At 36.4% G+C, this 72,089-nt stretch overlaps 1 protein-coding gene and 2 non-coding genes across 3 annotated transcripts; 1 reads left to right on the forward strand and 2 right to left on the reverse strand.

The window, feature by feature from the left end:
* Nucleotides 1-18,308: 18,308 nt before the first annotated feature.
* On the reverse strand, nucleotides 18,309-43,324 carry LOC130974698 (uncharacterized). Its single transcript, XM_057899556.1, has 3 exons — nucleotides 43,041-43,324; nucleotides 35,672-36,476; nucleotides 18,309-18,530 (listed from the first exon to the last, which is right to left on the reverse strand). The coding sequence occupies exons 1-3, from the start codon at nucleotides 43,322-43,324 to the stop codon at nucleotides 18,309-18,311; spliced, it is 1,311 nt and encodes a 436-aa protein (XP_057755539.1).
* Nucleotides 27,675-27,782, forward strand: LOC130978721 (small nucleolar RNA R71). The gene has a single exon (XR_009086339.1). It is a non-coding gene; the product is annotated as a small nucleolar RNA R71 (small nucleolar RNA).
* Nucleotides 43,325-54,461: 11,137 nt separating the features above from the next.
* On the reverse strand, nucleotides 54,462-54,569 carry LOC130977542 (small nucleolar RNA R71). Its single transcript, XR_009085230.1, has one exon. It is a non-coding gene; the product is annotated as a small nucleolar RNA R71 (small nucleolar RNA).
* Between the last annotated feature and the right edge of the window lie 17,520 nt (nucleotides 54,570-72,089).

Raw genomic sequence — 72,089 nt, forward strand, 5'->3', positions numbered from 1 at the left:
TGGATGCTCAAGGCACATGATTGGAAGGTTAACTTACTTCATCAAACTAAACAAGTATGATGGAGGTTTTGTGACCTTTGGAGATGATGGTAAAGGTAAAATAATTGCTATTGGAAAAAATAGGTAATGAACAATCTACTTTCATTGATGATGTATTTTTGGTATGTGGATTGAAGCACAATCTCTTAAGTATAAGTCAGATGTGTGACTTAGGATATTTAGTGATTTTCAAAAGACTTGAATGCTGTGTTGTAAATGAAAAGACTAATGAAGTGCTTTTTGTTGCCAAGCGTTGTAATAATGTGTATGGACTTACCCTTGATGAACTAAAAGATCAAAATGTAGCCTGTTTTCATTCTAAAGAATCTGAAAAGTGGCTATGGCACAAGAGATTAGGCCATGCAAGTATGTTTCAAATAAACAAGCTTTTAAAGAAAGAGTTAGCAAGAGGCCTTCCTTTGATAAAGTTTGACAAGGACATCACTTGTGATACTTGCCAAATGGGAAAACAAACAAAAAGTTCTTTTAAACCAAAGAAAGACATCTCTACTAAAAGGTCACTTGAGTTACTACACATTGATTTATTTAGTCCAACAAGAACTCAAATCCTAGGTGGTAAACATTATAGTTTAGTGATTGTGGATGACTACACTAGGTTTGGTTGGGTTTTATTTCTTGCACACAAAATGAAGCCTTTTCGGCCTTTGAACCTTTTTGCAAGAAAATTCAAAATGAAAAGGAGTTGAAGATCTCTTCAATAAGAAGTGATCATGGAACTGAATTCGAAAATAACTTATTTGAATCCTTTTGTGAGGAATTTGGAATATCTCACAACTTCTCTTGTCCAAGGACACCACAACAAAATGGTGTGGTGGAAAGAAAAAATAGAAGCATACAAAAAATGACAAGAGCTATGCTTTGTGAGAGCAATGTTCCAAAATTCCTTTTGGCTGAAGCGGTTAACACAGCTTGCCACATTTTGAATAGAAATATCATAAGGAAATTTTTGAAGAAAACCCCTTATGAACTTTGGAAAGGTTACCCACCAAACTTGGACTACTTGCACATCTTTGGATGTAAAAGTTTTGTTCTTAGTAACAAAGATAATTTGGGTAAATTTGATCCAAAGGCATATGAGTGCTTGTTTGAAGGATATTCCACAACTAGTAAGGCATATAGAGTTTATCACTAAGATGCTAGGATTATTGAGGAGTCCATACATGTTACATTTTGTGATACTAACTTGGTGCAAAGTGTTTCAGAAGAGTGTGATGCAGGAAATCAAGCCCAAAAGGATGATGAAACTATGCAAAATCATGAAAATGGGAATTCTTTTCAAGCTGGACCAGAAACTACAATTGCTGAAAATTCAAGAGACAATTCCATTTTGTCTCATGAATTTGAAGGAAATCCTGAAGCCAGCAGCACCCAGACTCCCTTGGTATCTGAATCTGCCTCCAAGTCCATCAGACCTCGTGAATGGAGATTCTTGAAGAATTATCCTGAGGAATTTGTTATTGGGGATGTCTCTCATGGGGTTAGAACTCGGTCTTCAACAAGAAAAGAAAATGAAGGAACAAACATTGCCCTTCTCTCTCAAATGGAGCCTCAAAATGTCAAGGAAGCCCTTGGTGACCCTTCTTAGATAAAGGAAATGGAAGATGAGCTCCTAGAGTTTGAGAAAAACCAAGTTTGGACATTGGTTCCTAGGCCAAATGGAAAGAAAGTGACCGAAACCAAGTGGATTTTTGGAAACAAGCTAGGAGAGGATGGTAGCATTGCAAGAAACAAGGCAAGGCTAGTGGCACAAGGATATGACCAAGAAGAAGGAATAGACTTTGATGAATCCTTTGCCCCTGTTGCCCGAATGGAAGCCATAAGACTTCTCTTAGCTTATACTGCATTTTGTAGTTTTAAACTATATCAAATGGATGTGAAATGTGCATTCTTGAATGGCGTGATAGATAGAGAAGTGTATGTGGAACAGCCACTTGGTTTTGAAAACAAAGAGCTTCCTAACTATGTTTTCAAATTATCAAAAGCTCTTTATGGTTTGAGGCAAGCTTCTAGAGCTTGGTATGAGAGACTTAGCTCTTTTCTTTTAAAAAATAGTTTTTAAAGAGGCACCACAGACACTACTCTATTTATCAAGAATTCTAATGATTCTTTCATTTTAGTCCAAATATATGCCGATGACATTATTTTTGGATCAGCCAATGAATCCCTTTGTACTAAATTTGGAAAACTCATGACAAATGAATTTGAGATGAGTGTGATGGGTGAACTTAATTTTTTCCTTGGGCTACAAATTAAACAAACTGAAAATGGTATTTTCATTCATCAAGAGAAGTATGCCAAGGAATTAGTTAAGAAATTTGGTATGGAAAGTGCCAAATCCATGGGAACTCCTATGCACCCTAATTCAAAATTAGATAAGGGAGAAACTGAGAAAGATGTATATGAGACTAAGTATAGAGGAATGATTGGTTCTCTTATGTACTTAACTTCCTCTAGACCCGATATTGTGCAAAGTGTTGGATTGTGTTCAAGGTTCCAATCCAAACCAAAAGAAACACATCTTTCTACAATTAAGAGGATCATTAGATATGTTCATGGCACATCCAATTTTGGTCTTTGGTATCCTAAGATTGATTATTTTTCTGCAGTTGGTTTTTGTGGTGCAGATTTTGCCAGTGATAGAGTTGATAGAAGAAGCACTTCAGACTTATGTTGCTTCCTTGGAAAGTCCTTGAATGTTTGGTCGAGCAAGAAGCAGCCAACAGTAGCTTTATCTACTGCTGAGGCTGAGTATATAGCTGCTTCTTCTTGTTGTTCACAGCTTATGTGGTTAAAAACACAGCTTGCTGATTACAAATTAAGTGTTGAAAATATTCCCCTGCTTTGTGATAATATGAGTGCCATTAATATTTCTAAAAAATTAGTTTTGCACTCTATAACTAAACATATTGAAATGAAATTTCACTCAATAAGAGAACATGTCCAAAAGGGAATATTAGCATTCAATTTGTTAAATCAGAGGAGCAATTAGCAGATATTTTTACTAAACCACTAGCTGAGGACAGATTCTGTATGCATAGGAATAGTCTAGGGATTTTAAGCCATGATTCTTTGTTTGAAAGTTACTGATGTGTTTGTTGGAGTTTTTGTCTCATAAACAGGTATGAGACAATTATGGGCAAGTGAAGAACATTTCCCTTAAATAAGCGTGTTTTGGGCTTGTTGCACGTGCAGAGTTAACAAAACTATTAGCAAATAATAAACTCACATATTAGCAAAAATATTAACAAGAAAATTAGACTCAATCACCACCTATTTAAAGAACATCACTTTTACCTCGTTTAGAGCTTTCGCTTCTTCTTCTTTGAGGCATCTGTAATCTATTTGTCCAACTTTGAACTTAGCCTATTTTTTGGACGTTCTCTTGTTCGAACCCTTGGAGGGCTTTGAAGCTCGTTAATGGATTCCAAGTTGGCATCTTCGTGAGATAATGAACATGTCCCCTTCCTTTTGGCTTTCAGTTCTTCCATCTCAACCATGACGTTATCGTAAACACGGTGCAGAATGGCAATCAGCTCCTCAGATTCTGTTACAAATTCGTAAATATTTTGCGAACGAAACATCAATTTGTCAAACCACTTGCTTCTTGGCTCCAACAGTGGCTCGTCGTGGCTGCTCTTGATGTGTGTGTGTCACCTCTTTACTTTCTTGCTCCATCGTTCCAATATATATCTCGGTGACACTTGGAATACTCATTCAAATCTTAACACGCTTAAGGCGTGACGGCACAATATCCCTCTTGACTCGAATAATAAACACTGACATTTCACTTGGTCTACTACTGAGTCGTAAGTAACTGCAAACTTGTTGAATATTGAGCTGAAAACTTGTTCTCCAACTTCGTATACTGAATAGCCTAGAGCGGAGTTCGTTAATCTTGTGATGCAATTCACCTTCCCTTTGAATTGTGCTTAGACTTTCCTAAACTTTTGGTGAGTGTACACATGTTGAAACTGAGATTCTATGGAGGATTTTGTTGCACACGGTATGACGGTGTGAAAATTTGCAGCATCGGATTCTCTCTCTCTTTGCTCCCTGCTTCTGAGGCAATTATCGTATAGTTTGACAAATTGGATAAGTGAGCTGTTCCGAGTAATGAACTTGTTAAAAAATGAATGCATGCTCTCGCTCCTTTGTGTGCTTCTCATCCCGGCCTAGAAGTGGTGATCCAGATAAATTGGAACCTATATATGACGGTCTTCGTAAAGATCTGCATAATACACCCAAATCAGACTATATTACACCCAAAAACATGCAATTTACACCTCTGCTGCAAAATTTAAACATCATTACCTGAAAGCCACTTGTTGTCCACAAGACCATACTTCAGCAGAAAATCATTCCAATTCCTATCAAATGAGTCTTTAGTATGAGAGTTCCAAACAACTTGACTCATTTCTTGTTCGATTTCTGTGTGTCCCTTGTAGCCATTTAATTTGCTTGAAATCTTCTTCGTGATGTGCCAAATACACCAACGGTGAATTGTTGTAGGCATACAAGCCTCTATAACCCTTTTCATTGACGCGCGTTGATCGGTGAGAATCCTTTTCGGAGTATTTCCTCCCATGCAACGAAGCCAACATTGAAATAATCATTTGAATGATTCAATATCTTCGCTTTTCATCAAAGCGCATCCAAGAAGTATTGACTGACCGTGGTGATTCACCCTGACAAAAGAACCAAAAACCAAATTATACCTAAAACAAATTATGAGAAAACATAATTAAAATCATTACTTACACCCAAATAATGATTTTATACACCAAAAAAACATCCAATATACACCTCTGCAGCAGATTCATAAAACAACAGACAAAATAGAATTAAAATCATTACATATACCCAAATAAGATTTAATTACTCTGTTGGTCCCTATAGTTTTGCAAAATTTTTAACTAGGTCCCTATACTTTTTTCTTTTTAATTGAGTCCCTACACTAAATATTTTTTTCAATTAAGTCCTTCTTAGTAGTAATTGTCTTAATTTTAGGACCCAACTAAAAAAAAAAAGAGTTGGTATAGGGACCTAAATAAAAAGAAAAAAAAGTGTAGGGACTTAATTTAAAAAGAAATTTTGGTGCAAGGACTCAATTAAAAAGAAAAAGTATAGGGACCTAATTGAAAATTTTGCGAAACTTTAGAGATCAACAGAGTAATTAAACCCCCAAATAAGGATTTTATACACCCAAAAACATCCAATATACACCTCTGTAGTAGATTCATAAAACAACATTAATTTAGCATCATAAACAAGAACATCATATTACCTGTTTGTATTGTAGATTGTGTCGAATGAAATAACATCTCCGAAATACTCAAAGGCAGCTCTGCTCCTTGCATCGGCCCAAAAAGGCAGCTTAATCGACTGATCGTCCTCGAGTTCGAGCTCAAAAAATTTTTTGATTCTTCTCTTTCATTCTTAATAAGTATTTCCCGAATTCTTTTGCATCTTCTTATTCCGAAACATTCCGCACTTCTCTCGTGATGTAATTCCTCACGTCTTTTTCGATAAAATTTAACTCGCGATAACCCCCGGCTGCTGCAACAAATGATTGGTAAGTTTTGCTTGGTCTGATACCGGCTTTCTCGCTATTCTCTATTGTACGACGGACGGACATGCTTAGTTCCTTGAGCTGTTTGAGCATCTCTGCTTGAGTTGGATAGTAAGGATGTGAATGATGCAACACGACCTTCGAAATGATCCAAGCACCAACATCCTTCAATGTGTGTATATAAATTCTTGCAGGACAATTTAAACCAGCTGTGGGATTTGTCTTCTCGGTCGGAGATATTTTAGATTTACATTTTCCCTCTCTGTTACATGTAATCAATTGATTTTTAATTTCGATTCCCTTCTTATTTGTGCTCCGAACTCTTGTAGAAAAACCTGCAGCCTTTGCATAGTCCTTGTAAAATTTTGTAGCATCTTCAAGGGTGTTAAAAGTCATTCCAACCTTGAGAACAAACTGGTCATCAACAACACAGAGGGGCTACAAAATACACCCAAAAAATACACCATGTTAAAAACAAGGATATACTATAGAGTTTATGCACGTCATAAAAAATAACAATTCAACTAAATACACCCAAATATTCTTTATTTACACCCGAATGACAACAATTCAACTAAAATAATAAGAAAAGCCATAAAATATAAATAACCCAAACTTCCCTAAAATATATCCAAATAGTTCTGATCTACACTCGAACGTCTGGTATAAAATGCATAAAATTAATCAAAACTAGTACATTAGATTCAATTCACAGTCAATGTTCACGCATTAATTTCACAGTCAATGTTCACGCATTATTCAGCTAGACTAACTGCATCAAATTCAGATTCAATAATTAACAATTAACTGAAACTAAATCACACCTCAGGAACTTCATTCGATTCAAATTCAAAATCTACTTCACCCTGGTTCAGCTGATAATCTAAACTTGAATCATCCATTATCTTCAAAACAATTTCAAAGCTTGATTTCAGAAACCATGAAAATCGAGAAAAATGAAGCAAAAAAATAGAGAGAGAAACGCACGTAAATGACGAAGGAGAAACCAATGAAAAACGCACGTAAACAACGAATGAAAAGGTAAAGAGAAATGCACGAACAAGATCGAACAAAGAAGGCAAGAAATTCGAAAAAAGAAACGAAATCCTTTGAAAAAAGGAAGTTATATATTCGCGCGTTAATTGATTTAAAAGTTTGTTAAGGAGGCGCATGAAACACACATGCCACAAGAGGCGCGTTTGAGGATAAAGAACTTGTAACACTTGTAAGTATTAATCGCTTGTATGCTGAGATTATTCCAAAACCTTTATATTAGTGGTCATTGATAGGTCAGTTTCACTTATGTATTAAAAACAAACGTTATTGACTCTTAAATATACTATTTTTTTGTATCAAATTTAACAGTAAAATAATATTAAATTTATTTAAAAATTTTTGAAATTAAAATAAAAATTTTAATTTTTTTTTAAAATTGAAAATGTTTAAGACGTTATATATCAAATTAAAATTTAGCACAAATATTAGAATCAAAATGATACTTTACAATTCCATAAAATATTTTGAGAATACTTTTTGTTGTAAACAAATATAGAGCGTACTTTTGTCAATAATTTAATAATTCAAGATAAATTTTGTGTTTTAGTTTACTCATCATTTGTTATGCATTAAAAAAATATATAGTTTTAACTTTACATACATTTTTAAACTTTGTTGGTAGGTTTTTTTCCCTGGAAGTTACTTTACTTAGTAGTAAAGATAGGGGATATATATATATATATATATATATATATATATATATATATATATATATACGATTAACTTAAATAGTTGAGATTAAATATAATTGATAAATAATATATAAATAATATATTTAATATAGTTATTAAATTTATGAGAGAAAATATATTTAATATATAGTTATTATATTTATATTTATTATTTTAATTTTTATTAAAATATATTTAATAAATAAATTAAAAAAATTAGATTTCACATTATTATAAAAAATATAAAATAATTAAAAAGATTATATACAAACAATTTTTAAAAAAAATGGAATCATAATTAATAAAAATGTTTCACGTTTTATAATTGCAACGCCAGTTCCAATTTCTAAACACATTTTTTTTGGTCTTCTGTATTTGTGTCTTATCATAAATACCAAATTAAATATAGTTTAAATATTTGTAGGTAGGAAGGACACAACCATTTGAGAGTAATTTAAATTTTTTTAAAATATGTTTACTAATGCTAAACAAAAATATGTTTACTAATGCTAAACAAAAATATAAGTACAACTAATTTCTGGAAATTTTGAAAAAATAGTTAATGTTTTCTTATTTAACAATTTAAAAGTATTAGAATAACAAATTAGAATATAGAAGAATAAACTCATTCCCTCGATTTAATTAAAGATGGAGCACATGAGTATCCAAATCATATCTCATCCCGACCCAATTCAAGAAACTCATAAGCAAAAATGGTGGGCCATACTTTGCTTTTATTAGGTTAAAATGTAAGGGCCAAAATTTCATGGCGATGGGCCAATAGCCTAAAATTGAATACATGGGTCGTTCTCCAATGATTTTCATGGACTCATTTGTTGGGACTTTAGACTATATAAAGATGAATTCTAGCAATGACAAAAAAAAAAAAAAAAAAACAAGAATCTTAGCCGTGGTTGACTGGTGACTAGGTTTGTGGGATATGTGAGCACAATAATTATATGTTTATTAGATATATTATATTTATATAAATTACAACACGTGATAAAATTGAAATTATAATTTAAATTATTTTATTAAAATTAATTTAAATTATAATAATTTGACTAATAAAAAAGTAGTGAATTATGCATTTTTTTTAATTTAGTGTTAATTGTATTAACTCTAAAATAGTTATTAACTGGTTTTAGTAATCTACTTTTTTCAATAAATCAGACATATATATACTGATTGTAACCATAAATAATCTAGTAATACCTAAATCCACCAACAATTAGAGAATTCTAATGCAAAAAGTTCTCCAATAAATAATAAATAATTTAAACCCACTAAATAACAAGTCAACGCTATCCTTTGATGCATGCAAAATATATACCTGAAACAATACTATATCAATGTTAGTATACAAAATTATACGATTAACGTACTTATAAAATTGTTTATCAAGGAAATAAAATAATACGAATTTTTATGATAATTCTAATATTCTCAAGCTATAAATGTACAATAAGAATACATTACTCATTAACACCTAAAATTTGTCAATTTTTAAATTGATAGTAATAAATTTTAATAAATTAATAAATAATTTAATTAAGAAATTTTGTTATTATCATTTCATTATAAGCTCTCAAAAACTTTTTTATATACCACATTCATCGTGCAGTTATCTTTCAAGTGTCCGTGATTTTGCAATAGCACTCGCAGACCATCTTTACTCGTTACTCTTGCCTTTATTTTATTTCCAAACTTTTTCATTACATAATTTACCATAGGTAATACTATTGATAAAATCGTAGGCCATTAGATATGAAAAATAATAAATAGAAAAAAAAATTATGTCTGAGGTACGAATTTTCTAGATAATAAATAATTGTTACAATTCACTATTACTCCTTTGATATATATATATATATATATATATATATATATATATATATATATATCACACACTCATTGTACACGATAATAATTAGCCAATATTTTTAATAGAAATACTTGCTACAATTAGGTAAAAATTATGCCATTATCTTTTATTAAAGTTATAGTATCATGTTATTATTAATTATAGATACTTACTACAATTATATCAAATTTAATTATGATTCTAAATAAATAAAATAGATAACAATAATTTTTTTTTTTTACATTCAATATTTACTATAAATATAAAAAATAAAATAACTAATGAATAAAAATATGAGTAAAAAATAAAACATAATAATTAAAATTCAATTTGTTAACTAATTAATTTTGTGTCCATATATTATTATTATTATTATTATTATTATTATTATTATTATTATTATTATTATTATTATTATTATCCACTAATTAAAACAGAAGATAAAGAACTATATAATATAATTAACGAATCATTATTAGAATGAGTGAGAATTATAGCATGAATTATTGTGGATACAACTATAGACTAATAAAATTATGGATACAATTAATTATTGTAGATACAACTATCTACTAATAAAATTATTGCACATGAATGAGAATTAGAAATGTATCAATTAATATAATTAGAATGAATAAAAATATCAATGATTGATAATTAGTTTACTAATACATCGAATATTTATTTGATATAATTATAATAAAGATATTTTCGTAAAATAATATAATTATACATCATTCATGAGCTAATTATAATATAATTAAAATAAATTTATTTAAAAAAATTCATGTGTAGTCTTTATGAATTACAGTAATTTCTTTGTTCATGAATATGTATGTATTAATTTTGTTAAATAATTCTAAATATTTCCTTATTTACACATACATATATATTTATTATACATAAAAATATTTAAATCGCATATTAAATATTTTTTTATTATAATTATTTTCTTTTATATATATATATTTATTTATTTATTTCACAGTGCATGCAATAAGTTTTTATGTTTGATATCAATATATAGTCTCCAATTTCAACCCCATTCATTTGCAAATTGTATACAATTTTTTTAAAATAGAGCAATTTTAATTTTTAATGGAGATACTTGCTATAATTAAGTAAAAATTATGTTATTATCTTTTATTAACCTTTATGATTAATTCAATGGAGATAATTGCTCAGGATATAATATATGTTATATATCTACATTAATTATGTGCCAATATTTTTAGAAAAGAGTTAAAAGAAGAGATATATAAATATATATAATATTATTGCTATATAGGAAGTAAATATAAATTGCTAAGTTCTTTTTTATTATATTATACAACTTAAAGTTATAGTATCATGATGTTACTATTAATTATAGATATTTGCTATAATTATATCAAATTTAATTATAAATCTAAATAAATAAATTAAAATAGATAACAATTAATATTATTATTTTTTTTACATTTAATATTTACTCTAAATATAAAAAATAAAATAACTAATGAATAAAAATATGAGTAAAAAATAAAACATAATAATTAAAATTTAATTTGTTAACTAATTAATCTTGTGTCCTTACAATATTATTATTATTATTATTATTATTATTATTATTATTATTATTATTATTATTATTATCCACTAATTAAAGTAGAAGATAAAGAACCATATAATTAACGAATCATTATTAGGATCTGTGAGAATTATAGTAGCATGAATTATTTGAATACAATTATCTACTAATAAAATTATTGCACATAAATGAGAATTAGAATTATATCAATTAATATAATTAAAATGAATAAAATTATTGATGATTGATAATTAGTTTAATAATGCATTGAATATTAATTTGATATAATATAATTATAATAAAAATAATTTCTTAAAATAATATAATTATACATTATTCATAAGCTAATTATAATATAATTAGAATAAATTTATTTGAAAAAAACATTATGAGTAATTTTCATAAATTACAGTAGTTATTTATTTATGTATACGTTTATATTAATTTTGTTAAATAATTCTAAATATTTCCTTATTTATACATACATATATATTAATTATACATAAAAATATTTAAATCACATATATTAAATATTTTTTTGTTATAATTATTTTCTTTTATATATATATATATATATATATATATATATATATATATAATCCACAATGCATGCAATAAGCTTTTATGTTTGATATCCATATATAGCCTCCAATTCCAGTCCCATTCATATGTAAACTGTATACAATTTTTTTTGATGGAGAAATTTTAATTTTTCGTTTTATTTTCTTTTAAGTACATTTTTTTCCTTTAAATAGTGATATTTTAATTTTTTTTCTTTTTGTTTTAAGTACACTTTTATTAAAAACTACATTGCTAATCTAAAATATAAAGAGAAAAAAAGTTATACATATATCCAAAAAAAAAAAAACTTAAATATCAGAAAAAAGAAATCTTATATTAAAATATTTAAAAATAACATATCCAATAAAAATAATCGTGATATATAAATTGAGGTAATAATTTAAATTTAAATTAATGTAAAGCGAATTTAATCAAATACCAATATTAGAACTAAATTACTTAAATAATATTTAAACTATTCTAGTCTTTAGACACGTATAGATTAGAGTCATTCTTGTACGACAACCAACTAAAACATCATAAGTTTGGACATTTAGAATTTGTGCAAATTTAGACCATCCTCTTGTTAAATAAGCTTCATCATCTGCTATTCATGCAATATGGTAAGGAATATAACTGCCACACTGAGAAACTAAACTGACCCTTATTCCCCTCAATGGAATTGCATTAATGCAAAAGAAGACTGGTAATTTCTGAAAAAAATCACAATATGCTATAAAATTATTTTAATAACGAAAAACTTAAAATAAGAAAATTTAAATATATTACCAATCGTTGAAATTGCATATCTGAGTTTGACACGAATTTAGCAAAACTGAATTTAAATTGAGGGAATTCAATCTCATTATGTGCTCCAATTTGAACATCTCCAAACAAACATAAAAAAGCATGGAGGGGATGAAACTTGAACTTAGCCTACAAAACTCCATGAAAATAATTTCTCAATAAAAAATCGAGCTCCTTCCAAGAAAACTAATTTTACTCACATTCCATTAGGTTGGTCATAATATGTTAGTAGATTCAACCATCCTTCGGTAAAATAGCATTTACTGCTTCTTCTTTGGATGCTTACATCCATGTAGTTAGAACCCGAATCAGTGAATACAACTCGATGATGTATTTCATGGATGTGATACATTGTAAATGATTGCGGCAAAAGACAATCACATTGGAATATTAAACGAAAAGAATAAGTCGGAGTAAGAACAATCATTAAATTATCAAAAAAATAATATAATAAAATGAGTATATAAAAAATACTATACAAAATTATAAATTGTACCTTAAAATGATCAATTTTGATGAAAAACGAAAAATACATTCTATGAAGTAGTAAAAGAAGAATAATAAATAATAAATTTAAAGAAAATGAGTTGACTCTCAAATCTAGGCTCATGTACCACAAAAAACTCTATATATAGACTTTATTGAAAAAATAAATATGTAAATTAGTTATTATTAAGATAATTTTTATTATTTACGTTAGTTATACATCGTATATTTGTTTTGTTAAAATTATAGGATTTTATCATATCATATCATGATTAGAATCATTGTTTTTTATTTTGAATAAAGTAACTGGACCAACTTCATATCAATATCATAAGATATTATTATTATTATTATTATTATTATTATTATTATTATTAACATAAATGGATCACCATTAAGGTAATAACTTGCAATTAATAAAATTATTAGATAATGAATAAGAATTAGAATTGTATCAATATAATTAAAATTAATATAATTAAAATGATTAAAAATATTTTCGAGTGATGATTAGTTTAATAATGCATTAAATATTGATTTTATATAATTATAATAAAAATATTTTCTTAAATTAGTATAATTATGCATTATTCATTAAATACTAATTGTAATATTATAATATAATTATAATAAAGTATTTTTCTAAAATAAATTCATTTAGAGAAATATATTATTATTATTATTATTATTATTATTATTATTATTAAAATAATTAAAAATATTTCTGATTGATAATTGATAAGTAGTTTAATAATACATTAAATATTGATTTTATATAACTATGATAAAAATATTTTTCTAAATTAGTATAATTATGCATTATTACTTAAATACTAATTATAGTATAATTATAATAAAGATATTTTTATAAAATAAACTTAGAAGAGAAAATAGTGCATTCATTTTGGTGGGAAAATGGATTAATGAGGAATCGACACCTCACTTCGGTTAGATGAGGGAAAACCCAGTTTTACTATATTAAGTAGAAGTAGATAGATTATATTTTATTAAATTAAAATCAAATGCTAATATAAAAGAAGAGCATTAATGGATTCTAATAAATACAAAATATCCGAGTACATAAATAAATACTTTAAATGATAATACTTTAATACACAATATTTTAAATGGCAGCATAATCTTTTATTCTTAAATAATTAAATATAAAATATATAAATATTTTTTATTCATTAAGTATAATTATTATGTAAAATTTTTTTATAATATTAAAAAATTATATTAAAATGATATTTTAAACTGTAATATAAAAATATAAAATAATTTAAATTTTATTTTATATTACTTAACAAATAATTAGATTATTATATTCAAAATTTATTAACTAACTACTTTTGTTAAAGATATTATTATATAATATAATTTGTCATCAAAAGTATTTTAAAAATATAATTTATTTAAAATATTATATATAATACATGAAAATATTAACTTTTTCATGTTTTTTCAAATTTTTTTAGAAAAACAGAATAAATAATATAATTCTAAATACATGTCTATCACATTATATATTTACTTATATTAGTAAGACATAAACTAATTAAACTTACGTAATTAAAAATATAAAACATACAAATACAAAAATGATTAATATTTTTTATTTATTAAAATTAATTATTATGCAAAAAAATTTTATAATATTAAAAGATTATATTAAAATGATATTTTAAACTGCAATAAAAATATAAAATAATTAAATTTTATTTTATATCACTTGACAAATAATTAGATTATTATATTCAAAATTTATTAACTAACTACTTTTGTTAAAGATATTATTATATAATATAATTTTTTATCAAAAGTATTTTAAAAATATAATTTATTTAAAATATTATATATAATACATGAAAATATTAACTTTTTCATGTTTTTTTCAAATTTTTTTAGAAAAACAGAATAAATAATATAATTCTAAATACATGTCTATCACATTATATATTTACTTATATTAGTAAGACATAAACTAATCAAACTTACGTAATTAAAAATATAAAACATACAAATACAAAAATGATTAATATTTTTATTCATTAAAATTAATTATTATGCAAAAAATTTTCTATAATATTAAAAGATTATATTAAAATGATATTTTAAACTGCAATAAAAATATAAAATAATTAAATTTTATTTTATATTACTTGATAAATAATTAGATTATTATATTCAATACTTATTAACTAACTATTTTTGTTAAAAATATTATTATATAATATAATTTTTTTATTAAATATTTGTCAAAATATAGTTTATTTAAAATATTATATATAATACATAAAAATATCATTTTAGAAAAACTAAATAAATAATATGTATCAACTACGTATATGTATCATATGTGTGTATGTAATAGTGACTGATATAAGATTGGTATATATTCTTTTATTCTTTAAACTCTCTAATATATAAGCCACCTCATGGCTCTCTCTTCTAGTTTTTTTTATTCATATTTATTTTATGGTAATATTAAGTGGATAATAATTTAATTTTTTTTAAATTCAACGTTTATAATTTCATTTATACAATATTTATAATAAGATCATTTTTTATTTTTTTATTATTTTTAAATATTTTTATTTTTCTAGTTTTTATTTTTAAATATTTATAAAATATGAGAAATTGGTGTAACGACCCAACTTCCAATACGTCATGATCGTACTAAAAGTAAGGTGTTACTAATCTGTTTTCCTTATTAACTATTTAATATTGAGCCTTTAGTTTGATATTGTGTTTCGATCTTTGATAAAATGCCAGAAAATTATTTTCAACTCATTAAAAATCATATATCACACATCACCAGGTAGTAATAATCACATAATTACTAATAATAATAATAAATCTTATACAAGTAAATCAAAACAAAGCTCAGATACAATATCTATCCCTCTATATATATAAAATAAGAATTTTAAGCAATAAGCGAGGGAACTCTATGAAGGTAACTTAACTCATAAGTAAAGTCAATAATCACCTACAACTTCAAGTGAGTCTTCGAATCTGTGTTACTAAAAGGGTGGAAGATATTGGGGTGAGAACAAACCACACGTTCTCAGTAGGGACGATAATACCATCAAAGCAAAGAAATACTTGCAAATAGTATTAGTTTCATTTTAAAAGTAGTTTATTCTTGAAATAACCTTTTGAAAAAATGCTTTATGGAAAGTATTACTTTGAAAACCCGTAAAGAAACTTCTTTAGTTTACAAAATCGTACAGTGAATAGTTTATAATTGAAAAGGACCACAAGCGTATCAAAAGGGCTTCCTACCGATGACCTACTTCATTCAAATCTGAAACCGGATATAGCTACAACATATATTCTCAATCTTTTATCCAACACTCCGTTCTGCCTATCTCTTTCCATTACCACAGTCTATCAGCATATAACTTAACAATTTAGTATTAAACTCAATTTTCAGCAAACATCTCATTATCAATATCAAGTACAATCCTCAACGTCACCACCGCCAGCATGAGAGATCTCTCAGTTGTCAAACACAGACAAAACAAAGCAAGGCATACACGATTAAAGAGTACAGATAGAGCAATTAGGTCAATTAGTAGATAGATGCAATTATTCAATTAGCAAACCCACAAATAAGATTCACACCCAAACAATACACACAAATGCAAATGATGCATACTTGTCCTATGGCCAATGATATCATCTGTCGGTTATATAGCCAACTCGATAAGTCTTGGTAGCTAACCATGGACTGAAACACCTATTGCGGAGCAAGTGGGTTTGAGCTACAACCCCCTTGCTACTACCCACTCAACCCAGAGCCAGTGGAATAACCACTACTGCAGCTACTATCCAGGCGGGTGTTTAGAAGCTCAACGTGGAGCGAGTGGAATAACCACTACTGCCGTTACTACCCAGGCATCATAATCTCTGATCTGGAGCAAGTGTGACGAACCACAAACCTTGCTACTGCCCAGGATCTCAAAACATATATTCATTCAGTTTAAAATCAATCATCATTATTATCAAATCTCAAACATTATCCTAGAGCAAGCGGAACAAACCACAACCCTTACTACTACCTAGGTATCACAAATACACATTCATTCATAATCACTCTTCATTATTACGAATTCTCAAAAAATGACCCAGAGCAAGCGGAGCGAACCACGACCCTTGCTACTACCCAGGTATGATAGACATACATTCATTCAAAACTCCATAATTAAACTCAGCATCGATCTCATTCTCAATCTCATATTCAATCTCATTCTCAATCTCATATTCAATCTCCTTCTCAATCTCATATTCAATCTCAATATTATTAAACTCGCCTATCATCATCCTTCATCATCGTATTTAATTACTATTCATCATCACAATCACTCTCGGTCTCAAGCATAACCTTCAAACTCAGACTCCTATTCTCAAACCCTTGAATTCATAATTAATTTACTTCTTAGTGTCCTTAGCTAGTTAACCAAATCTCTTCTCATTATTTTTATAACCACATAAGTAAAAATAATAATTCAACCAAATCATAAAATCCGATCCTCTTTGAAATCCTTTAAAACATTTAAGTCATATCTCTTTTGACTATTAATTCAAATCAAACTCAGTTTTTGAAATCATAACCAAATCAACTCCAAATTCTTAGAAAAATTTTGGCAGCAACTCCCCTAAAAACTGGAGTTTGCCACCCATCACGGGTCCCCTCTTTTCAACTTCAACTCAACAAAACCAACGTTTCAAGTCAATATTTTCAAATCCGTCATTTAAGACCAATCATTATCGATTTAAATAAAAGAAAATCGAAATTCAAATATTCAATTCATTTCATCCAAAAATCTAGAAATCAACCAATTTGATAACAACACAACACAACATATCAGTCTCAACAGAAAATCATTCACATCACAGGCATTAGTCCATTTGCATTAATCTACTAAACTTATCAAGTATTCAAAGCCCCAAAATATTTTCTTATTAAAACAAACCCCTTCCTCAAAGTTGAACCCCTTATAGGTTAATACGTCAAGAGTCCTCTTTTTATTCTTAACTCGAGGCAGCAACCTCATTGATTTCCAGGCAATATCAACAGTGATAATCAAGATTCACAGCAACCACAATTTATGGTAACAGCAAAACGGAGCAGTCGCAACCCCAAACTGACCTGGCAGCAGCTCCGTTGGCAATTCTAACACCCGTTCCGCTCTCTTGGCAGCTACCATGATGATTCTGGGCAGCTCCAGTGATGGTGAAAGGTCTCAGCATCAGCAAAATAGTGGCGGTAACAGTTCAGAGTGGAGCCAGAGCAGGGCCAGAGCAATAGTAACAGCAATGGTAGCTCCAGCAGCAGTAGTGGTGTTCTGGTCAGATTCCAGAAACCAGAAGTAGGAGCAGATTTGGCAAGCTTCAATGGTGATAGTGGCGGCAGCATCAACGGCGGGATTGGAAGCAGCAGTGATGACTGGGCACACAACAGTGACGAGAACTCCTCCTCTTCCTCGCGTTCTGCTCATTTCCCCCTTTCATGCCTACGATGGTGATGGCGACGGGCCCTGGCAGAAGCGACGGGTCAGCGGCGCTCCTTGGATGACGACGTGTGCGATGGGACGCAAACAACCTCCCTCTCCCTGCTGGCTCTCTCTCTTCGCGTGAACTTTCCCCTCCCGGGACTCAGCGGCTGCAATGCTTCCTCTCTTCCAACTCGGCGATGACGGTGATGTGGTGGTGCGACGGCTGGACGGCAATGGGCCTGAATGACGGCGCAAGCAAGATGCAACGGCGGCGTTGAGCTGAATGGTGGCGGTACCCAGCCGGCAATGCCAAGCCCTTCTCCCTCTCCTTCTCTTCTTCTTCTCTAGTTTCTTTCAATTCTGTATCGTGTGGGTGGGGGTTCTAGGGTTAGGTATTGGGAATTAGGATTTCTAATTTAATTTGGGAATTTAAGGTTAGGAATTAGGGATTTTTATAAAGGAATAAAGATAAATATGAATAGATATTTTGATAAAATTGGAGGATAAAGTAATTTTAATATCAAATATACTCTATTTAAAATATTTAAGAGCATTATTTATCAACATATTGCTAAGTTCAATTAATTATTTCTAATTTAAATTATGAAATAAGCATATGGATCACATCTTTATAAAATATAGTTTAAACTCAATATTAATTATTCAAATTAAATGACGTAACTTTTCATTATTTTTCTGTCACCGAAACTTTAATTTCAATTTACAAAATAACTAATTATAATAAAAATTATACATAAATATTAACTTACTTAAACTTAAAGTATTTATAAAAATTAATCTAATCATTTTTAATAAATTAATCTCTAAGAACACAAATTAATAACGTAACTCATTCATAATAGAATTATTTAAATTAAAGTATACAATTCTTTCTTATTTTTCAATTACCAAAATTAGAATTTCAATTATACCAAATATGCAATAAAGATTATATAAAAATTTTAATTAATTTAAACTCCAATTATCATGAAATTCCATTTAACTACCAAAACTTGATTTAATTATTCTTAATGAAATAATTTCTAAAAATAAAATCGCTAAAAAATAAATAAATTTGGAATCAACTCCAAATAGGATTTTTTAAAAGTTCTAGGTCTTATATTCTACCCACCTTTAAAAATTTTCGTCCTTGAAAATTAAAGTAACACACAAGATATTCCATAGCTTTAATACTTTACTTTCGCATAATTTAGAAGAGCAACATGTCTTGGAATATATATAAATTCTCAAATACCGGATAAGGCATAAGACTTAGATATAAGGAAAGAGTGTGGTGTTAAGCAGAAATTACAAAATAGGCTCAAAACAAAGAGGTTACATGGTGTCAATTGTAACACCCTAATATTCAAATCCTTATGCTCGAGTCATAAGTCAATGATAATAAGGTGGTACGACTCTCAAGGGGGATTTTTAATACATAGTCATAAGTAAAATTGAAAGGAGTATTAATCGAGAAGCCTGAAGAAGTGAAAATAAAAAATCGCGAAGTCGTATCACTCACGCATCGACAGCTAGAAGATAAAGCGTGAGGTCGAAAGCGTTATAAGGATAAAGTCATAAAGGAGAATAAGAGAAGGACAATATATAGATATATAACATAAGTAAATAGCCACTAGTCGCGACCCGCGAAGTTTAGGCCGGCTAGGGTATAGTATAACAGTAGTTGACAACAGTATCTCCTAATCTCTCCCAAAGAAACATAAGAGCCTCTATAGGCAAGTTCAATAGAGTTCAATACATAATATAAGCTTTTCAAAATAAAGGTGGAGAGATTCTAAGCAAAATATAAAGTGGAGAATATAAAGATCTTCGCCATCTCTCAGATGAACCACAGCTTACTTCTGAGCACATGGACCTATATCTGAAAAACAAGAGATATATATGGAATGAGAACCCCCAACCCATGGGTTCCCAGTATGGTAAAAGTGCCAAATAAATACAATGCATTGTAATAAAAACTCACTAAGCATCCTAAACTTTCTTTCACCAAATATTCACCCTATGTTCTCGCTAATCCATAAACAGGCAACTGTCATAAGGGAATGCTAAATCTAATTCATATTTTTCATGCTTCCCAACTTTCTCACCCTCCAACAAACCAAAATCAGAATCACAAAAAAACTATTGACAGAGCAAAAATATCGGTAAAGATTTTCACTAAAATAGAGCGTTGTAAATATAGTTCTAAACCGACAATTAAACCTCAATCAATATTTATATTGTTTGTCACTTAAGCAAACTCAATAAAATTAACCAAAGTATTAAACCTCGGGTCGTCTCTCAAGGAATTTCAGGGAAGTGTAGTTATTATTGTTTATGGGAAATTATATTTTTGGGTTTTGAAATAAGGAACAAGGAATGTAAATGACAAGAAAATAAACTAACAACTAAGAAAATTCCTAGCAAGGGTTGAGAATCGGAATTCCTATCCTCATTATCATTGTCAATTGTGAAGATAATAGCAAAATGCCCTCACTTAGTTAACCTCTAACAATTGAAAAAAAATTCAAGTGAGTAAATCAACTTGAGTTCACAAGTCCTAATCAAAGACTAGAGTTAGTGAAGCTCAAGCCAACTAGCAACTTTCAATCACCAACCAACAAGAGACTTTGACAATTCAAGAGTCTACAAATTACTCAATCCAAGTTAAGAATACAAAAAGCTAAATTAAAATCCACCCAAGCATTTTATCAAACACTTGGAAGGCACAAAATAAAAGCATAGAAAAGCAATAAGAGAATGTAACATCACTAACAATTCCAAAGGAATAATAATAGCAAAGCAATTGAACAATAAGAAACATGAAATATGAATTGCATTAATATGGAGTAAAGAAAACAAAAGGAATTCACAAACTAAATTGGCAACATAAAAGAATCAACAAGGGAAATTGATAAACTAAAGCAATAGAACTAATGAAAGCAAAAGAAACCTAAATTAAAGCAAGGTAGAAATCTGAAATTGAGAAGAAATAAACCTAGAAACCATAAAACCTAGAGAGAGGAGAAAGCCTCTCTTTCTAGAAAACTACATCTAAAACCTAAAGTGTATGAATAATGAAAGTGAATGAATGAGTCCCCCACTCTGTAGCCTCTAATCTGTGTTTTCGGACATGAAACTGGATCCAAAACAGCCCAGAAATCACCCCCAGTGTTTTCTGATATCTGCAGCATGTGACGCTTTGTCACGCGTACGCGTTGCCCATGAGTACGCGTCGCTGAATGGTGCGCGAAATTGTGAACAATACTTTTCACAACTCTCATAATCCCTGGTCATGAACTCCAAAAACTTGGTGGTTCAATTCCATGGCATTACACAACTTCGCACAACTAACCAGCAAGTGCACTGGGTCGTCCAAGTAATACCTTACGTGAGTAAGGGTCGATCCCACGGAGATTATTAGCATTGAAGCAAGCTATGGTCATCTTGTAAATCTTAGTCAGGCAAACTCAATTGTATATTGATGATGAACAAAAATAATATAAAGATAAAGATAGTGATACTTATGTATATCATTGGTGTAAGAGCTTCAGACAAGCGTATGAAGATGCCTTCCCTTCCGTCTCTCTGCTTTCCTACTGCCTTCATCCAATCCTTCTTACTCCTTTCCATGGCAAGCTCGTGTAGGGTTTCACTGTTGTCAGCAGCTACCTCCCATCCTCTCAGTGAAAGCGATTGCATATGTCCTGTCACGGCATAGCGGAATTCAGCTGTCGGTTCTCGGTCAGGCCGGAATAATATCCATCGATACTTTTGCGTCTGTCACTAACGCCCTAGCCTTCTAGGAGTTTGAAGCACGTCACAGTCATTCAGTCATTGAATCCTACTCAGAATACCACAGACAAGGTTAGACCTTCCGGATTCTCTTGAATGCTGCCATCAGTTCTTGCCTATACCACGAAGACTCTGATCTCACGGAATGGTTGGCTCGTTTGTCAGGCGAGCACTCGGTTGTCAGGCGATCAACCATGCATCGTGCAATCAGGAATCCAAGAGATATTCACTAAGCCTCAGATGCTTGTAGAACAAGAATGGTTGTCAGTCACCTTGTTCATGGGTGAGAATGGTGATGGGCGTCAATCATCACCTTCATCAAGTTGAAGAACAAGTGATATCTTGGACAAAGAACAAGTGGAATTGAATGGAAGAACAATAGTAATTGCATTAATACTCGAGGTACAGCAGAGCTCCACACCTTAATCTATGGTGTGTAGAAACTCCACCGTTGAAAATACATAAGCATAAGGTCTAGGCATGGCCGAATGGCCAGCCTCCCAATGATCTAAGATAGCATAAAACAAAGATAGCTACCAAAAGTCTCCTAATACAATAGTAAAAGGTCCTACTTATAGAAAACTAGTACATAGATGAGTAAATGACATAAAAATCCACTTCCGGGCCCACTTGGTGTGTGCTTGGGCTGAGCAATGAAGCAATTTCGTGTAGAGACTCTCCTTGGAGTTAAACGCCAGCTTTAGTGCCAGTTTGGGCGTTTAACTCCCAAAAAGGTGCCAGTTCCGGCGTTTAACGCTGGAATTTCTTGAGGTGACTTTGAACGCCGGTTTGGGCCATCAAATCTTGGGCAAAGTATGGACTATTATATATTTCTGGAAAGCCCAGGATGTCTACTTTCCAACGCCGTTGAGAGCGCGCCAATTGGGCTTCTGTAGCTCCAGAAAATCCACTTCGAGTGCAGGGAGGTCAGAATCCAACAGCATCTGCAGTCCTTTTGAGTCTCTGGATCAGATTTTTGCTCAGGTCCCTCAATTTCAGCCAGAAAATACCTGAAATCACAGAAAAACACACAAACTCATAGTAAAGTCCAGAAAAGTGAATTTTAACTAAAAACTAATAAAAATATACTAAAAACTAACTAGATCATACTAAAAATATACTAAAAACAATGCCAAAAAGCATACAAATTATCCGCTCATCACAACACCAAACTTAAATTGTTGCTTGTCCCCAAGCAACTGAAGATCAAATAAGATAAAAAGAAGAGAATATGCAATGAACTCCAAAAACATCTATGAAGATCAGTATTAATTAGATGAGCGGGGCTTTTATCTTTTTGCCTCTGAATAGTTTTGGCATCTCACTCTATCCCTTGTAATTCAGAATGATTGGCTTCTTTAGGAACTTAGAATCCAGATAGTGTTATTGATTCTCCTAGTTAAGTATGATGATTCTTGAACACAGCTACTTATTGAGTCTTGGCCGTGGCCCAAAGCACTCTGTCCTCCAGTATTACCACCGGATACATACATGCCACAGACACATAATTGGGTGAACCTTTTCAGATTGTGACTCAGCTTTGCTAAAGTCCCCAATTAGAGGTGTCCAGGGTTCTTAAGCACACTCTTATTTGCCTTGGATCACAACTTTATTTCTTTCTTTTTTTTCTTTTTTTTTTTGGTTTTTTCTCTTTTTTTTTCTGCTTTTTCTTGCTTCAAGAATCATTTTTAATGATTTTTCAGATCCTCAGTAACATGTCTCCTTTTTCATCATTCCTTCAAGAGCCAACATTCATGAACCACAAGTTCAAAAGACATATGCACTGTTCAAGCATACATTCAGAGAACAAAAGTGTTGCCACCACATCAAAATAATTAAACTATTATAAAATTCAGAATTCATGCAATTCTTTCCTTTTCAATTAAGAACAATTTATTTAAGAAAGGCGATGGATTCATAGGACATTCATAACTTTAAGGCATAGACACTAAGACACTAATGATCATAAGACACAAACATGGATAAACATAAGCACTAAAAATCGAAAAACAGAAGAATAAAGAACAAGGAAATCAAGGAACGGGTCCACCTTAGTGATGGCGGCTCTTTCTTGCTCTTGAAGATCCTATGGAGTGCTTGAGCTCCTCAATGTCTCTTCCTTGTCTTTGTTGCTCCTCCCTCATGATTCTTTGGTCTTCTCTAATTTCATGGAGGAGAATGGAGTGTTCTTGATGCTCCACCCTTAGTTGTCCCATGTTGGAACTCAATTCTCCTAGGGAGGTGTTTAGTTGCTCCCAATAGTTTTGTGGAGGAAAGTGCATCCCTTGAGGAATCTCAGGGATCTCATGGTGAGAGGGGTCTCTTGTGTACTCCATCCTTTTCTTGGTGATGGGCTTGTCCTCATCAATGGGGTATCTCCCTCTATGTCAACTCCAACTGAATAACAGAGGTGACAGATGAGATGAGGAAAGGCTAACCTTGCCAAAGTGGAGGTCTTGTCCGCCACCTTGTAGAGTTCTTGGGCTATAACCTCATGAACTTCTATTTCTTCTCCAATCATGATGCTATGGATCATGATGGCCCGGTCTATGGTAACTTCGGACCGGTTGCTAGTGGGAATGATTGAGCGTTGTATGAACTCTAACCATCCTCTAGCCACGGGCTTGAGGTCATGCCTTCTCAATTGAACCGGCTTTCCTCTTGAATCTTGCTTCCATTGTGCGCCCTCTTCACATATAGTTGTGAGGACTTGGTCCAACCTTTGATCAAAGTTGACCCTTCTAGTGTAAGGATGCTCATCTCCTTGCATCATAGGCAAGTTGAACGCCACCCTCACACTCTCCGGACTAAAATCCAAGTATTTCCCCTGAACCATAGTGAGATAATTCTTTGGATTCGGGTTTACACTTTGGTCATGGTTCTTGGTGATCCATGCATTGGCATAGAACTCTTGAACCATCAAGATTCCGACTTGTTGAATGGGGTTGGTGAGTACTTCCCAACCTCTTCTTCGGATCTCATGGCGGATCTCCGGATATTCACCCTTTTTGAGTGAAAAGGGGACCTCGGGGATCACCTTCTTCAAGGCCACAACTTCATAGAAGTGGACTTGATGCACCCTTGAGAGGAATCTATCCATCTCCCATGACTCGGAGGTGGAAGCTTTTGCCTTCCCTTTCCTCTTTTTAGAGGTTTCTCCGGCCTTGGATGCCATAAATGGTTATGGAAAAACAAAAAAGCAATGCTTTTACCACACCAAACTTAAAATGTTTGCTCGTCCTCGAGCAAAAGAAGAAAGAAGAGAGTAGAAGAAGAAGAAATGAGGAAGAGGGGGAAGGTGGTGTGTTCGGCCAAGAAGGGAAAGAAGGGGTGTTTAGGTTGTGTGAAAATGAAGGGTTGAAGAAGGGTATATATAGGAGAGAGGGGGGTAATGGTTCGGTCATTATGGGTGGGTTTGGGAGGGAAAGTGGTTTGAATTTGAAGGGTGAGGTTGGTGGGGTTTTATGAAGGATGGATGTGAGTGGTGAAGAGAAAGATGGGATTTGATAGGTGAAGGGTTTTTGGGGAAGAGGTATTGAGGTGATTGGTGAATGGGGGAAGAAGAGAGAGTGATGGTGGGGTCCTGTGGGGTCCACAGATCCTGTGGTGTCAAGGAAAAGTCATCCCTGCACCAAATGTTGCTCAAAATCACGTTTTGAGCTATTTCTGGCGTTAAACACCGGGCTGGTGCCCATTCCTGGCGTTTAACGCCAGGTTGTTGCCCTTTACTGGCGTTTAACGCCAGTCTGGTGCCCCTTTCTGGCGTTAAACGCCCAGAATGGTGCCAGACTGGGCGTTAAACGCCCAACAGCTAGCATTACTGGCGTTTGAACGCCAGCTTCTTCTCCTCCAGGGTGTGCTGTTTTTCTTCCTGTTTTTCATTCTGTTTTTGCTTTTTTCATTGTTTTGTGACTTCTTATGATCATCAACCTACAAAAAAAGATAAAATAACAAAGAAAATAGTTAACTATAAAACATTGGGTTGCCTCCCAACAAGCGCTTCTTTAATGTCATTAGCTTGACAGAGGACTCTCATGGAGCCTCAGAAATACTCAGAACCGTGTTGGAACCTCCCAACACCAAACTTAGAGTTTGAATGTGGGGGTTCAACACCAAACTTAGAGTTTGGTTGTGGCCTCCCAACACCAAACTTAGAGTTTGACTGTGGGGGCTCTGCTTGGCTCTGTTTTGAGAGAATCTCTTCATGCTTCCTCTCCATGATGATAGAGGGATGTCCTTGGGCCTTAAACACCAAGGATTCTTTATTCACTTGAATGATCAACTCTCCTCTATCAACATCAATCACAGCCTTTGCTGTGGCTAGGAAGGGTCTGCCAAGGATGATGGATTCATCCATGCACTTCCCAGTCTCTAGGACTATGAAGTCAGTAGGGATGTAATGGTCTTCAATCTTTACCAAAACATTCTCTACAAGTCCATGAGCTTGTTTTCTTGAATTGTCTGCCATCTCTAATGAGATTCTTGCAGCTTGCACCTCAAAGATCCCTAATTTCTCCATTACAGAGAGGGGCATGAGGTTTACACTTGACCCTAAGTCACACAAGGCCTTCTTGAAGGTCATGGTGCCTATGGTACAAGGTATAGAAAACTTCCCAGGATCTTGCCTCTTTTGAGGCAGTTTCTGCCTAGACAAGTCATCCAGTTCTTTAGTGAGCAAAGGTGGTTCATCCTCCCAAGTCTCATTTCCAAATAACTTGTCATTTAGCTTCATGATTGCTCCAAGGTATTTAGCAACTTGCTCTTCAGTGACATACTCATCCTCTTCAGAGGAAGAATACTCATCAGAGCTCATGAATGGCAGAAGTAAGTCCAATGGAATCTCTATGGTCTCATTTTGAGCCTCAGATTCCCATTGTTCCTCATTGAGGGACTCAGAGGAGATTGGTACACGCCCACTGAGGTCTTCCTCAGTGGCGTCCTCCTCCTCTCTTTCCTCTCCATATTCGGCCATGTCTATGGCTTTGCACTCTCCTTTTGGATTTTCTTCTGTATTACTTGGGAGAGTGCTAGGAGGGAGTTCAGTGACTTTCTTGCTCAGCTGACCCACTTGTCCTTCCAAATTTCTGATGGAGGACCTTGTTTCATTCATGAAACTTTGAGTGGTCTTTATTAGATCAGAGACCATTGTTGCTAAGTCAGAGGTATTCTGCTTAGAACTCTCTGTCTGTTGCTGAGAAGATGATGGAAAAGGCTTGCCATTGCTAAACCTGTTTCTTCCACCATTATTGTTATTGAAACCTTGTTGAGGTCTCTCTTGATTCTTCCATGAGAGATTTGGATGATTTCTCCATGAAGAATTATAGGTGTTTCCATAGGGTTCTCCTAGGTAATTCACCTCTTCCATTGAAGGGTTCTCAGGATCATAAGCTTCTTCCTCAGATGAAGCTTCCTTAGTATTGCCATGTGCATTTTGCATTCCAGACAGACTTTGAGAAATCAAGTTGACTTGTTGAGTCAATATCTTGTTCTGAGCCAATATGGCATTCAGAGTGTCAATCTCAAGAACTCCTTTCTTCTGACTAGTCCCATTGTTCACAGGATTCCTTTCAGAAGTGTACATGAATTGGTTATTTGCAACCATTTCAATCAATTCTTGAGCTTCTGCAGGCGTCTTCTTCAGATGAAGAGATCCTCCAGCAGAGCTATCCAAGGACATCTTAGATAGTTCAGAGAGACCATCATAGAAAATACCTATGATGCTCCATTCAGAAAGCATGTCAGAAGGACATTTTCTGATCAATTGTTTGTATCTTTCCCAAGCTTCATAGAGGGATTCTCCATCCTTCTGTCTGAAGGTTTGGACTTCCACTCTAAGCTTACTCCATCTTTGTGGTGGAAAGAACTTTGCCAAGAAGGCATTGACTAGCTTTTCCCAAGAGTCCAGGCTTTCTTTAGGTTGAGAATCCAACCATATTCTAGCTCTGTCTCTTACAGCAAAAGGGAATAGCATCAGTCTGTAGACCTCAGGGTTAACCCCATTAGTCTTGACTGTGTCACAGATTTGCAAGAATTCAGCTAAGAACTGATGAGGATCTTCCATTGGAAGTCCATGGAACTTGCAATTCTGTTGCATTAGAGAAACTAATTGAGGCTTAAGCTCAAAGTTGTTTGCTCCAATGGCAGGGATAGAGATGCTTCTCCCATAGAAATCAGGAGTAGGTGCAGTGAAGTCACCCAGCACCTTCCTTGCATTGTTGGCATTGTTGTTATTTTCGGCTGCCATGTGTTCTTCTTCTTTGAAGAATTCGGTCAGGTCCTCTAAAGAGAGTTGTGCCTTGGCTTCCCTTAGCTTTCTCTTCAAGGTTCTCTCGGGTTCAGGGTCAGCTTCAACAAGAATGCCTTTGTCTCTGCTCCTGCTTATATGAAAGAGAAGAGAAAAAGAAAATGTGGAATCCTCTATGTCACAGTATAGAGATTCCTTGAAGTGTCAGAGGAAAAGAGAAATAGAAAGAAGAAGGAGAAGAAGAATTCGAACTTTAATTAGATAAGGTTCGAATTGTGCATTTAGAAGGAGTGGTACTCCATAAATAGAAGGATGTGGGAAGGAGGGAAGGAAATTTTCGAAAATTCAATTAAAAGATTTTGAAAACATTTTGAAAATTTGATTGATAATTTTCGAAAATTGAAAGTGGGGAAAGATTAGAGTGATTTTTGAAAAAGATTTTGAAATTAGAAATAAAAAAGATTTGATTGAAAACTATTTTGAAAAAAAGATGAGGTTAAAAAGATTTGATTGAAAAGTTATGGTTTTAAAAAGATGTGATTGAGAAGATATGATTTGAAAACAATTTTAAAAGATATGATTTGAAAACAATTTGAAAAGATATGATTTTAAAAAAAATAATGACTTGCCTAACAAGAAAAGATATGATTCAAACATAAAACCTTTCTTAATAGAAAAGGCAAAAAAATGTTCAATCAAATCATTAATTGTTAGTAAGTATCTTTGAGAAAGGAAAGAAATTGATTTTGAAAACATTTGATTGAAAAGATATGATTTGAAAAAGATTTGATTTTGAAAAACTTTGAAAACTTGAAACAAAATTGATTTTGAAAACAAAATCTTCCCCCTAGCACCATCCTGGCGTTAAATGCCCAGAATGGTATACATTCTGGCGTTTAACGCCCAAAATGCTACCTCTTTGGGCGTTAAACGCCCAACCAGGTACCCTGGCTGGCGTTTAAACGCCAGTCTGCCTTCTTCACTGGGCATTTTTGAATGCTCAGCTTTTTCTGTATAATTCCTCTGCAGTATGTTCTGAATCTTTAATTCTTTGTATTATTGACTTGAAAAGACATAAATTAAAAATATTTTTGGATTTTTTTATAATCAAAATGCAACAAGAATCAAATAACAATGCATGCAAGACACCAAACTTAGCAGTTTGTGTACTACTGACACTATATGAGACACATGAATTCTCAAGCCAAAAGAACTCAAAGATCAAAACAATGAAATATATGCATGAATTCGAAAAATATAACAAAAACATGCATTTGACACCAAACTTAAGATGAGACACTAGACTTAAGCAAGAAACATCAAATATTTTTGGTTTTTATGATTTTGCAATTTTTTTGTGTTTTTCGAAAATGAAGTGAAAAGGAAAATAAAGATATCAAAATTCTTAATGAGAATTCCAGGAATCAGTGCAATGCTAGTCTAAGACTCCGGTCCAGGAATTAGACATGGCTTCACAGCCAGCCAAGCTTTCAAGGAAAGCTTCGGTCCAAAACACTAGACATGACCAAAGGTCAGCCAAGCCTTAGCAGATCACTACTCCAAAAGCAAGGTTGATGAAAATCAATAAGCTCTTGTGGTGATAAGTTGAAACCTCGGTCCAATCAGATTAGACATGGCTTCTCAGCCAGCCAGATTTCAACAAATCATCATGAAACTCTAGAATTCATCTTCAAGAATTTCGAAAAAAATAAATACCTAATCTAAGCAACAAGATGAACCGTCAGTTGTCCAAACTAGAACAATCCCAGGCATTGTTACCAAAAGCTTGCTCAAAACTTGAACAATCCCTGGCAACGGCGCCAAAAACTTGGTGCGCGAAATTGTGAACAATACTTTTCACAACTCTCATAATCCCTGGTCATGAACTCCAAAAACTTGGTGGTTCAATTCCATGGCATTACACAACTTCGCACAACTAACCAGCAAGTGCACTGGGTCGTCCAAGTAATACCTTACGTGAGTAAGGGTCGATCCCACGGAGATTGTTAGCATTGAAGCAAGCTATGGTCATCTTGTAAATCTTAGTCAGGCAAACTCAATTGTATATTGATGATGAACGAAAATAATATAAAGATAAAGATAGTGATACTTATGTATATCATTGGTGTAAGAGCTTCAGACAAGCGTATGAAGATGCCTTCCCTTCCGTCTCTCTGCTTTCCTACTGCCTTCATCCAATCCTTCTTACTCCTTTCCATGGCAAGCTCGTGTAGGGTTTCACTGTTGTCAGCAGCTACCTCCCATCCTCTCAGTGAAAGCGATTGCATATGTCCTGTCACGGCATAGCGGAATTCAGCTGTCGGTTCTCGGTCAGGCCGGAATAATATCCATCGATACTTTTGCGTCTGTCACTAACGCCCTAGCCTGCTAGGAGTTTGAAGCACGTCACAGTCATTCAGTCATTGAATCCTACTCAGAATACCACAGACAAGGTTAGACCTTCCGGATTCTCTTGAATGCTGCCATCAGTTCTTGCCTATACCACGAAGACTCTGATCTCACGGAATGGTTGGCTCGTTTGTCAGGCGAGCACTCGGTTGTCAGGCGATCAACCATGCATCGTGCAATCAGGAATCCAAGAGATATTCACTAAGCCTCAGATGCTTGTAGAACAAGAATGGTTGTCAGTCACCTTGTTCATGGGTGAGAATGGTGATGGGCGTCAATCATCACCTTCATCAAGTTGAAGAACAAGTGATATCTTGGACAAAGAACAAGTGGAATTGAATGGAAGAACAATAGTAATTGCATTAATACTCGAGGTACAGCAGAGCTCCACACCTTAATCTATGGTGTGTAGAAACTCCACCGTTGAAAATACATAAGCATAAGGTATAGGCATGGCCGAATGGCCAGCCTCCCAATGATCTAAGATAGCATAAAACAAAGATAGCTACCAAAAGTCTCCTAATACAATAGTAAAAGGTCCTACTTATAGAAAACTAGTACATAGATGAGTAAATGACATAAAAATCCACTTCCGGGCCCACTTGGTGTGTGCTTGGGCTGAGCAATGAAGCAATTTCGTGTAGAGACTCTCCTTGGAGTTAAACGCCAGCTTTAGTGCCAGTTTGGGCGTTTAACTCCCAAAAAGGTGCCAGTTCCGGCGTTTAACGCTGGAATTTCTTGAGGTGACTTTGAACGCCGGTTTGGGCCATCAAATCTTGGGCAAAGTATGAACTATTATATATTGCTGGAAAGCCCAGGATGTCTACTTTCCAACGCCGTTGAGAGCGCGCCAATTGGGCTTCTGTAGCTCCAGAAAATCCACTTCGAGTGCAGGGAGGTCAGAATCCAACAGCATCTGCAGTCCTTTTGAGTCTCTGGATCAGATTTTTGCTCAGGTCCCTCAATTTCAGCCAGAAAATACCTGAAATCACAGAAAAACACACAAACTCATAGTAAAGTCCAGAAAAGTGAATTTTAACTAAAAACTAATAAAAATATACTAAAAACTAACTAGATCATACTAAAAATATACTAAAAACAATGCCAAAAAGCATACAAATTATCCGCTTATCACTGAACAAAATCCTGGTTATGCGTATGCGTCATCCACGCGTATGCGTTGCTTGTCTACCTGGTCACGCGTACGTGTCGCCAATGCATACGCGTCGCTGCCAGCTTCTCAAAACTTCAACTTCTTGTGCTCCTTCCATTTTTGCATGCTTCCTTTCCATCCTTTAAGCCATTCCTGCCCTGAAAAACCTGAAATCACTTAACACACATATCAAGGCATCGGATGATAATAAGAGAAGATTAAAATTAGCAAATTTAAGGCCAAAGAAGCATGTTTTCAATCATACCACAAAATTAGGAAGGAAAATATAAAACATGCGAATTATATGAATAAGTGTGAGAATAATGGATAAAATCCACTCAATTCAGTATAAAATAAACTGTAAAATAGCGGTTTATCAATCTCCCCACACTTAAACATTAGCATGTTCTCATGCTAAGCTCAAGAGAAACTATAAAAGAGTAAAGAGGAATGGTAGAATGTATGAAATGCAACCTATCTATATGAATGTAACTAAATGTGAAATGCTTCTACCTACTTGGTTAAAAGTAAATCAAATTCTTCAAGAAAAAATCTGAAATGGTTTCCACTAATTCAAATCATAAAATGAAGTACAAATAAACTTGCAAGAAGAAAGCTCGTGAAAGCCAGGGACAAAGAATCGAGCATCGAACCCTCACCGGAAGTGTGTACTCTCTAATCACTCAAGTGTTTAAGGTTCGATTCTCTCAATTCTCTACTAATCTTGCTTTCTAAGGCTTGCTCTTCTTCTACCAATCAACAAAATTTTAATGCACAAATACACATATCAAGAGGTATTTTAAGGGTTGTAATGGGGTTAGGGTCAAGGTAGGATTGTATTTGATCAAGTGGACTAAAATATGAATCCTTGATTAACCTAAACTTCCAACCTAACGTAAGACAATCCATGTAATAAGAATATAAAATCTAACTACCCATTAACTATGTTTTCCACATATTCATGCATCCCAATTTTGAGTACAGTACATATGCATTGCTATCACCATTTACTTTGGGGCATTTTTGTTCTCTTTTATTATTTGCTCTTTTTCTTTTCTTTTTCTTTTTTTTCATTATTCATTTTTTTCAGTGAATTAATGCATATGATTAAGGTATTGAATGCATAAATATGTCTTCAACATTCTTTGCACATTTTTACAAAAAGTATACAACACCCAATTCTCAAACCGAATATTCCTAACCAAATTTCCCCACACTTAATTTATGAGCACTCTTACTAGTCTAAGCTAACCAATGATTCAAATTAAGGACATTATTATTTTCTGCTTAGAGTTAATGATGTGCTAAAGTAAAAAACAAAAGGGGTGAAATAGGCTCAACATTGGTTCGCAAAGGATAATGAAAGGGTAAGGCCATATGGGTATGTAAGCTATAGTGAACAAAGGCCTCGATCACATAAGTGCATGCATACATAAAACAATGGAAATATAGAATCAAGCAAGATAAAGATCACAATTTTAGAGAGAATAACACACACCGAAACAAAATGTATTGGTTGATAAGATGCAACCAATCAATTAGGCTCAAAATCTCACAAGGTTGTGTGTTCTAGCTCTAAAACCATGTTCCAAATTAAATTTCTTCAGGCAAGTTTAACAAAAATTTTAATTCAAATTAGTGAAATGCTTTAGAAAGTTTCTTGAAAAAGAAAATATTACTTCAACCAAGTAGTAGCTAAATGCAAGCAATTAACTGCACATGCAATATATTATGCAATGCAACAACTACTACAAAGAAAATTAAGAATTGGTGTTGAAAAGAAAGTAACTAACCCATGAAAGTTGGTATCGGCCTCCCTACACTTAAATATTACACCGTCCTCGGTGCATGCAAAGATGTGCAAGTGAACAGGGGTTGTGAGCTACAACTACTGCGCTTTCTCCAAAGAATGTGCGGAGGGACTTGTTTGTCGCCCTATTCAAAAGCTTTTCCGTTTTTCTCTTCAGTGGACATCCTAAAAGAAGAGAAAAAGGAATAAGAATAACCCACAAACAAAAATATACAAACAAATAAAATCTAGGTGGGCTAATGCCAAAGAATAATGAGGTTCTCAACAACATGGTAGCTACAACATGCAAGTGAGAAAACAATATAGGTGAATGGCATATCAATCAGCACTTGATGCAAGAGAAAATTCGAAGCATAAGTAAATGAAAAGAATACTCGGAAGCATCAAGTTCAAACAAGAATTGACACAAACAAGATTAGTGATAAGCATGAGAGTAGTGGGTTCCATCGTAACTCAATGAAAATGAAGCATAAAAACAATGAATAAAGAGTCAGAAATGACTAAAGTACTAATCTTGTGTGTGTGGCACAAAGTTCAAATAGTAAGTAAGAAAGAATAGGTTGTGAAAGACAATATAAGTTCATGTCAATGCACAAGGAATACAAGTATCATAAAAGATTAACATTTACCTATAAATAATATCACCCAACAATATAAAACAAGTCACTAAGCACCAAAATAATGCCAGAAAGATGGAACAGTTCAATAAGAACATTTAACACCAATGGAAAAATAGTAAACTTAGACAAGAAAATAAAAACATGCACAAAGTTAAAATATAATGAATGAAAATATTCAAATGAATTAAATAAAAGAGAATGAAAGAGAATAAGGGTGAGAAGTTAAAGAAATGAAGAAGAAGGAAGTAAGAAAGGAAGAAGAAAAGGAAGAAGAAAGGAAAGAGGAAAGAATAAGAAAGGAGAGAAGAAAGAAGTAAAATGGAGAATGGGAAGTGAACGCGACGCGCGCGCATGCATCACATGTGCGCGTGGATGCCCCAAAAATGAAAAATGACGCGTGAGCGTCGGCCACGCGTACGCGTGACAACTGTTCGTGCCAGACGCATGGTTGCAGCACACCTCCAGCCCAAACTCTATGTCCAATTACCAAATTACGCCGATTTTCATTCCACGCGTATGCGTCGCTGACGCTTACGCGTGGATTGTCAAAATTGCAGGTGACGCATACGCATGGGTCATGCGTACGCGTGGGGTGGGCTGTGCGCCAGGCACCCCTCCTGCACAGTTTCAGCGTAACTCTCTGTTCATTTTTCAAGAGTGCGAACCTACACATGACGCGTGCGCGTCATTGACGCTTACGTGTTGTATGCACGTTTTTTTTTCTTTTTAAATAAACAAACAAGCTATGAAATTAATGCCAACATTATTAAACAAGTAAAATCATAACTTAAGCTGAATAAACCTAACTAAGATTAAAATTTCAAGTTATTACCAATATAAATAAAAGAGAAAATAAAAAGAATTTACTATGTTGGGGTGTCTCCCACGCACCTAGCACTTTTAGTTACAGTCCTTAAGTTGGACTTTTGGTGAGCTCCTTGTCATGGGGGCTTGTGCTTGAACTCATCTTGAAACTTCCACCAACGCTTTGATTTCCAATAAGCTCCAACACTTCCAAGTGAATTCACCAAGCCTTGATGAAGTTCTTCACAAGCTTTGAGCTCCCAAAGTTGATCTTCTTGTATGTCGGGATCCCAAATCTTATTTCTATACCCGTCTTTAAGTTGATTATTATTGTTCCAACCGGGTGGCAAGCAATCTGAATTCTCAATGAAGTACCAAACTCTTCTCTTAGATCCGACCAATTGATCACTAGTCCAACCCTTGCATCTAGCTCTTGAAATCTCAACCTTGATGAGCCTGATTTGTAACTCCAACCACTAAACATCCTTCTCTTACGCTTAATGCCACAAAGCCTCCTAAGTTGGCCATCTGTTTCAAGCATACGATACTCAAGTGGGACAGTAAAGCTAATAGAGATAAGTTTTACCCACTCATATAAAGGAGTAGATGACAACCTAGGTAGAGAAGTCTCCAACGATCTTGACAAAGCATATTCAACTCCCCTCCATCCTTTTCGAAGGACTTCCACCTCCACATCATTCTCCAACTCAATCGGAGAGGGTTCTTTAAACTCGAGGAGTTCACTTGTAGATGCAAATTCATCACTAGGACGGCTTGATTCATGATCATCGTCACCAAGAGAACTTGCTTCTTGATCTATTCCATCCAATTCTTCATAGGGAACATGCCGTGGAGGTTGTGCACTAACCTCCTCAACATCAAATTTAATCCTTTTGGAGGAATATGCTACAACTCTAGATTTCCATGGAGGTTCAGCATCTCCTAAGTCTTCAACCACTTCTTCATCTTCAACAAGTACGACTTCCTCCAATTGTTCCAATACAAAGCCACATTCCGCATTTTCCACCGGAGTTTCTAATTTTTCCTTCATGCTATGCTCCTCGTTGGATTCTCCACATGCGTCCATGGGGGTACTTTGAGTATCAAAGCGCATTGAAGCTAAATTACCTACTACCTCGGTCAACGTAGCTATAAACTCTAGTGTCGTACTTTGCATCTCTCTTTTCTCTTGAAGAAGAACATCAAGAGTGTCATCCATTGGAGATTGGGGTGGATATGAGGGTTCATTACTTGGGAGAAAAGGTTCATGATATGAGGGTGGTTCATCATGATAAGGATGTGGCGGTTCAACACTCTCCATCTTTTCTACTTGTTGCACAACACATTTCAGTCCCTTGTTCTTAATTTGAGATTTGTTAGCCATGAGAGCTTCGTCTGCTTTTCGGCTTTCTTCTCGCTCCATTTGATGGATGGTTGCTTGAAGTCGATCCATTGCTTCCTTAAAATGATCCTGTGACTCTTGTTCCGCTTGGCTAACATAATTATGATCATATTGTGGTTGAAAGTTCACATACATTGGAGGTGGTGTATATTGAAATGGTGGTTCTTAGGAGTAATTGGGTTGGAATTGGGGTGGCTCTATGTATGGTTCATTTGGCTCATAAGGTGGTTGGTATAGTGGATATGGATTAGGACCATATGGAAGTGTTTGATTGTAGGGGCCTTGTGAGTATGGTGGTTGAGGGCTATATTGAAGAGGGGGCTCATAGGTATATGGTGGTGGTTGTTGATTGTCACGAAGAGGTCCACCATAACCATTATTTTGGTATGCATCATGGAATGGTTGTTGCTCATAGTGCATTAAAGGGGGTTGTTGTCAAGATGGTTGATCAAATCCTTGTGACTCCTCCCATATTCGATTGTCCCATCCTTGATGCAAGCTTCATTGTAATCTCCACTTCCTACAACATAATTGTAACCAAACTTATAGCCAAAGGGGTGAGAATTCATGATAGCGAGAGAAAATAAAAATAAAAACTAACAAGAAATAATGAAAATAAACTCCTAAAACTAGAAACAACTAACAAAGAAACGAAAAGGCAAACATATTCACAATATTCACAATAACCAATAATAAGGCACACATTTGCAATTTCCCGGCAACGGCGCCAAAAATTTGATAGAGGAAAAATGTCGGTAAAGATTTTCACTAAAATAAAGCGTTGCAAGTATAGTTCTAAATTGACAATTAAACCTTAATCAATATTTATATTGTTTGTCACTTAAGCAAACCTAACAACATTAACCGAAGTATTAAACCACGGGTCGTCTCTCAAGAAATTACTGGGAAGTGTAGTTATTATTGGTTATGGAAAAGTATATTTTTGGGTTTTGAAATAAGGAACAAGAAATGTAAATGACAAGAAAATAAACTAACAACTAAGAAAATTCCTAGCAAGGGTTAAGAATTGGAATTCATATCCTCATTATCATTGTCAATTGTGAAGGTAATAGCAAAATTCTCTCACTTAGTTAACCTCTAAAAATTGAAGGAAAGTCAAGTGAGTAAATCAACTTGAGTTCACAAGTCCTAATCAAAGACTAGAGTTAGTGAAGCTCAAGCCAACTAGCAACTTTCAATCACCAACCAACAAGAGACTTTGACAATTCAAGAGTCTCCAAATTACTCAATCCAAGCTAAGAATACAAAAAGCTACATTAAAATCCATCCAAGTATTTTATCAAACACTTGGAAGGTACAAAATAAAAGTATAGAAAAGCAATAAGAGAATGTAACATCTAGGACTAATAATTCCAAAGGAATAACAATAGCAAAGCAATTGAACAATAAGAAACATGAAATATGAATTGCATTAATATGGAGTAAAGGAAACAAAAGGAATTCACAAACTAAATTGGCAACATAAAGGAATCAACAAGGGAAATTGATAAACTAAAGTAAGAAAACTAATGAAAGTAAAAGAAACCTAAATTAAAGCAAGGTAGAAATCTGAAATTGAGAAGAAATAAACCTAAAAACCCTAAAACCTAGAGAGAGGAGAGAGACTCCCTCTCTAGAAAACTACATCTAAAACCTAAAGTGTATGAATAATGAAAGTGAATGAATGATTCCCCCACTCCACAGCCTCTAATATGTGTTTTCAGGCTTGAAACTGGGTCCAAAATAGCCCAGAAATTGCTCCCAGCATTTTCTAATATCTGCAGCATGTGACGTTTTGTCACGCGTACGTGTCGCTGAACAAAATCCTGGTCATGTGTACGCGTCATCCACGCGTACGCGTCACTTGTCTGCATGGTCACGCGTACGCGTCACTTACGCGTACGCGTCTCTGCCAGCTTTTCAAAACTTCAACTTCTTGTGTTCCTTCCACTTTTGCATGCTTCCTTTCCATCCTCTAAGCCATTCCTGCCCTGGAAAACCTGAAATCACTTAACACACATATCACGGTATTGAATGGTAATAAGAGAGGATTAAAATTAGCAAATTTAAGGCCAAAGAAGCATGTTTTTAATCATACCACAAAATCAGGAAGGAAAATGTAAAATATGCGAATTATATGAATAAATGTGAGAATAATGGATAAAATCCACTCAATTCAGTACAAAATAAGCCGTAAAATAGTGGTTTATCAATCATCACCAGCTATTCTGTCTTAGCAATTCTATATCAATACCTCATATCCTCACCTGAAGCAAGTGAAATCACTTCACTGCATCTACCCAGGGAGCTCAAATTATCTCATTATTAACCTGGAGCAGTGAAATCACTTCACTACGTCTACCCAAGGAGCTCAATTACCTCATTTAATAATCATCATCATGATTCAGTTACATCATCAACTCATCTCATCAAGAACAACCTTCAGCGTCAACCGACACTAGCATGAGGGACCTCTCAGTTGTACAAACACAAGCAATACAGGCAAGTAATACACAATAAGGTACAAGTAAAACAAGTAGCACATAATCAGGTAACATAGCATATATGATATAGCAATCCAAAACAATTAGGCAAACCCAAATAATTCCAACATATGCAAATAATGTATGCCTGCCTTTTGGCTGATGAGTCTCATATGTCGGTTATAAAGCCAACCTGGCAAGTCCTGGTAGCTAACCATTAGACTGTCCCTCTGTCGCATATCCCCAACTTGAATAATTCTCAATCATAAACATAATCATAACCATAATTATACAACACCCATACTGGTGTTTATCCACGGGGGCGAGCTCATCCAGAACTTTCACAGTATCCAACAACACTTACATAGGGTCAGCAGAGTATCGAGTCTCAACCTGGAGCATGTGGTGGCTAGTCACTGCTTTCATCCAGGGAAACTCATATCTTAGATAATCATTTCACATTCATTCATAACATTCCATAATCATTCATCATGACCATATCGTCACTTATACATCACATGATTGCACATTTTATACATCACTCATCATAATCCGGGGCAAGTGGAGGCGAAACCATAACCCTTGCGTCCACCTGAAGAGCCTCTATACTAACCAACCTAAAGCAAGTGGAACCCTTGCATCTTGGTGCGGTTTTTGCAACCACAAACTAACCGGTAAGTGCACCGGGTCATACCAAGTAATACCTTAGGTGAGTAAGGGTCGATCCCATGAGGATTGATGGATTAAGCAACAATGGTAAGTGATTTACTTAGTTAGGCAAGCAGAAAAGAGTGTTGGATGTTCAAAGAGCATTAAACAATAATAAAAAATATCATAATGCAAGCAGCAAAGAAGTTGTGAAATATATATGGAGAAATAGTTAAGGCTTCAGAGTTATCTATTTTCCTGATTAAATTTTCTTATTAACTATTTTAATCATGCAAGATTTAATTCATGGCAAACTATTTATGACTAGACCTTAATTCCTTAGACCTTCCTAGTCTCCTCTAAAATTCATCAACTAGCAATTCCTTGGTCAATTAATTCCAATTAGAGGGTGATGATCAAATTCCAATTTATATGCCACAAGAATCCTAATTATCCAAAAATAAGGGGATTATATGTCACGTATCCCGTTAAATACAAACAATTAGAAATTTAGGATAATATGTTTTCAAGATGTTGTTCAAGTAAAGAGTTTTTTCAAGTTATACAAGAACTCAATTAGAACATGGGTCATACTTCCGTTCCACCCAAATTCATAGAATAAAGAACGAAAACAATTCTTGAAATATAAATCAAAACATGAATTAAAATAGAAAAGTAATAATGTCAATCCATACAATTAGACAGAGCTCCTAACCTTAACAATGGAGGTTTAGTTTCTCATGACTCAGAGAAGAAAATTAGGATTCAGGTAAACTTGAAGTACGGAATGTTATGGAATGCGGAATGTAAATTGGAATAGAATTCCCGAATGGAATCCCCCGGAATCCCTCTAAAGAAGAAAAGTTTCTCCTTTTTATAACTAATCCTAATTAATTTAAAATCAAATATCTAAAATTAAGATAATATATTTTCCTCTTTTCAAATTCAAATTTGAATCAGAATCAATTAAATAATCCACGCCTTGTAACGTGGGGACCACATGGCTTCACTGGATCCGTGCCTAACTTGGCAGAGAGCTGCGCCTTACTTGAGTGCCAAAATGGGGCCCAGAAATTTCCCTCAGCGTTTTCTGCATGTGGCGCATGTCACGCGTACACGTCAGTCACGCGTACGCGTTGATGGTCTATTCTGCATGTCCCACGTACGCGTCAGGTACGCATACGCGTCGTTGTGCAACTTCGCTTTTCATGCGTACGCGTCAGGCACGCGCACGCGTCGCCATGGAAAGCTCCAAATCACGCACACGTGTCAGGTATGCGCACACGTCACTCATTGCTGTCATCTCCTTTAATTCTTGTGCTGCAGAAACTCCATCAAATCCAGCTGAATGCTACCTAAAATAAACAGAATTGCACAAGACTCAAAGTAGCATCCATAGTGGCTAAAAGATAATTAATTCTTGATTAAACTTAACAATTTAAATGCAAATTCACTAGGAAAAGATGAGAAAGATGTTCATGCATCACAACACTAAACTTGAATTGTTGCTTGTCCTCAAGCAACCAAACTAATATAGGCTAAGGATGTGAATTTGTATGAGAATGAGAGTTCGATTAAGCTCAAGTCTACTCTTAAAATGGGATTTATTCATTGTAATTTTGAACAGTTTTGGCATCTCACTCTCCTTAGAATCAGAGGAAAGTCAGTGTCATTCGGAATTAGAATCCGGATCATGTTATGAATTCTCTGATCTTTATACTCCAGTTTAATCCTTGAACACAACATGATTTCCTTTAATTTATTTTTATTTGATGATTTGCACCTTGAGCCTAGCCGTGACTTTAAATATTTTTTTCTCAAGGGTTACTTGACACAGAAACACCACAAACACTTAACTGGGGAACTTCCTTTAAGTTCTGATTTTCCTTTTAGTTACTCCCAGACAGTGGTGCTCAAAGCCTTTGGCATACTCTGTTAAACGCACTTGATCTCGACTCTAAGTGTTCTGTCTCAAGGATTACTTGACACAATCACACCACAAGCATATGACTAGGGAAACAACTCTTTGAGCTTTTAATCATGTCTGACCTCTATAGTCATTGATGCTTAGAGCCTTGGACCTTGCTTTTATTATTATTATATATATATTTTTTCTTTTGCTATTTCTTTTGCTTCAAGGATTAAACTTTTGGTTATTTCAGAGAATTCATAATAATTTTCTAGATTTCTGTTCCTTGTACATCAACATCCTTTAATTCAAATTCAACTATTCACTGTTCATATCATGCATTCAAAATCACAAATAATACCACCACATTTAAGTAAATAAGACTACTCTTAAATATAACTCAATTTCTCATGCAATACATCACTTCTTTTTTTTCTTTTGAATTCATGCTTTAGTGAGCAATACATGAGACAATTTTTTTAACTAAAAGTACTAAAGATCATGCAAGTAATCAAAGCAACAGAAAATAGAAGACAACACAATAAGAATGGAAGAGAAATAGAATGAAAGGAATTCAACCACCTCAGTTTTGCTAGTGGTCATCTCATTCCTTCATGAAGCACATTCATCTCCCTTTAGTGCTAAACAGATAAGCCATAAGCGAAGCGTCAACACCAAACTTAAAGGTTTGCTTGTCCTCAAGCAAAGAAGAACTGCAAATAGAGAGAGACATAAAAGAAATTAATATGATGAAAGAAGAAGAAAAAGATAAAAGAACAAGAGAGAATTAGGATTTGGGAGGTGGATGATTTGAAATCAGGCGCTGAGGTCATTCAATTGGGTGTCGCATGCGACGCGTACGCAGGAGGCACGCGTATGCGTGGATCGCACGAACTTCAAGTGACGCGTACGCATCAGGGACGCGTACGTGTGGAAGGCCAGGATGGGAAAATGACGCGAACGCGTCCGCGTGGTGGGGCTTGTGCGACCAGCATAGTTCCAGACCCACACCAGCATAACTCTCTGGATAAACACCTTTTACGCCGATTTTACTCATCCATACGTGCGCGTGCTTGACGCGTACGCGTGGAGTGCCAAAATCACAATGGACGCGCACACGTCATAGACGCGTACGCGTGAGCATATTTATGCGCAAGGCACACTTCCTTCGCCACTCTCGCGCAACTCTCTGTTCACTTTTATTTTTCACGCACACGCATATGACGCGTACGCGTCAGCGACGCTTGCGTGCCGTGTGCTCTTTTTTTTTTGGAAATATTCAGTTCCAGTTCTAAAATAGCTGCATGATCAGAAAAATAGTAAAAACTCAATAAAAATCGGATAAGTAAGAAAACTACTACTACGAAAAATAACTAAGGATACGAAATTATCGAGTTGCCTCCCGACAAGCGCTTCTTTAATGTCACTAGCTTGACATTTGATTGTTGAATTTTCTTCCTCTTCTTCTAGTTGGTTAGAAGACATGTCTCCAATGGGGGGAGAGGTGAAAATTAGTGCCCCCTGATATAAATTCTTTCGGACAAGCTTTCTTTTATTGTGATTAGCTTGATTCACCTTGCTTGTTGGGGTAGAGGTTGGATTATTTTTTGATGACCTTCTCTTCTTCATAGATATTTTCTTCTGTTTCTTGGTCACAGTCTCCTTTTCAGTGCCTTCCTTGGTTGCCTTCACTTCTTTGATTTCAAAATTTTGGTGTTGTGTGACGGTTAGAGTGTACCCTTCATCAAGAACTTCTTGAATTGGTGGTTCAATAAACTCACTATCCATGCCAGTCTCTACTTCATTGGAGTGTAGATTCCCATAATTGTTTTCATCCCTTACAACCTCCTTTGTTGGTGCATCTTCCTCCTTTGTTTTTGCATCTTCCTTTTCTTCCATGTATGAGGACGGAAATTTTTCCAATTCATTGGAGTATGAACTCCTTTGATTGATTTCCTCACTTTCTTCTGTAAAACCCAGTTAATTAACGGCTAATTAAGCCATAAATGAGAATTTATTTTAGAAAGCCCAAAATGTGATTTTTATGGCTAAATGTGATAGAGGAGACTGAGACGAGAATTTCGGTATCAATTTTATAGAATTCGGACCAAGATTGGACCGAACGGGCCAAACCGGGCCAACCGGACCCAAAGTGGGCCCTTGGCCCAACATAGCTAAACCAAAACCCTAGTTTTCAGCATTCTCTCTCCTCACTAAACACACTCACATGCTGAAATTGGAGGCACAAGAGGGAAGAACACTCTCTCAAGTTCTCTCCCTTGGTTGATCTTCAAACCACCATAACTTTTGATCTAGAGCTCCGATTGCCGCACCATTTGCGGCCACACGTTCACTGCGAAGAGCTCTACAAAACCCATACAATCAATCTTGAGGTAAGCCACGTTTTGCTCTTCGAAATTTCAGCCTTATTTTCGAGTTTCATGAGCAAAAATGTTGAGATTTTGGGCTCTTTGATGTTATAGGACCCAACACTCTTGAAGGAGGAAGTTAATCTTGTCTCCTTGAACCTTGGGTGTGGTAAGATTCTCAACCCTAGTGTAATTTGTTGTTCTATGATGTTTGGGTATTGAGATGTTGTGTATGGGTATGATGATTGTGGCTTAGGTTGTGTATATGTGAATATTAGAGCTTGATTGGTGATATTGAAAAGCTTGGAGAGGGTTTGGTGGTGAAAAATCTGTTCTTGGAGGTGTTGAGGCCTTGAGAGCTTGAAGAAAAAGTGGTTTGGAAGTGCTCCGGTTGAGCTTGGGAAATCGGCTAAGGTATGGTTTCGGTTTCCCGTATCTAATATGTAATGTGGTAGGAAATACTTAGGCTAGAGGCCCTAAGATAGGCATTGAATGGTTGATGTTGTTGAATGATTGAGATATATGATGTGGTCATATATGTGATGATGATTATTGATGCCTTGGTGGTATGATGTATGAGAAATATGCATGTTGTGATATATGCTTGATGATTGGTTATGGTTGAATTGTGGGTTGAACTATGTTGATGGTGAGTATGATGTTGCTTGTGTACAATAATGATTTATTGGAATTGGTGTTGTTGAAATTGGCATGAGGAAGAGTATACAATATGTCAATATGTTTGAGTTTGGGCCACTTGGGTGAAGTGGGTTAAAACGATGAGATAGTGATTTTGTAAAGTGTGGTAAAGTCTCAATGGTGAGTTGAGGAGGCTTGATGTTGATTTTGATATATTTTAATTGATTTCAAAGAAAAGGGATGAAATTGGCATGTTTTGATAGATTTTGAAAAGAGTTGGAAATAGCCTGTTTTGAAAATGGCACTTGGTGGTTTTGTATGAAAATATGGTTTTTGGGCATACTTTGGCGGGACATAACTTGGACTACGGATCTCTTTTCTGTACCAAATCTGTTTAGAAATGTAATTGGATTCGGGATGTTCATGCCGTTCGAAGAACAGGTGAAAAACGATTTAAAATGAGGAAGTTATGTCCGTCGGAAGATTAGGGTTTAAATCTGTGAATTCTGCAGCTTTTAACTTAGAAATTTTTTAGCAGAATGACCCCTTGCGCGTGGGCGCACCTGGCGCGTACGCGCCGTTTTTCCAGAAAACGCCATCCATGCGTGCGCGTGATGTGCGCGGGCGTGCCGATTGTGCTGCACCCAATGCCCGGCCATCTTCCAGAGAGTTGTGCCATAACTGTGCCAGTTTTGTGCCTGGGGCACGAGAGTACCCACACGTACGCGTGGTTGACGCGTGCGCGCCGTTTGGCTATTTTTCAATCCACGCGTTAGCGTGCGTGACGCTTACGCGTCGATGAATTTTCGAGGCCATCCACGCGTGCGCGTGGAATGCGCGTACGCGTGGCCCTGTTTTCATCCCAAAGTTGATTTTTGAAGTTTTAAAAGCCAAATCTCATACTTCTAAGCCTCCGATCTCACCACTTATGTCTTAAATCATTATGATATGCCTAGCTATTAGAAAAGGAGCTAGTGAATGTGGTAACTTGCGAGTGAAGCAAAGGAAAAATGAATGATTAATGAGGATCAAGCATGATTATGTGAGAGGCGGAGGATGGTGGTGGAAGTGCTTGTTATGCCATGGGCTGAAAAGCTGTGAATGATAATGAAACGGCTGGTTATGGACTTAACCGTGAGCCGGGTGGCTGGTTATGGATTTAACTGTGAGCCGGATGGCTGGATTATTGCCGTGTTACGGCGGAGCCATGTTTATGGCTATGTATAAATGCATATATATGCTGTTAAATGAATTGTGAATGTTGCACCTCCATTATCGGAGATGAGAGTTTCCCTGGGAGAAAGCAGTGGCTAGCCACCACGTGCTCCAGGTCGAGACTTGAAGCTCTTTTGACCCTATGTCGTCAGGGTGGCCGGGCACTGTGAAATTCCCGGACGAGCTCACCCCCAAAAATATTCACCCGTGATGGTGATGGATAAATATTCACCAGTGATGGTGATGGATAAATATTCACCAGTGAGGGTGATGGATATGGATCATGATTATGATCAAGTTTATTTTGAGTATGACTCAAGTTGGGGAGACACGACAGAGGGACAGTCCAATGGTTAACTGCCAGGACTTGTCGGGTTGGCTCTATAACCGACAGATGATATCATCAGCCACTAGGGACAGGCATTCATCATATGCATACTATGTGAATTGTTTGAGATTGCCTATTTGACTGCATATTACTTGCTAATTGTCTAACTGCCTTATTTGTTCCTATTTGTATATTTCTTGTCTGGTATAACTGTGTTTGCTACATTATACTCCTGCTGGTGGTTGGGAGGTGAGAAGGAATTGGAAAGGGAAGTATTAGTTAGACTGAAGAATCTTTAGTCAGATGCCCTTATATGGTTTAGCTTGTTTATAAGCTTTGAATTATCTGAAGGAAGTTCTAGGATTGCCTTCGGCTTTCCTCTATTATTATGTATTATATATGTGGAAGCTGTTACCATGCTGGGGACCTCTGGTTCTCACCCATGCGGATTTTGTGGTTTTCAGATGCAGGACGTGAGGTTTCCCGCTGAGACATGCTGGAGACTTCTAGATTCGCGAAGATCCTTTGTTCTCGGGACTATGTTTTGGTTTATATGTTTTGCTTAGATACTTTTATCTCCATTGAATAATACAAACTGTGATGACTCCTCTTATGGGAGATTTTGGAGAATAGGTTTTATGTATTTGTGTCCCTTTGGGTTTCCTTTGGGGTTTTTCTTATTTTATCATATGTATATATTGCTATGCTCGGATCGGTTATCTTCGCAGCCGGATTTTGAGTCTTAATATTCCTGTTTTTGACACTCCTTTGTATATATATAATCTCGCATTGGTTATTCATGTTCGTTACGTTATCGGTCGGAGTGTTGCATTTTTGAGTTGCGATTTTTGTTTACCCCTTTTTCTATAAAGGCTCCTAGTTATAATCAATCATTCATACTACTATACGTACTAAATTTTTATTTTAGAGGTCGTAATACCTTGCCATCTCTGAATTATGACTTAAGCATAAGACTCTGCATGGTAGGGTGTTACATCTTCTATAGGATCTTGCATTATATCTCTTGGAAAGGAATTTGCTTGTTCTTCTTCCTCGGATTTGGTAATTAGCTGCACATAATTCTCTACATTTTTGACACTCGTCTTTATATCATGTTTGAATTCTTTCATGAGAACCTCAAGATCTGATGGTATTTGAGATGATTAAGGAGATGGTGGCTCTTGATATGCATAAGAAGGAGATGATAGTTCTTGATAAGTGTAAAAAGAGGATGGTTCTTGGTATGAATAGGGAGATGGTGGCTCTTGATATGGGTAGAAGGATGATGGTTCTTGATATGGATAGAGAGGTGGTGGTTCTTGGTATGAATATGGAGATGGTAGTTCTTGATATGAATATAGAGGTGGTGGCTCTTGATAGTTGGAACATGGAGCATTGAGGTTTCTTTGGTTTTGACTTTGCCAACCAAAATTTGGATAGTTCCTCCATCCACCATAATATGAATCACTACTTGGGTGTGAGTAATAACCCATGTGATCTCTCTCCATTATTTTTCCTTAGCACAAAACATCAAAAAGGATTAAACGCACCATGTGGTAAACAGGAAAGCAAAGAAGAAAGAACAGAATTCTAAGAATTGAAATAAAACTAACTAGAAAATACCAAACTTAATTTCAGAAATTAAGAAAAATATTGGTGCTATTTATTTATTTAAAAATCTTTTTTTTCGAAAAATTTTTTTAAATAAAATTTAAATTAAATTAAAACTAAAATGCCTAATCTAAGCAATCAAACAACTGATAGTTGTTAATCACAGTCAATCCCCGGCAACGGCGCCAAAAACTTAGTGTGATTTTTGCAACCACAAACTAACCGGAAAGTGCACCGGGTCGTACCAAATAATACCTCAGATGAGTGAGGGTCGATCCCATGAGGATTGATGGATTAAGCAACAATGGTTAAGTGATTTACTTAGTTAGGCAAGTAGAAAAGAGTGTTGGATGTTCAAAGAGCATTAAACAATAATCAAGAATATCAGAATGCAAGCAGTAAAGAAGTTGTGAAATATATATGGAGAAATAGTTAAGGCTTTAGAGTTATCCATTTTCCTGATTGACTTTTCTTATTAACTATTTTAATCATGCAAGATTTAATTCATGGCAAACTATTTGTGACTAGACCCTAATTCCTTAGACCTTCCTAGTCTCCTCTAAAATTCATCAACTAGCAATTCCTTGGTCAATTAATTCCAATTAGAAGGTGATGATCAAATTCCAGTTTATATGCCACAAGAATCCTAATTATCCAAAAATAAGAGGATTATATATCACATATCTCGTTAAATACAAACAATTAGAAAATCAGGATAATATGTTTTCAAGTTGTTGCTCAAGTAAAGAGCTTTTCCAAGTTATACAAGAACTCAATTAGAACATGGGTCATACTTTCGTTCCCCCCAAATTCATAGAATAAAGAACGAAACAATTCTTGAAATATAAATCAAAACATGAATTAAAATAGAAAAGTAATAATGTCAATTCATACAATAGACAGAGCTCCTAACCTTAACAATGGAGATTTAGTTGCTCATGACTCAGAGAAGAAAACTAGGATTCAGGTAAACCTGAAGTGCAGAATGTTATAGAATGCAAAATGTAAATTGGAATAGAATCCCCGAATGGAATCCCCCGAAATCCCCCTAAAGAAGAAAAGTTTCTCCTTTTTATAACTAATCCTAATTAATTTAAAATCTAATATCTAAAATTAAGATAATATCTTTTCCTCTTTTCAAATTCAAATTTGAATCAGAATCAATTAAATAATCCACGCCTTGTAACGTGGGGACCACTTGGCTTCACTGGATCCGCGCCTAACTTGGCAGAGAGCTGCGCCTTACTTGAGTGCCAAAATGTGATCCAGAAATCGCACCCAGCATTTTCTTCATTTTCTGCACGTGGCGCATGTCACGCGTACGCGTCAGTCACGCGTACGCGTTCTGCGTGTCACGCGTATGCGTCCGGTACACGCACACGTGTCGCCATGGAAAGCTTCAAATCACGCGCACGCGTCGCTCCTTGCTGTCATCTCCTTTATTTCTTGTACTACAAAAACTCCATCAAATCTAGTTGAATGCTACCTAAAATAAAAAGAATTGCACAAGACTCAAAGTAGCATCCATAGTGGCTAAAAGACAATTAATTCTTGATTAAACTTAACAATTTAAATGCAAATTCACTAGGAAAAGATGAGAAAGATGCTCACGCATCACATCTACCCAAGAGGTACGTTCTCATATGCCTAGGAAGAACCAAGGAGAGGATCCTAACCTCCCACCATCTCGCATGGAGTGATTTTACAATACCAGGAGGAACAAGGAAGGGGATCCTCACCTTCCTTTATCTCTCTGGGGTCGCACTTTCGAGAAAGAGAGCTCAAGATAAAACAATCATCCAAAGCCATATTTTCATTTCCAGCCGTAAATCAATATTTATCATAGCCATTCGGCTCATAACATAACCCATAACCAGCCAATAATCATTATTAAATACAGCCCTTTGACTCACAGCATACATCGCACTTCCATCATCACCCTCAGCAACTCATACAGTCATCATTAATCATAATTCATCATTACTCTCCCTTTACTTCACCCTCAAGCTATTACTCTTCCTAGTCCCTTCTCATTTCTAGGCCTACTATAAGGCTTTAAGACTTAAAGAGTGAGAATGGAGGCTTAAAAGTCTAAATTCGGCTTTAAAAAACTCAAAATCAACTTTTGCTGAAAACAGGGTCACGCGTGTGTGTCGCCCATGTGCACGCATGGAAGTCAAAAAAACAGAGCGACGCGTGCGCGTTAGTAGGGGTGTCCAAAACTGATCCGAATCGAACTAAATCGACGGACCAAACCGAAAAAATTGAGAACCGAACAAGCCGAAAACCAAAAAAAACTTGTTTTGTTGTTTTTTTGCGGTTCGGTTCGGTTTTCAGTTCTTACCATGAAAACCCTAGCGAACTGAACCAAACCGAGACCTAGTGTGGTACTGCTGCGCGACTGCGTTCCTATCCCTAACCCCTAAATACCCAATCGAAACCTAACCCCCAAATTCCCAATGGAAACCTAACCATGCAACGCACCTCGCACCATATCTCGCCCTCTGCACAGTGCGCACCCAGCCACGGAGCCAGCCAGCAGCCACCCACGTCCTTGAGTTCGAGGCCGGCGGCACCGACGTTCTCCCAAGTCCCACCACCTCGAAGCCTTCCTCCGAATCCCACCGCCGAACAGAGCAAAGATCCTCCACTGCCGGTGCACCACGAATGCGAAAACCCAAATTAACACAGCACCTCGCCACCACCGACTGACCTAATAGGGCAGCACAGCAGACAGCACCCACAATCAACACAGCACCTCGCCACCTCCACCCAGCAGCGTTTCTGGGTTCGGGCCACCCACGATCAACACAGCACCTCCCAGTCTCCCATTATGGAGCCTGATGAGCGGATAATTTGTATACTTTTTGGCATTGTTTTTAGTATGTTTTTAGTATGATCTAGTTAGTTTTTAGTATATTTTTATTAGTTTTTAGTTAAAATTCACTTTTCTGGACTTTACTATGAGTTTGTGTGTTTTTCTGTGATTTCAGGTATTTTCTGGCTGAAATTGAGGGACCTGAGCAAAAATCTGATTCTGAGACTCAAAAGGACTGCAGATGCTGTTGGATTCTGACCTCCCTGCACTCGAAGTGGATTTTCTGGAGCTACAGAAGCCCAATTGGCGCGCTCTCAACGGCGTTGGAAAGTAGACATCCTGGGCTTTCCAGCAATATATAATAGTCCATACTTTGCCCAAGATTTGATGGCCCAAACCGGCGTTCAAAGTCACCTCAAGAAATCCCAGCGTTAAACGCTGGAACTGGCACCCAAATGGGAGTTAAACGCCCAAACTGGCACCAAAGCTGGTGTTTAACTCCAAGAAGAGTCTCTACACGAAATTGCTTCTTTGCTCAGCCGAAGCACACACCAAGTGGGCCCGGAAGAGGATTTTTATGTCATTTACTCATTTCTGTACACCCTAGGCTACTAGTTTTCTTATAAGTAGGACCTTTTACTATGGTATGAAAATCTTTTGATCACTTTTAGATCTCTAGATCATCTTTGGACATTTTAGTTCTTAGATCATTGGGAGGCTGGCCATTCGGCCATGCCTAGACCTTATGCTTATGTATTTTCAACGGTGGAGTTTCTACACACCATAGATTAAGGTGTGGAGCTCTGCTGTACCTCGAGTATTAATGCAATTACTATTGTTCTTTCATTCAAATTCCGCTTGTTCTTTATCCAAGATATCACTTGTTCTTCAACATGATGAAGGTGATGATTGACAACCATCACCATTCTCACCCATGAACAAGGTGACTGACAACCATTCTTGTTCTACAAGCATCTGAGGCTTAGTGAATATCTCTTGGATTCCTGATTGCACGATGCATGGTTGATCGCCTGACAACCGAGTGCTCGCCTGACAAACGAGCCAGCCATTCCGTGAGATCAGAGTCTTCGTGGTATAGGCAAGAACTGATGGCAGCATTCAAGAGAATCCGGAAGGTCTAACCTTGTCTGTGGTATTCTGAGTAGGATTCAATGACTGAATGACTGTGACGTGCTTCAAACCTGTAACCTACTGGGCGTTAGTGACAGAAGCAAAAGAGTTATTCTATTCCGGTAGGGGAGGGAACCAAACCGGTGATTGGCAGCACTGTGACAGAGTGTGTGCATTAGCTTTCACTGCGAGGATGGGAGGTAGCTGCTGACAACAGTGAGACCCTATACGAGCTTGCCATGGAAAGGAGTAAGAAAGGGTTGGATGAAGACAGTAGGAAAGCAGAGAGACGGAAGGGAAGGCATCTTCATACACTTGTCTGAAGCTCTTACACCAATGATATACATAAGTATCACTATCTTTATCTTTTATGTTATTTTCGTTCATCACCATATATATCTGAGTTTGCCTGACTAAGATTTACAAGATGACCATAGCTTGCTTCAATACTAACAATCTCCGTGGGATCGACCCTTACTCACGTAAGGTTTATTACTTGGACGACCCAGTGCACTTGCTGGTTAGTTGTGCGAAGTTGTGTAATGCCATGGTATTGAGCGCACCAAGTTTTTGGAGCCATTACTAGGGATTATGAGAGTTGTGAAAAAGTATAGTTCACAATTTCGCGCACCAAGTTTTTGGCGCCGTTGCCGGGGATTGTTCTAGTTTTGAGCAAGCCTTTGGTAACATCAGTGCCAAGATCCGGCAACAACATCAAATTTTTGGTGTTATTGCCCGGGATTGTTTAGGCTGGACAACTGACGGTTCATCTTGTTGCTTAGATTAGGTATTTTTTTTCGAAATTCTTGAAGATGAATTCTAGAGTTTCATGATGATTTGTTGAAATCTGGCTGGCTGAGAAGCCATGTCTAATCTGATTGGACCGAGGTTTCAACTTACCACCACAAGAGCTTGTTGATTTCGTATCAATCTTGCTTTTGGAGCAGTGATTTGCTAAGGCTTGGCTGACCTTTGGTCATGTCTAGTGTTTTGGACCGAAGCTTTCTTTGGAAGCTTGGCTGGCTGTGAAGCCATGTCTAATTCCTGGACCGGAGTCTTAGACTAGCATTGCACTGATTCCTGGAATTCTCATTAAGAATTTTGATACCTTTTTCCACTTAATTTTCGAAAAACACAAAAAAAAAAAATTTTACAAAATCATAAAAAAAACAAAAAAAGATTTTATGTTTCTTGCTTGAGTCTAGTGTCTCATCTTAAGTTTGGTGTTAATTACATGCATTCATTCATGTGTCTTAAGGATCTTCAAGTAATTCTTGATGATTTCTTGCTCTGATCTTTGAATTCCATTGACTTGAGTATTTTGTGTGTCTCATATGCATTTTCAGTTCATTAGTGTCAGTAGTATACAAACTGCTAAGTTTGGTGTCTTGCATGCATTGTTATTTGATTCTTGTTGCATTTTAATTATTAAAAATCCAAAAATATTTTTAATTTGTGTCTTTTCAAGTCAATGATACAAGGGATTGAAGATTCAGAACATGCTGCAGAGGAATTATACAGAAAAAGCTGAGCATTCAAAAATGCCCAGTGAAGAAGGCAGACTGGCGTTTAAACGCCAGCCAGGGCACCTGGTTGGGCGTTTAACGCCCAAAAAGGTAGCATTTTGGGCGTTAAACGCCAGAATGTATACCATTCTGGGCGTTTAACGCCAGGATGGTGCTAGGGGGAAGATTTTGTTTTCAAATCAATTTTTTTTTTAAGTTTTTCAAAATCAAATCTTTTTCAAATCAAATCTTTTCAATCAAATGTTTTCAAAATTAATTTCTTTCCTTTCAAAGATACTTACTAACAATTAATGATTTGATTGAACATTTTTTGCCTTTTCTGTTAAGGAAGGTTTTATGTTTGAATCATATCTTTTCTTGTTAGGCAAGTCACTAATTTTCCAAATCAAATCTTTTAAAATAATTTTCAAAACATATCTTTTAAAATGGTTTTCAAATCATATCTTCTCAATCACATCTTTTTAAGACAATAACCTTTCAATCATATTTTTTTTTATCATATCTTTTTTTTTTAAACTAGCTTTCAATCAAATCTTTTTAGTTTCTAATTTCAAAATCTTTTTCAAAAATCACTTGACTTCTCTTCCACTTTCAATTTTCGAAAATTATCAATCAAATTTTCAAAATGTTTTCAAAATCTTTTGATTGAATTTTCGAAAATTCTCTTTCCTCCTTCTCACATCCTTCTATTTATGGAGTACCACTCCTTCTAAATGCACAATTCGAACCTTATCTACTTAAAGTTCGAATTCTTCTTCTCCTTCTTCTTTCTATTTCTCTTTTCCTCTGACAATTCAAGGAATCTCTATACTGTGACATAGAGGATTCCACATTTTCTTTTTCTCTTCTCTTTCATATGAGCAGGAGCAGAGACAAAGGCATTCTTGTTGAAGCTGATCCTGAACCCGAGAGGACCTTGAAGAGAAAGCTAAGAGAAGCCAAAGCACAACTCTCTTTAGAGGACCTGACCGAATTCTTCAAGGAAGAAGAACACATGGCAGCCGAAAACAACAACAATGCCAACACTGCAAGGAAGGTGCTGGGTGACTTTACTGCACCTACTCCTGATTTCTATGGGAGAAGCATCTCTATCCCTGCCATTGGAGCAAACAACTTTGAGCTTAAGCCTCAATTAGTTTCTCTAATGCAACAGAATTGCAAGTTCCATGGACTTCCAATGGAAGATCCTCATTAGTTTTTAGCTGAGTTCTTACAAATCTGTGACACAGTCAAGACTAATGGGGTTAACCCTGAGGTCTACAGACTGATGCTATTCCCTTTTGCTGTAAGAGACAGAGCTAGAATATGGTTGGATTCTCAACCTAAAGAAAGCCTGGACTCTTGGGAAAAGCTAGTCAATGCCTTCCTGGCAAAGTTCTTTCCACCACAAAGATGGAGTAAGCTTAGAGTGGAAGTCCAAACCTTCAGACAGAAGGATGGAGAATCCCTCTATGAAGCTTGGGAAAGATACAAACAATTAATCAGAAAATGTCCCTCAGACATGCTTTCTGAATGGAGCATCATAGGAATTTTCTATGATGGTCTCTCTGAACTATCTAAGATGTCCTTGGATAGCTCTGCTGGAGGATCTCTTCATCTGAAAAAGACGCCTGCAGAAGCTCAAGAATTGATTGAAATGGTTGCAAATAACCAATTCATGTACACTTCTGAAAGGAATCCTGTGAACAATGGGACTAGTCAGAAGAAAGGAGTTCTTGAGATTGACACTCTGAATGCCATACTGGCTCAGAACAAGAGATTGACTCAACAAGTCAATTTGATTTCTCAAAGTCTATCTGGAATGCAAAATGCACCTGGCAGTACTAAGGAAGCTTCATCTGAGGAAGAAGCTTATGATCCTGAGAACCCTTCCATGGAAGAGGTGAATTACCTAGGAGAACCCTATGGAAACACCTACAATTCTTCATGGAGAAATCACCCCAATTTCTCATGGAAGAATCAAGAGAGACCTCAACAAGGTTTCAATAACAATAATGGTGGAAGAAACAGGTTTAGCAATGGCAAGCCTTTTCCATCATCTCCTCAGCAACAGACAGAGAGTTCTAAGCAGAATACTTCTGACTTAGCAACAATGGTCTCTGATCTAATAAAGACCACTCAAAGTTTCATGAGTGAAACAAGGTCCTCCATCAGAAATTTGGAAGGACAAGTTGGTCAGCTGAGCAAGAAAGTTACTGAACTCCCTCCTAGTACTCTCCCAAGTAATACAGAAGAAAATCCAAAAGGAGAGTGCAAGGCCATCAATATGGCCGAATATGGAGAGGAAAGAGAGGAAGAAGACGCCACTGAGAGAGACCCCAGTGGGCGTGCACCACTCTCCTCTGAGTTCCTCAATGAGGAACCTTGGGAATCTGAGGCTCAAAATGAGACCATAGAGATTCCATTGGACTTACTTCTGCCATTCATGAGCTCTGATGAGTATTCTTCCTCTGAAGAGGATGAGTATGTTACTGAAGAGCAAGTTGCTAAATACCTTGGAGCAATCATGAAACTGAATGACAAGTTATTTGGAAATGAGACTTGGGAGGATGAACCACCCTTGCTCACCAAAGAACTGGATGACTTGTCTAGGCAGAAACTGCCTCAAAAGAGGCAAGATCCTGGGAAGTTTTCTATACCTTGTACCATAGGCACCATGACCTTCAAGAAGGCCTTGTGTGACTTAGGGTCAAGTGTAAACCTCATGCCCCTCTCTGTAATGGAGAAATTAGGGATCTTTGAGGTGCAAGCTGCAAGAATCTCATTAGAGATGGCAGACAATTCAAGAAAACAAGCTCATGGACTTGTAGAGAATGTTTTGGTAAAGATTGAAGACCATTACATCCCTACTGACTTCATAGTCCTAGAGACTGGGAAGTGCATGGATGAATCCATCATCCTTGGCAGACCCTTCCTAGCCACAGCAAAGGCTGTGATTGATGTTGATAGAGGAGAGTTGATCATTCAAGTGAATGAAGAATCCTTGGTGTTTAAAGCTCAAGGATATCCCTCTGTCATCATGAAGAGGAAGCATGAAGAGCTTCTCTCAAAACAGAGCCAAGCAGAGCCCCCACAGTCAAACTCTAAGTTTGGTGTTGGGAGGCCACAACCAAACTCTAAGTTTGGTGTTGAAACCCCACATTCAAACTCTAAGTTTGATGTTGGGAGGTTTCAACACGGTTCTGAGCATTTCTGAGGCTCCATGAGAGCCCTCTGTCAAGCTACTGACATTAAAGAAGCGCTTGTTGGGAGGCAACCCAATGTTTTATAATTAATTATTTTCTTTTGTTATTTTATCTTTTTTGTAGGTTGATGATCATAAGAAGTCACAAAAACAATGAAAAAAGCAAAAACAGAATGAAAAACAGGAAGAAAAACAGCACACCCTGGAGGAGAAGAAGCTGGCGTTCAAACGCCAGTAATGCTAGCTGTTGGGCGTTTAACGCCCAGTCTGGCACCCTTCTGGGCGTTTAACGCCAGAAAGGGGCACCAGACTGGCGTTAAACGCCAGTAAAGGGCAAGAACCTGGCGTTAAACGCCAGGAATGGGCACCAGCCCGGCGTTTAACGCCAGAAATGGCTCAAAACGTGATTTTGAGCAACATTTGGTGCAGGGATGACTTTTCCTTGACACTACAGGATCTGTGGACCCCACAGGACCTTACCATCACTCTCTCTCTTCTTCCCCCATTCACCAATCACCTCAACACCTCTTCCCCAAAAACCCTTCACCTATCAAATCCCATCTTTCTCTTCACCACTCACATCCATCCTTCATAAATCCCCACCAACCTCACCCTTCAAATTCAAACCACTTCTCCCCCTCTTTGGCCGAATACACCACTATCTCCCTCTTCTTCATTTCTTCTTCTTCTACTCTCTTCTTTCTTCTTTTGCTCGAGGACGAGCAAACATTTTAAGTTTGGTGTGGTAAAAGCGTTGCTTTTTTGTTTTTCCATAACCATTTATGGCATCCAAGGCCGGAGAAACCTCTAAAAAGAGGAAAGGGAAGGCAAAAGCTTCCACCTCCGAGTCATGGGAGATGGATAGATTCCTCTCAAGGGTGCATCAAGACCACTTCTACGAAGTTGTGGCCTTGAAGAAGGTGATCCCCGAAGTCCCCTTTTCACTCAAAAAGGGTGAATATCCGGAGATCCGCCATGAGATCCGAAGAAGAGGTTGGGAAGTTCTTACCAACCCCATTCAACAAGTCGGAATCTTGATGGTTCAAGAGTTCTATGCCAATGCATGGATCACTAAGAACCATGACCAAAGTGTGAACCCGAATCCAAAGAATTATCTCACTATGGTTCGGGGGAAATACTTGGATTTTAGTCCGGAGAGTGTGAGGGTGGCGTTCAACTTGCCTATGATGCAAGGAGATGAGCATCCTTACACTAGAAGGGTCAACTTTGATCAAAGGTTGGACCAAGTCCTCACAACCATATGTGAAGAGGGCGCACAATGGAAGCAAGATTCAAGAGGAAAGCCGGTTCAATTGAGAAGGCATGACCTCAAGCCCGTGGCTAGAGGATGGTTAGAGTTTATACAACGCTCAATCATTCCCACTAGCAACCGGTCCGAAGTTACCATAGACCGGGCTATCATGATCCATAGCATCATGATTGGAGAAGAAGTGGAAGTTCATGAGGTTATAGCCCAAGAACTCTACAAGGTGGCGGACAAGACCTCCACTTTGGCAAGGTTAGCCTTTCCTCATCTCATCTGTCACCTCTGTTATTCAGTTGGAGTTGACATAGAGGGAGACATTCCCATTGATGAGGACAAGCCCATCACCAAGAAAAGGATGGAGTACACAAGAGATCTCACTCATCATGAGATCCCTGAGATTCCTCAAGGGATGAATTTTCCTCCACAAAACTATTGGGAGCAACTAAACACCTCCCTAGGAGAACTAAGTTCCAACATGGGACAACTGAGGGTGGAGCATCAAGAACACTCCATCATCCTTCATGAAATTAGAGAAGATCAAAGAATCATGAGGGAGGAGCAACAAAGACAAGGGAGAGACATTGAGGAGCTCAAGCACTCCATAGGATCTTCAAGAGCAAGAAAGAGCCGCCATCACTAAGGTGGACCCGTTCTTTGATTTCCTTGTTATTGTTCTTCTGTTTTTCGAATTTTTATGCTTTATGTTTATCCATGTTTGTGTCTTGTGATCATTAGTGTCTTAGTGTCTATACCTTAAAGTTATGAATGTCCTATGAATCCATCACCTTTCTTCAATAAAAACGTGCCTAATTGATAAAAGAAAGAATTGCATGAATTTTGAATTTTATAATAGTTTAATTATTTTGATGTGGTGGCAATATTTTTGTTCTCTGAATGTATGCTTAAACAGTGCATATGTCTTTTGAATTTGTGGTTCATGAATGTTGGCTCTTGAAAGAATGATGAAAAAGGAGACATGTTACTGAGGATCTGAAAAATCAATAAAATGATTCTTGAAGCAAGAAAAAGCATTGCAAAAACGAAAAAAAAAAACCGAAAAAAAAAGAAAGAGAAAAAGAAAGAAAAAGAAAGAATAAAGTTGTGATCCAAGGCAAATAAGAGTGTGCTTAAGAACCCTGGACACCTCTAATTGGGGACTTTAGCAAAGCTGAGTCACAATCTGAAAAGGTTCACCCAATTATGTGTCTGTGGCATGTATGTATCCGGTGGTAATACTGGAAGACAGAGTGCTTTGGGCCACAGCCAAGACTCAATAAATAGCTATGTTCAAGAATCATCATACTTTACTAGGAGAATCATTAACACTATCTGGATTCTGAGTTCCTAAAGAAGCCAATCATTCTGAATTACAAGGGATAGAGTGAGATGCCAAAACTGTTCAGAGGCAAAAAGTAAAAGCCCCGCTCATCTAATTAATACTGATCTTCACAGATGTTTTTGGAATTCATTGCATATTCTCTTTTTTATCTTATTTGATTTTCAGTTGCTTGAGGACAAGCAACAATTTAAGTTTGGTGTTGTGATGAGCGGATAATTTGTATACTTTTTGGCATTGTTTTTAGTATGTTTTTAGTATGATCTAGTTAGTTTTTAGTATATTTTTATTAGTTTTTAGTTAAAATTCACTTTTCTGGACTTTACTATGAGTTTGTGTGTTTTTCTGTGATTTCAGGTATTTTCTGGCTGAAATTGAGGGACCTGAGCAAAAATCTGATTCTGAGACTCAAAAGGACTGCAGATGCTGTTGGATTCTGACCTCCCTGCACTCGAAGTGGATTTTCTGGAGCTACAGAAGCCCAATTGGCGCGCTCTCAACGGCGTTGGAAAGTAGACATCCTGGGCTTTCCAGCAATATATAGTCCATACTTTGCCCAAGATTTGATGGCCCAAACCGGCGTTCAAAGTCACCTCAAGAAATCCCAGCGTTAAACGCTGGAACTGGCACCCAAATGGGAGTTAAACGCCCAAACTGGCACCAAAGCTGGCGTTTAACTCCAAGAAGAGTCTCTACACGAAATTGCTTCTTTGCTCAGCCCAAGCACACACCAAGTGGGCCCGGAAGAGGATTTTTATGTCATTTACTCATTTCTGTACACCCTAGGCTACTAGTTTTCTTATAAGTAGGACCTTTTACTATGGTATGAAAATCTTTTGATCACTTTTAGATCTCTAGATCATCTTTGGACATTTTAGTTCTTAGATCATTGGGAGGCTGGCCATTCGGCCATGCCTAGACCTTATGCTTATGTATTTTCAACGGTGGAGTTTCTACACACCATAGATTAAGGTGTGGAGCTCTGCTGTACCTCGAGTATTAATGCAATTACTATTGTTCTTTCATTCAAATTCCGCTTGTTCTTTATCCAAGATATCACTTGTTCTTCAACATGATGAAGGTGATGATTGACAACCATCACCATTCTCACCCATGAACAAGGTGACTGACAACCATTCTTGTTCTACAAGCATCTGAGGCTTAGTGAATATCTCTTGGATTCCTGATTGCACGATGCATGGTTGATCGCCTGACAACCGAGTGCTCGCCTGACAAACGAGCCAGCCATTCCGTGAGATCAGAGTCTTCGTGGTATAGGCAAGAACTGATGGCAGCATTCAAGAGAATCCGGAAGGTCTAACCTTGTCTGTGGTATTCTGAGTAGGATTCAATGACTGAATGACTGTGACGTGCTTCAAACCTGTAACCTACTGGGCGTTAGTGACAGACGCAAAAGAGTTATTCTATTCCGGTAGGGGAGGGAACCAAACCGGTGATTGGCAGCACTGTGACAGAGTGTGTGCATTAGCTTTCACTGCGAGGATGGGAGGTAGCTGCTGACAACAGTGAGACCCTATACGAGCTTGCCATGGAAAGGAGTAAGAAAGGGTTGGATGAAGACAGTAGGAAAGCAGAGAGACGGAAGGGAAGGCATCTTCATACACTTGTCTGAAGCTCTTACACCAATGATATACATAAGTATCACTATCTTTATCTTTTATGTTATTTTCGTTCATCACCATATATATCTGAGTTTGCCTGACTAAGATTTACAAGATGACCATAGCTTGCTTCAATACTAACAATCTCCGTGGGATCGACCCTTACTCACGTAAGGTTTATTACTTGGACGACCCAGTGCACTTGCTGGTTAGTTGTGCGAAGTTGTGTAATGCCATGGTATTGAGCGCACCAAGTTTTTGGAGCCATTACCAGGGATTATGAGAGTTGTGAAAAAGTATAGTTCACAATTTCGCGCACCAGAGCCCGAGCCATCTATTCAGGTAATGTTTAGTTGTTTACCATTTGTTGTTTACTGATGCATTATTGGTATTGTTGTTGGTTGCTGTTTCTTGTTCAGTTTATTGCAATCAGTTTATTGTTCATTTTATTGTTCATATTGTTGTTCAGTTTATTGTTGGTAATTTGGTCTTGCTGGTTATTGATTTATTGTTCAGTGTAGGGTTATCAGTTTATTGTTCAGGTTTTGTTTAGTTTATTCTTGATAATTTTGTATTGTTGGTTATTGATTTATTGTTCAGTTTATTGTTGGTCAGTTTATTGCTCAGTTTATTGTTCAGTTTATTGTTGATAACTTGGTATTGCTGGTTATTGATTTATTATTCAGTTTATTGCTGGTTTCTATCCTTGATTTATTGTATTTGTTTATGTAGTTTGACGTCAGTTCAAGTGAGAATATGGGAGACATCAGATTGCCTCCACTTCCTATTCTGAATGAATCAACAAGCATCAGATCTCTGACTACATTGCCTCCTGTGCCAACTCCTCATCGAAACACAAGGAAGCTTGCTAGTAGAGGCCGAGGGAAAAGGCGGGATGTTGAAGAAGCTCCCGTTGATGACTCCGCTGAAACTGAAACTGAAACTGACGAAGGTAAGAGAAAACCTTGTAGACCTAGGTCTTGGACATGGGATCACTTTACTAAAGATGAAACTAGTAATCCACAGTATCCTAGAGCTAAATGTAATTGGTGTGGGGCTAGTTATGCTTGTGATACATATAAACGTGGCACTAGTAACATGAAAAATCACTTGTTGTCACAATGCAAAAAATTTCTGAAGGAGGCATTAGATCCTACCCAAAAGATTCTTTGTTTTTAAGATGTGGTAAAAGATGATAGGAAAGGGATAAGTAGTTCACTTTCTGCCGTGTCATTTGATGTTGATCGTTGTAGACAAGCGCTTGCTAGAATGAGTATTGTTGATGAATTGCCTTTTTCGCATGTTGAGGGGGAGGGTTTTCGTTATTATATGAGTTGTTTGCAACCCAAGTTTCTAATTCCTGGAAGGCTCAAAATTGCTAGGAATTGTTGGAAGCTTTGTTTGAATGAAAAAATTAAGTTAAAGTCTGTTTTCTCTTAACCAAATCAAAATGTTTGTTTGACGGTGCGGAATTTACAGCCACAAACTAACCGGCAAGTGCACCGGGTCGTACCAAGTAATACCTCAGGTGAGTGAGGGTCGACCCCATGAGGATTGATGGACTAAGAAACAATGGTTGATTAATTTACTTAGTTAGGCAAGCAGAAAATAGTGTTTGATTGTTCAAAAGCATTAAACAGTAATTAAGAGAATATCAGAAAGCAAGCAGTAAATAAATTAGGAGAAACAACATGAAGAAGGCAGTTAAGGTTTCCGAGTTATCTATTTTCTGGATTGATTTTTCTTACTAACTATTTTAATCATGCAAGATTTAATTCATGGCAAACTATATGTGACTAGACCCTAATTCCTTAGACCTTCCTAGTCTCCTCTAACTTTCATCAATCGCCAATTCCTTGGTCAATTAATTCCAATTAGAGGGTAAAGATCAAATTCCAGTTTATATGCCACAAAAATCCTAATTACCCAAATATAAGAGGATTATATGTCACGTATCCCGTTAAGTCCAGATAATTAGAATTTAGAAGAAATTATTTTCAAGTTGTTATTCAAGTAAAGAGCTTTTCCAAGTTATACAAGAACTCAATTAGAAAGAGGGTCATACTTCCGTTCCACCCAAATTCATAAGATAAAGAACGAAAACAATTCTTAAATTATAAATAAGTACATGAATTAAAATAGAAAAACAATAGAATCAATCCATACAATAGACAAAGCTCCTAACCTTAACAGTGGAGGTTTAGTTGCTCATGGTTCAGAGAAGAAAATTAGGATTGTAAATTGGGCTGAGGTGGAATGAAAAGTTAACTAATGGAAAATCCCCTTAGGGAAGTTTCTTTTCCCTTTTATATTTAATCCTAATTAATTTAAAATCTAATTTCTAAAATTAAAATAATATCTTTTCCTATTTTAAAATCAAATTTGAATTTAAATCAAAATTAATTATAGCAATCAGCAAGTCATTAATTTATGGATGGGGACTACTTGCTTCACTGGATCCACGCCTAACTTGGCAAAGAGCTGTGCCTTACTTGAGTGCCAAAATGGGGCCCAGAAATTGCCTCCAGCATTTTTTGCATTTTCTGCACGTGGCGCATGTCATGCGTACGCGTTAGTCATGCGTACGCGTCAGTCACGCGTACGCGTCGATGGTCTTCTTCGCGTGTCACGCGTACCCGTCAGGTACGCACACGCATCGCTGCACAAATCTCCAAATCACGTGCACGCGTCAGGTACGCGCACGCGTCGCTCCTCGCTGATCATCTTCTTTAATTCTTGTGCTCCTTCCATTTGTGCAAGCTTTCTCTCCATCAAATCTAGCCAAATACTACCTAAAATAAACAAAATTGCACAAGACTCAAAGTAGCATCCATAGTGGCTAAAAGATAATTAATTCTTGATTAAACTCAATAATTTAAATGCAAATTCACTAGGAAAAGATAGGAAAGATGCTCACACATCACAACACCAAACTTGAATTGTTGCTTGTCCTCAAGCAACCAAAACTAATATAAGCTTAGGATGTGAATTTGCATGAGAATGAGAGTTCGATTAAACTCATGTCTCTTCTTATAGTGGGGTTTACAACTGCAATCTTGAATAGTTTTGGCATCTCACTCTCCTTTGAATCAGAAGGATGTCATTGTCATTCGGAATTAGAATTCGGATAAAATTATGAATTCTCTGATCTTTATACTCCAGTTTAATCCTTGAACACAGCATAATTTTCTTTAATTTATTTTTCTTTGGTGTTTTGCACCTTGAGCCTAGCCGTGACTTTAAATGTTTTGTCTGAAGGGTTACCTGGGGGACTCTCTTTAAGTTTTAATTTTTCTTTCAGTTACTCCCAGACAGTGGTGCTCAAAGCCTTTGGCATACTCTGTTAAACGCACTTGGTCTCGACTCTAAGTGTTCTGTCTCAAGGATTACTTGACACAATCACACCACAAGCATATGACTAGGAAAACAACTCTTTGACCTTTTAATCATGTCTGACCTCCCTAGTCATTGATGCTCAGAGCCTTAGACCTTGTTTTTATAGTTTTTTTCTGTTTCTTTTGCTTCAAGGATTAAATTTTTTTTATTTTAGAGAAGTCATAATAATTCTCTAAATTCCTATTCCTTATACATCAACATCCTTTGATTCAAATTCAAATATGCACTGTTCATGTCATGCATTCAAAATCACAAATAATACCACCACATTTAAGTAAATAAGACTATTCTTAAATATAAACTCAATTTCTCATGCAATACATCAGTTCTTTTTCTTTTGAATTCAAGCTCAGTGAGCAATGCATGAGGCAATATTAATTTTTTTTAACTAAAAGTACTAAAGATCATGCAAGCAATCAAAGCAACAGAAAACAGAAGACAACAAAATAAGAATGGAAGAGGAATAGAATAAAAGGAACTCAACCACCTCAGTTATGTTGGTGGTTATCTCATTCCTTCATGAAGAACATTCATCTCCCTTTGGTGCTAAACAGAAAAGCCATAAGCAAAGCGTCAACACCAAACTTAAAGGTTTGCTTGTCCTCAAGCAAAGAAGAATTGAAAATAGAAAGGGACATAAAAAGAAATAGTATGATAAAAGAAGAATAAAAGGATAAAAGAACAAGAGATAATTAGGATTTGAAAGGGAAAGAGAATAATTGAAATCTGGGCGGCGCGCTGGGAAGTGATTCGGCGCAATCGACGCGTGCGTGTCAGGCACGCGCACGCGTGGTTGGCCACATGGTGAGGGTGATGCGTACGCGTTAGGGACGCAAACGCGTGGGTTGAGTTGCGCGGCTAGCATAGCTGGTGCACAAAATTGTGATCTCAATGGCGCCAACAACTTGGTACGCACAATTGTAATCTCAACTCTTTGTCATAACTTCGCACAACTAACCAGCAAGTGCACTGGGTCGTCCAAGTAATAAACCTTACGTGAGTAAGGGTTGATCCCACGGAGATTGTCGGCTTGAAGCAAGCTATGGTCATCTTGTAAATCTCAGTCAGGAGGATTCAAATGGTTATGGAGTTTTAATAATTTAAAAGATAAATAAACATAAAATAAAGATAGAGATACTTATGTAATTCATTGGTGGAAATTTCAGGTAAGCGTATGGAGATGCGTTGTTCCTTCTGAATATCTGCTTTCCTGCTGCCTTCTTCCAATCCTTCATACTCCTTTCTATGGCAAGTTGTATGTTGGGCGTCACCGTTGTCAATGGCTACTTCCCGTCCTCTTAGTGAAAATGGTCCTCTACGGTTTCCCGCATGGCTAATCAGCTGTTGGTTCTCGATCGTGTAGGAATAGGATTTACTATCCTTTTGTGTCTGTCACCACGCCCTACAGTCACGAGTTTGAAGCTCGTCACAGTCATCCCATCCCAGATCCTACTCGGAATACCACAGACAAGGTTTAGACTTTCTGGATCTCAAGAATGCTGTCAATTGATTCTAGCTTATACCACAAAGACTCTGATCTCAGGGAATGGAAGGCTCTGTTGTCAGGAGAGACAACCATGTGTCGTGGACCAGGAATCCAAGAGATACACACTCTAGCTTTCGCAGGTAGAACAGAAGTGTTTGTCAGGCACGCGTTCATAAGTGAAAATGGTAATGAGTGTCACGAATCATCACATTCATCAGGTCGAAGTGCGAATGAATATCTTAGAATAAGAATAAGCATGAATTAAATAGAAGAACAATAGTACTTTGCATTAATACTCGAGGAACAGCAGAGCTCCACACCTTAATCTATGGTGTGTAAAAACTCCACCGTTGAAAATACATAAGTAATGAAGGTCCAGGCATGGCCGTGAGGCCAGCCCCCAATGTCTAAGATAGCATAAAACTGATCAAAGATGTCTAATACAATAGTAAAAAGTTCTATTTATACTAAACTAGTTACTAGGGTTGCAGAAATGAGTAAATGATGCAGAAATCTACTTCCGGGCCCACTTGGTGTGTGCTTGGATTGAGCATTGAAGCTTTCACGTATAGAGATCTTCCTTGGAGTTAAATGCCAGTTTGTAACTTGTTTCTGGCATTTAACTCTGCTTTGCAACTTGTTTCTGGCGTTTAACGCCAGAATAGGGCAGAAAACTGGCGTTAAATGCCAGTTTGCATCATCTAAACACGGGCAAAGTATGGACTATTATATATTTCTAGAAAGCCCTGGATGTCTACTTTCCAACGCAGTTGAGAGCATGCTATTTGGACTTACGTAGCTCGAAAAATTCCATTTCGAGTGTAGGGAGGTCAGAATCCAACAGCATCTGCAGTCCTTTGTCAGCCTCTGAATTAGATTTTTGCTCAGGTCCCTCAATTTCAATCAGGAAATACCTGAAATCACAGAAAAATACACAAACTCATAGTAAAGTCCAGAAATGTGAATTTTGCTTAAAAACTAATAAAAATATACTAAAAAGTATCTAAATCATACTAAAAACTATATAAAAACAATGCCAAAAAGCGTATAAATTATCCGCTCATCACAACACCAAACTTAAATTGTTGCTTGTCCCCAAGCAACTGAAAAAAAATAGGATAAAAGGAAGAGAATATACAATGAATCTCACAATATCAATGAAACTTAGTCTCAATTAGATGAGCGGGGCTAGTAGCTTTGTTGCTTCCGAACAGTTTTGGCATCTCACTTTATCTTTTGAAATTCAGAATGATTGGCATCTATAGGAACTCGGAATTTTAGATAGTGTTATTGATTTTTCTAGTTCAGTATGTTGATTCTTGAACACATATATTTTATGAGTCTTGGCCGTGGCCCTAAGCACTTTGTTTTCCAGTATTACCACTGGATACATAAATGCCACAGACACATAACTGGGTGAACCTTTTTAGATTGTGACTCAGCTTTGCTAAAGTCCCCAATTAGAGGTGTCCAGAGTTCTTAAGCACACTCTTTTTGCTTTGGATCACGACTTTAACCACTCAGTCTCAAGCTTTTCACTTGGACCTTCATGACACAAGCACATGGTTAGGGACAGCTTGATTTAGCCGCTTAGGCCTGGATTTTATTTCCTTGGGCCCTCCTATCCATTAATGCTCGAAGCCTTAGATCCTTTTTACCCTTGCCTTTTGGTTTAAAGGGTTATTAGCTTTTTCTGCTTGCTTTTTCTTTTCTTTCTTTCTTTCTTTTGCCACTTTTTTTCGCTATTTTTTCTTTTTTCTTCTTCACTGCTCTTTCTTGCTTCAAGAATCAATTTCATGATTTTTTAGATTATCAATAACATTTCTCTTTGTTCATCATTCTTTCAAGAGCCAACAATTTTAAATTCATAAACTTCACTATAAAAAATATGCACTGTTCAAGCATTCATTCAGAAAAACAAAAAGTATTGCCACCACATCAAAATAATTAAACTAATTTTCAAGATAAAATTTGAAATCCAAGTACTTCTTGTTCTTTTGTAATTAAGCACATTTTTCATTTAAGAGAGGTGAATGATTCATGGAGTTATTCATAGCTTTAAGACATAGACACTAGACACTAATGATCATGTAATGAAGACACAAACATAGACAAACATAAAGCATTAAAACCGAAAATAGAAAAATAAATAGACAAGGAGATTAATAAATGAGTCCACTTTAGTAAGGGTGGCGTCTTCCTCTTAAAGAACCAATGGTGCTCTTGAGCTCCTCAATGTCCTTCCTTGCCTTTGTTTCTCCATCCTTAGTGCTTTTGGTGCTCCTATCCTTAGTTGCTCCCAATAGTTGTGTGGAGGAAAATGTATCCCTTGAGGCATCTCAAGGATTTCATGAGAAATTTTCTCATGCTCTTGTTGAGGTTCATGAGTGGGCTCTCTTGTTTGCTCCATCCTCTTTTTGGTGATGAGCTTGTCCTCTTCAATGAGGATGTCCTCCTCTATGAGAATTCCAGTTGAATTGCATAGGGATCACCTTTTTCTTGGCAACAACTTCATAGAAGTGGTCTTGATGGACCTTTGAGATGAATCTTTCCATCTCTCATGACTCGGAGGTGGAAGCTTTTGCCTTCTCTTTCCTTTTTCTAGAGGTTTCTCCGGCCTTAGGTGCCATAAATGGTTATGGAAAAACAAAAAGTAACGCTTTTACCACACCAAACTTAAAAGGTTTGCTCGTCCTCGAGCAAAAAAAGAAAAAAAGAAGGGGAAGAAGAAGAAAATGGAGGAGATGGAGGGTTATAGGTGGTTCGGCCAAGAGGGGGGGAAAGGTGTTTGTGTTGTGTGAATATAAAGGAGTAGTGGGGGTTTATATAGGGGTGAGGGGAGGGTTACGTTTCGGTCATTAAGGTTGGGTTGGGAGGGAAAAGTGTTTTGAATTTGAAAGGTGAGGTAGGTGGGGTTTTTGGGGAAGAGGGATGGAGGTGATTGGTGAAGAGAATAGGATTTGATAGGTGAATGGTGTTTTGGGTAGAGTGTTATAGAGATGTGTGAGGGGGGAGAGAGAGAGGTGGGGTAGGTGGCGATCCTGTGGGGTCCACAGATCCTGAGGGGTCAAGGATTTATCATCCCTGCTCCTATTAGGCGTGTAAACGCCCTTATAGTGCAATCCTGGTGTTTAACGCCAGATTGCTGCTTATTTCTGGCATTAAATGCCAGCTTTTATTCCTTTCCTGGCGTTAAATGCCAGGCTGTAACCTGTTTCTGGCGTTTAACGCCAGATTGTTGCTTCTTTCTGGTGTTTAACGCCAGTCTGGTGCTTGTTTCTGGCGTTTAACACCCAGAATGGTGCCAAACTGGGCATTAAATGCCCATTCTGCTACCCTTATTAGCGTTTAAATGCTAGTAAGTTTCTCCTCCAGGGTGTGCTATTTTTAATGCTATTTTTTATTTTTCTTTAATTTTTGCAGTTGTTTTTGTGATTCCACATGATCATCAACCTAAAAAAAGGAAAATAACATAAATAAAATTGGGTTGCCTCCCAATAAGCGCTTCTTTAATGTCAATAGCTTGACAGTGAGCTCTCATGGAGCTTCACAGATGTTCAGAGTATTGTTGGAACCTCCCAACACCAAACTTAGAGTTTAATGTGGGGGTTCAACACCAAACTTAGAGTTTGGTTATGGCCTCCCAACACCAAACTTAGAGTTTGACTGTGGGGGCTTTATTTGACTCTGCATTGAGAGAAGCTTTTCTTGCTTCTTCTCTATTGTTACAGAGGGAGATCCTTGAATTTTAAACACAAGGTAGTCCTCATTCAGTTGAAGGACCAACTCTCCTCTGTCCACATCAATCACAGCCTTTGCTGTGGCTAGGAAGGGTCTTCCAAGGATGATGGAATCATCCTCATCCTTTCCAGTGTCTAGGATTATAAAATCAGCAGGGGTGTAAAGGCTTTTGACCTTTACTAGCACGTCCTCTACCTGTCCATAAGCCTTTTTCATGGATTTGTCTGCCATCTCTAATCAGAATTTGGCAGCATGTACCTCAAAGATTCCAAGTTTCTCTATTACAGAGAGTGGCGTTAAGTTTATGCCTGACCCCAAGTCACACAGAACCTTCTTAAAGGTCATGGTGCCTATGTTATAGGGAATTAAGAATTTACCAGGATCCTATTTCTTTTGAGGTAAAGTGTGCTGAACCCAGGTATTCAGTTCATTAATGAGCAATGGAGGCTCATCCGCCCAAGTCTCATTACCAAATAGCTTGGCATTCAGCTTCATGATTGCTCCTAAATACTGGGCAACTTGCCCTTCAACAATGTCTTCATCTTTTTCAAAAGATGAATAGTCATCAGAGCTCATGAATGGTAAAAGGAGGTTTAATAGAATCTCTATGGTCTCTAGGTGAGCCTCAGATTCCTTAGGTTCCTCAATTGGGAACTCCTTTTTGTCCAGAGGACGTCCCAAGAGGTCTTCCTCACTGGGATTTACGTCCTCTTCCTCCTCTGTGCATTCGACCACACCAAGTAAGGTTATGGCCTTTGGTGCGCGAAATTGTGAACAATACTTTTCACAACTCTCATAATTCCCAGTCATGAACTCCAAAAACTTGGTAGCTCAATCCCACGGCATTACACAACTTCGCACAACTAACCAGCAAGTGCACTGGGTCGTCCAAGTAATACCTTACGTGAGTAAGGGTCGATCCCACGGAGATTGTTGGTATGAAGCAAGCTATGGTCATCTTGTAAATCTCAGTCAGGCAGACTCAAATGTATAATGGTGATGAACGAAAATAACATAAAGATAAAGATAGAGATACTTATGTAATTCATTGGTAGGAACTTCAGATAAGCGCATGAAGATGCCTTCCCTTCCGTCTCTCTGCTTTCCTACTGTCTTCATCCAATCCTTCTTACTCCTTTCCATGGCAAGCTTATGCAAGGGTTTCACCGTCGTCAGTGGCTACCTCCCATCCTCTCATTGGAAATGTTCAACGCACCCTGTCACGACACGGCTATCCATCTGTCGGTTCTCAATCAGGCCGGAATAGAATCCAGTGATTCTTTTGCGTCTGTCACTAACGCCCCGCCCTCAGGAGTTTGAAGCACGTCACAGTCATTCAGTCATTGAATCCTACTCAGAATACCACAGACAAGGTTAGACCTTCCGGATTCTCTTGAATGCCGCCATCAGTTCTCGCCTATACCACGAAGACTCTGATCTCACGGAATGGCTGGCTCGTTTGTCAGGCGAGCACTCGGTTGTCAGGCGATCAACCATGCATCGTGTTATCAGGAATCCAAGAGATATTCACTAGAGCCTTGGTTGCTTGTAGAACAAGAGTGGTTGTCAGTCACCTTGTTCATGAGTGAGAATGATGATGAGTGTCACGGATCATCACATTCATCAAGTTGAAGAACAAGTGATATCTTGGACAAAGAACAAGCGGAATTGAATAGAAGAACAATAGTAATTGTATTAATACTCGAGGTACAGCAGAGCTCCACACCTTAATCTATGGTGTGTAGAAACTCCACCGTTGAAAATACATAAGAACAAGGTCTAGACATGGCCGAATGGCCAGCCTCCCAAATTGAGTTCAATCATAAAACATGATCAAAAGCTCTCTAATACAATAATAAAAGGTCCTATATATAGAGAACTAGTAGCCTAGGGTGTACAGAGATGAGTAAATGACATAAAAATCCACTTCCGGGCCCACTTGGTGTGTGCTTGGGCTGAGCAATGAAGAAATTTCGTGTAGAGACTCTTCTTGGAGTTAAACGCCAGCTTTTATGCCAGTTTGGGCGTTTAACTCCCATTTTGGTGCCAGTTCCGGCGTTTAACGCTGGAATTTCTTGAGGTGACTTTGAACGCCGGTTTGGGCCATCAAATCTTGGGCAAAGTATGGACTATCATATATTGCTGGAAAGCCAGGATGTCTACTTTCCAACGCCGTTGAGAGCGCGCCAATTGGGCTTCTGTAGCTCCAGAAAATCCACTTCGAGTGCAGGGAGGTCAGAATCCAACAGCATCTGCAGTCCTTTTGAGTCTCTGGATCAGATTTTTGCTCAGATCCCTCAATTTCAGCCAGAAAATACCTGAAATCACAGAAAAACACACAAACTCATAGTAAAGTCCAGAAAAGTGATTTTTAACTAAAAAATAATAAAAATATACTAAAAACTAACTAGATCATACCAAAAACATACTAAAAACAATACCAAAAAGTGTATAAATTATCCGCTCATCACAACACCAAACTTAAATTGTTGCTTGTCCTCAAGCAACTAAAAATCAAATAAGATAAAAAGAAGAGAATATGCAATGAATTCCAAACACATCTATGAAGATCAGTATTAATTAGATGAGCGGGGCTTTTAGCTTTTTGCCTCTGAACAGTTTTAGCATCTCACTCTATCCTTTGCAACTCAGAATGATTGGCTTCTTTAGGAACTCAGAATCCAGATAGTGTTATTGATTCTCCTAGTTAAGTATGATGATTCTTGAACACAGCTACTTTATGAGTCTTGGCCGTGGCCCAAAGCACTCTGTCTTCCAGTATTACCACCGGATACATACATGCCACAGACACATAATTGGGTGAACCTTTTCAGATTGTGACTCAGCTTTGCTAGAGTCCCCAATTGGAGGTGTCCAGGGTTCTTAAGCACACTCTTATTGCCTTGGATCACAACTTTATTCTTTCTTTTTCTCTTTCTTTTTTCGGGTTTTTTTTTCGCCTCTTTTTTTCTTTGTATTCACTGCTTTTTCTTGC

The sequence above is a fragment of the Arachis stenosperma genome, chromosome 4 (assembly GCF_014773155.1).
Source record: "Arachis stenosperma cultivar V10309 chromosome 4, arast.V10309.gnm1.PFL2, whole genome shotgun sequence".
In the NCBI taxonomy this organism is placed as follows: Eukaryota; Viridiplantae; Streptophyta; class Magnoliopsida; order Fabales; family Fabaceae; genus Arachis; species Arachis stenosperma.

Excerpts from the sequence above, each read along its gene's own strand:
- LOC130974698 (XM_057899556.1), bottom strand. The coding sequence starts at position 43,324 with ATGGAAGAAAAGGAAGATGCAAAAACAAAGGAGGAAGATGCACCAACA. Across the intron at positions 36,477-43,040 it reads ATATCTATGAAGAAGAGAAG|CCAAGCGGAACAAGAGTCAC; the intron begins GTCATCAAAAAA and ends TAATTATGTTAG. Across the intron at positions 18,531-35,671 it reads AGTTGGAGAATGATGTGGAG|AACCCCCACCCACACGATAC; the intron begins GTGGAAGTCCTT and ends ACCTAACCCTAG.